Here is a 71,842-nt window from a genome sequence, read left to right as displayed (position 1 = left end):
TCTCTCTTGAATTTTGAAGTTTTTTTCCAGCACCAAAATCCTACGAAGATGATGACGATGGTCATTGATCTCAACAAGCTTGGGTGAGAGGGATCGTCCCAACGGGTAGGCTTGAGAATTCTGTCTAGCTCTTCCACGCGACAATATCATGATATCAATCACATCATCTCCTGCAAGTGCAAGATATGCCTGGAAGCTTGCAGTAACTTCCACAAGAGAAGCCATTTGAACACAAAGATGAAGGAGAATGAGGAGAGAGGATGTAATACGGCGGCGGGGCAGGGCTTAAGGCGCTATCAATGGCGGCTATAGTAGCTTGGAAGTGCGACTTAGGGAGCACGGCTTAGGATTTTCTTAAAATGAAGAAAATTCACTCTATGCTGTATATAACATTACAGAATTGAATGAAATTGTCCGAGTAAGATAAATCAAATTCACTAACTTGGATATGAGCATCCCCTTGCGACAAGCAAATTCTCCCTGACATTTTTGTTTGGCGATCCCAATTGACAACTTCAATAGTCAGTCTTCCTCGTGTTTACAAGACAGGATTCTCTCGATCCTTTGATTGTTGGATTTCATTGGCATGCATGATTATCCTTCTGTTGGTTGTGATTTTCGGCTACTAATAGTCCTCACTTGATCTAGGGGATCAGAGCAGCATTTTGATGACGTCAATCTTGGCATATCTAGCAGGTCTAAATCTGGAACTGAGATAAGTGTGCATTTGACATTCTAGTCTGGCATTTGGGTTGTAACTGGATCTAGATTTAGGTTATAGGCTCTAATTGGATTCAATTTTGAGTCCTCTATGAGTCTGGATGTGGGATCAAGGTCGACAAAATTTGGGGCTCAAATCTAATTAGACTCACTTTTTGTGTGTTTTTCAGCTTTGCATTTGAGATTTTTGTCACATCCAGGTTGTAACTTGATATAGATTTAGGTTACATGCTTTAACTGGATTCGGTTTGAGTCTTCTATGAGTCGGGATGTGGGATTAAGGTCGACAAATTTTGGGTTCAAATTTAACTAGACTCACCTTTTATGTGTTTTTCAGCTCTGAATTTGAGATTTTTGTTGTATCCCATATGAACTAAAATATTGATCTATGATTCTTGCTTTAAAAATAATAAAGAGAATAATTTTAGGTGGAGGATTACTTATTTTTTGGGGAGTGAAATCCACACTGCTTATTTTTACAATCCACACTCCATGTTTCCTTTTTTGGTAACTTAAATTTTATCGTTACAAATTTAAATTTTGTCTTTTTATGAGAATTTTGATCAAAAAAAGAATGAGGAATTGAATTTTCTCACCACCAATACTTGGGTGGTGTTATCACCATCCTCTCAGATACTAACACATGTGAAATAAGTTAACTATAGTTACCTTTTATCAAGTTTCAATTTTTTATCAAACTTGCACAATAATATAATAATAAAAATCTGTGTTTTTGTTCAAGTAAATCCATAATTTATGTCTGGCCCAAACTCGAGATTACTTGCTTTAATTGAAATAGGGTTAATTAGAATTAGAGAAAATCTCGGAAAATCTTAGAGATATCCAATCAATGTATGATTACTTTTTCTTGTAAAACTCTGATTCTATGCCTTGTAATCCTCTATATAAAGAGGCCCATATTATCAATGAAAGCACAACAATTTCTTTCTCAAATATCGATTCCCTAAAACACATTATCAGCACGAAGCCCTAACCCTGAAACCCTAATTTCATAGCCTTTAAACCCTAGCAACCACCGCCACACATATTGAGACCCTAGATCCCAAGAGCCCAGAACCGGCGACGGATTCTCAAGAAACGTGCTGGAATCGCCTTGAACTGGCAGTCAGAAGTCACTGAACCGGAAAAATTAGCCTCACCAGCCTCTGCCGAGACCTGCAGCACCCTGTGCCTGCCTTGCGCACATTTTCCTGCAGTCCTCTTGTGCATCTGCCGAGCCCTTGTCAACAGCCCTTGCACAAGCCCTCGCGCGCCCCTGCGCTCGGTAGCCCCCCGCGCACCTGTCGAAGCCCCGCACGCACCTACCGACAGTCCCTGTAGCCCCTGCAGAGTCCTGCGCGCAGCACCCCTCAACTAGCCTCACTAGCTGTCGACAGCCTTCGCACAAGCCCTGCAAGCGCCACGCAGCAGCTCCAGCCAGCAACCACTGCTGACTTCTGGCCACCTTAGGCAGACTTTTCAGGTGACCTTTTCCAACGACTTTTCGACACTTTTTCAAGGTATGTTTTACTAAAAGTTCCCTTTTTTGAAGTTTTTTTTTTCTCTCGTCTTTTCTTAGGGACTTGCAACTTCCATTCTTCTACCCTCCTTTCTTCTTCATATGAGAGACTAAAAGCCGAACTGTGGGGGTCCGTGCTCACTCCAAGCTTGGAGCTTGTAGAGTCCTCCAAACTTAGAGTTTGTTGAGTGTTATATTCGACCACAAACACATCATTGTTTCGATCTAATCCAATTCCTCTTGGAATCGGGTTTCTTGGAAGCGACTACGCTCAGAAATCCCTAATTTCTTGGAAGCGACTATGCTCATAAATTTTATTATTTTCAGGGTAGCCTTTTTCGCTCCGAAACTAACGCTAATTTTTTGTTGTTTTTCAGGATGAGTAACCTGAACAAGTTGAACTTTGTTCCACTTGAGACGACAGGTGCAGGATACCACAAGTGGGTCTGTGATGTGCGCCAGCATCTTAAGGCTGATGGGATCCTAGATATGATCCGAGAGCCAAGTCAGAACGTGATTACTCCTCAACAAGCTGCCGGTTATAAAGCGAATAGAGCTACGAGAGAGGCTAATGAAGCTAAAGCCATAATTCTCATGAAAAGGCACATGAATGATGCGCTCCAGAATGAGTACCTCAATGAGGAAGACCCTAGACAGCTATGGGTAGAACTCGAGCAGCGTTTTGGCAAAGTTCGTGACTCCCTTCTTCCAGATTTACAAGTGAGATGACATAGCCTCCACTTCTGTGATTTTAAGTCCGTACTTGACTACAATTCGAAAGCCCTTCGTATCAAGTCTTTGATGGAGTTCTATGGCAAGACCATCACAAATACGATGTTGATCGGGAAGACTCTCTCTACCTTCCCTGTCTCTGCACTGATGATTGCAAAGAATTATCGGATTGATGTAAATGCAAGACGCGTTATAAGGTTTCATGAGCTTATTGGGGCCATGAACGTAGTTGAGAAGCACGACAATATCCTTGTGAAGAACCAAGTCTATTCTAGAGTCTAATTATAGTCGCGCCCCCAAGAGAGGACGAAGGAGTGAAACCTTAAGAGTAGGGATGATTCTGGACGTTTTGGTCCTTATTCTCGCCCCAAAGAGGAAGGAAACCGCCAAGATTGGCATTCATGGAACAGTGGAGGTCAACGTGTGAAAAGAGAGAGAGAGGCAAAGCCTCCAGCTATGGTGGTGGCGCCACCAAGGAGAATAGTCGTCCCCAACGCGCTCCTAGAGCACCTCGATCAATAGAGCCTGACCATAATGATGCTTGTCTTCGATGTGGAGTCTGGACATTGGGCCAAAGCATGTAGAGTATCCCAGAATGTTGCAGACCCATACAAGGTGTATCATGAAGCAAGGGAAGCACATTACATGGAGCAAGAAGATCAAGATGACGATCTCGCTCTTAGGATGGAAGACTTCAAGGGCCAAGAGACTGGCAATTTTGATTAAGTCTTTTTATTTTCCAAGAGATGTAGGCAATTGCCATATTGTTTTTGTAGTGAATGCCAATGGTTTAGTCTTTCTTCAAAGTAGGCTCATTCAAAGTAAGTGTGATGTCTAGGAAGGTTTTGAGATTAGTGGTACTTTAGCAAGCCTTGCTCCACCGACATCTCTTTACTCCCCTAGTCATATATTTGCTTTGGAGTTACCGAAAGAAGTTAGACGAATGCCATTGTTTTGCATTAGCTAGTTTATTGGATTATATTTTCTTTGACTCAAGAGATAATGATGTAATTCCGTTTGGCTTATTAATAAAAGTTGAGTTCTTTTCATTGTGGCGACTTTTTAATTACGAGCCTTCTTCTTTTAGGAATAGATTCTGGAGAACTGCAATGTCTTGTGGATAGTGCGACTACACACACCTTTCTCTGCCATAGGCAATTATTCTTAGAGATGTTACCTACATATTCCTCTGTGACTACGATGGCTGGGCCATCATGTTAAGTTCAAGGACATGGAATGACCCAATTCCTATTGCCAAATTAATGGCACCTTTATTAATGTCGCAGAAGCTCTCTATGCTCGTAAGGCAAATCAAACCTTATTTTAAAGATATCAGAGCCAATGGATTTTATGCGGAAACGCATATTGAGAACGGAAAAGAGGTCCTTTGCATTACCTCTAATGATTGCGGACGAAAGCGCATCTTAGAGAAGCTTATGTGTCAATCTAGTAGACTTTATGTCACTACAATTTGACCTATTGAATCCAATAATGTAATAAGAGAAGATCTCTTGGATTCTAACACATACTAGCTTTGGAATGACCGACTAGGACATCCTAATCGTGATATGATGATCCGTATACTAAAGACTTCACACGGACATCAATTCTCGGACATAGTGTGACCGCCGTTGTAGCCGCCTCTGGCGCCGCCCTAGGGCCGCCTCTGTCCCCCCTTGACAATGCCATAAATGGCGTCACCCATGGCCATGGCACCATGGATGCCACTTACCATGGTTCCAACAACATGATGGATGATGTAGTCACAAATTTTGCTTCGAATAGCGCTTCGGACTCTCAGGTGCAACCAAAATCCTCATTGGTTACTTCTCAGGCCCCTCGCTCATTTTTTAAAGCATGTTCCTTAGGGAAATTAGGATCGAGACAGTCCTTCACAAAGGATCCAAAAATACTCATTCCGTTCTTACAGAGAATCTAAGGGGATATTTGTGGACCAATTCACCCATCTTGCGGACCTTTAAATATTTTATGGTATTGGTTTATGCGTCGACACGCTGGTCACATGTCATGTTGTTGTCCTCTTGAAATGTTGCATACGCTAAACTCCTAGCCCAAATTATCCGTATATGAGCTCACTACCCGGACCATCTGATTAAGTCAATTAGACTTGATAATGCTGGGGAGTTTAAATCGAAAATGTTCTATGATTATTGCATGTCATTGGAGATGATGTAGAGCATCCAGTTCTTCATGTTCATACCCAAAATGGTCTCGCGGAAGCCGCTATTAAGCTTCTATAAATGATAGCACGAACATTGGTTATGAGCACCAATCTCCCTGTTTCCGTTTGGGGATATGCAATATTGCACGCAGCGACGCTAATTCGTCTACGACCCACAGCCACCCAACCTGATTATGCGTTACAACTAGTGACTGGGTACAAGGCTGATATCTCGCACTTAGGCATTTTTGGGTGTGCCATTTATGTGCCTATTAAGCTGCCACAAAGTACTAAGATGGGTCTACAGAGACGAATGGGCATATACGTTGGATATGAATCTCTAATTATCGTACGCTACCTTGAACCCTTGACAGGGGATCTCTTTACCGCTAGATTTGCGGATTGTTACTTTGTTGAGATAGTCTTCCCGTCGTTAGGGGGAGATAAGAACACAGATTTTCAGCAGGAACAACAAGAATTGTCGTGGTCTGTCCCCACTATGTCTCATCTCGATCCCCGTACCGCATAGTCCGAACTTGAAGTGCGAAGAATAATCGAGTTCCAGAACGTAGCAGACACTCTGCCTGATGCGTTTTTTTTATGTTGCCAAAGTGAGGAGATCACATATACCTGCTGCAAATGTGCCTGCAAGGATTGACGTCCCAAATACTAGACGTAACCCCACTCCTGAGGTACCAGGAGATGGTGCCACTGTCAATATTGGCAGTGATGTGGTGTCTATGGCCGCAGGTTTTTCGAGGAAGCGCGGTAGACCAATTGGTTCGAAGGATTCTCGCCCTAGAAAGAGAGCGAATGAGGCACAAGCAAATCCTTTGATCATCGATACTCAAAACACATCCCATGAGAATGTTCCAGGATTATGGTTATGTCCAATAGACATCTTTGGGGGATACCTCAATTTCAGAACCTATCCCTGAGAACGTAGAGATCTTGGTAAATTACACTAGTGTACATGGGACGTGGGAACGAAACTCCATCATCATTGATGATGTGATCGTGTACTCTGTAGCGCGTGAGATTATTAAGACCGATGAAATCGAACCACGGTCCGTTGATGAATGCCAACGCAGAGCTGATTAGCTAAAATGGAAAGATGCGATCCAGGCAAAACTAGATTCTCTAGCGAAAAGAAAGGTATTTGGACAAGTTGTGCCAATACCGCCCAATACCAAACCAGTTGGTCATAAATGGGTATTCGTTAGAAAGCATAATGAGAGAAACGAGATTGTAAGGTACAAACCTCGCCTTGTGGTGCAAGGCTTCTCACAACGCCCTCAAATCAGCTACGAGGAGACATATTCTCCCGTAATGGACGTTATTACGTTCCGCTACCTTGTCAGTTTGGTAGTTTCTGAAAAACTGAACATGTAGCTCATGAATGTGATTACTGCGTATCTATATGGTGATCTAGATATAGAGATATACATGAAGGTCCCGAATGGACTTTAGTTACCCAAATCAAATGGCTCTAAACCACAAAGCGCGTTTGCAATAAGATTGAAACATTTACTATATGGATTAAAGCAATCCAGACGGATGTGGTATAACCGTCTAAGTGACTACTTGATTGGGAAGAGATATGTTAACAATGAACTATGCCCATATGTGTTCATAAAAAGAACAAGTTCTGGATTCGCAATAGTAGCGGTGTATGTCGATGACAGGAACATAATTGGCACCCTAAAGAGTTAAGGGAAACCGTTGAATACTTGAAATCCGTTTTTAAGCTGAAAGATCTTGAGAGAACACGGTTTTGCCTCAGTTTGGAACCTGAGCACCGTGAAGATGGTATTCTGATTCATCAATCAGCTTATACCCAAAAGATGCTTAGGCGTTTCAATACTGATAAAGTTAAGCCTTCAAGCACCCCAATGGTCGTCAGTAGTCTTGATCCAAAGAAGGACCCATTCCATCCAAAAGATGACGACGAAAGTGTGCTAGAGGCAGAAATGCCCTACCTAAGTGCAATAGGTACATTATTGTATTTAGCTCAATGCACAAGACTGGATATCTCTTTCGCTGTGAACTTGTTAGCTAGATATAACTCTGCGCCAACACGATGCCATTGGACTGGTGTTAAAGATATCTTTTGATACCTAAGTAGTATGATTGATATGGGCTTGTTCTATCCCTACAGAGAGATGATGGATTCAGACCCATCATATGTCAGGAACGCCACCAACAGTGGTCTGCGTTCTCTCTCCCTATCCCAAAACGACATAAGTGTTTTGGAATGTTTTGCTGATGCTGGGTACCTCTCTGACCCACACAAAGGTCGTTCCCAAACTGGTTATGTATTTACCATGGATAAGATCGTGATATCTTAGAGGTCTACTAAATAGACCATGGTCACTACTTCTTCAAACCATGCAGATATTATTGTTCTTCACGAAGCAATTCCTGAATGTATATGGGTTAGATCCATAGTTATGCATGTTCAAAGCAATTGTGGTTTGAAGTCTACCACAGATGAGCCTACCAGCATTTATGAGGATAATGATTCTTGCATTGAACAAATGAAGCAAGGCTACATCAAAGGCGACAATACTAAGCACATATCACCCAAGTTCTTCTACGATCAGCAAAAACTAAAGCTTCTCAAGATCAAAGTGAACCAGGTTCGATCTGAGGACAATGTGGCAGACTTGTTTACTAATTCATTGCCTAAATCCACGTTCCAGAAATATGCTGTGCTCCGATGATCACAGTCATTAGGGGGAGACGGAGACATCAGAGAGAGATGTCTACATGTTGATCTCGAAACATGAGGGGCGTGTTGTGCTCTTTTTCCCCTTCAACCGAGCTTATTTTTGTCCCACAGGGTTTTTGTTACTCGATTAGGTTTTTAATGAGGCAACAAGAGGAACACCATGTTTGGGCGACACAAGGGGGAGTGTTCAAGTAAATCTAGAATTTGTGTCTGGCCCAAACTCGAAGTTACTTACTCTAGTTGATATAGGGTTAGAATTAGAGATAATCTCGGAGAATCTTAGAGATATCCAATCAATGTATGATTACCTTTCCTTGTACAACTCTGATTCTATGCCTTATAATCCTTTATATAAATAGACATCTATTATCAATGAAAGCACATCAATTTATCTCTCAAATATCGATTCCCTAAAATATTTTTTAATTAATTGTAGATCCCTTTCTCTATTCCATCTTTGTTCTCTCTTTTCCCCAAACAGTCTCATTGGCAAATCTAATCCTTACTCTATTCATCTCTTCCCTACACATCTTCTTACTCTCTTCAACCATCTCAAGGCTGCTCACAGCCAAATCTAATCATTATTTTCCAAACACCACAACCCCCACCCAAATTGTCCACCGTCGCAAAACATATTGATCTTCACCGCCATCTTTGTCAGCGACTAGCTCTTGGAATCAGCCATTGACTACCTTGACGCTGCCAGCGATATCCAAACCTTCAATCTCCAACCTCCCCAAATCAATAATAAGCATAATATGATAGGATAAGGAAAACAGCCTTAACTTTATCAACTGCGCAATTGCCCACAAACCCATTTTTAAGCTTCAAACTCAAAGAACACAATGAACCTAATTGTGACTTTAACGAGATTGGATTTTATGATTTGGGGTATTTGGGGTTCGGAAACATTGAGTAGATGATTGATGCTTTGAGATCAGTTGCTACAGATTTTGCTCACTTGGGCCATTGTGCTCTCTCTCTCTCTCTCTCTCTCTCTCTCTCTCTCTCTCTCTCTCTCTCTCTCTCTCACTTGCATATCTCTTAAAAAGAAGAAGACAGAGCTAAGGAAGAAGAAGATGATGAGTGTTGATAAGAGGGAAGTAAAAATATAAAAAAATATTTGTTATATTATTTTCTTTTTACTGATAATTTTTTAATTATTAAATTAATTATAGTTAACCATAGTTATATCAAAGGGACAAGCAGAGCCTTAGGGTCTTGAGTGAAAAGCGGCGGTGGAAAATCTTCTGTTTGTCATCTGTTGTTAGGCACCGACGAGACTTCGTGGAAAGTCGTGCAATGTTAGGAGCCAAGGCTCAACGCGGCGTAGAGGAGACGAAGATCTGGACGAGGTGTCTTGGCCTGGTATTGATTTTTAGCGCACGAATAGAGGTCAAAGCAGGCAGTCGAAGTCAATTGCTGATCAAGCAGTGTGCTTCGGTCAAATTCCTTTGCCTATAAGGTGTGAGAAGTCGAGGGCAGATCGTGCAGGTCGAGGAATCGTCAGTTTTCTGCCGGATTCGACTTAATAATTGATCAAAGCTTGATGGGAGGGTGGAACGGCCGGCCGAGGGACCTGGCTGCGGGTGAGGCGGCCCTACATCAGAGGGTTAGGCTTCCCCCTTCTGATCGGGTTTGGGCTTGGGTCATTGAGCCTAAGCTCAAACTTGGACTGAGGAGTGCGTGGGCTTTGGGGCTTAGGCTTGAGTTCAGGCTTGGGCTGTGGGAGTCTACTGCAATGGAAAAGAAGAGCAAGAACAACCTGATGCCGAGGTTGTTGGCTCCTAAAGAAGCTAAGGACGGTGTTGGCTCCAACCCTAAGGGGATGGGGCTAGCATTTTTTTTTTTTTTGTAGGGGAAGACCCCATACACAATATTATTAATCATGAATAGAAACATCAGTAGGCCGCGGAGGGGACAAAAACCTATACTCCGGGCATCACTAGAAGCATGACAAAAATCCTCGTAGAGAAGATCCTGAATAATAGCAGCACTCTCAGCTAACCAAAACTCATTAATATAAGAGCACCTAGCAAGCCATGCTAATCTATTAGCATTTTCTTAAATCTCTTTGCTATTAGACATCTGGTTACAAGTCTTCTAAAGTTAGAGTAATTTCTAAGGTGTTTCTAGTTGTTATTTGTACCACAATTGCATGTTGGCAAATTAGACTAGATGAATGATTTTTCCTTAGGAAAGCGAGGTTGTTCTTGCTTGTTTTAGGTTTGCTTTCCCGCGAGCGCCCCTTTAGACTTTAATGAGTTTAGTTTGGCTTAAATAAGTTATCAGGTTTTTTTTTTTTTTTCTCCAGATTTTCTTATGTAAGTTCTGTTAGATTCTGGCCTGTTTTCATGGCTTGATTACTAATTAAATCAATTCCTATTCAAAAATAATAATAATAATAATAATAATAATAATAATACTTATAGTGCATTACGCATGCTAGAATCCTATCGAATGGTGGTACCACCACCTAGTGTTGTGGTGAGCTAATTTGATTCAAAGAAAGATGGAATGTGGATTACAAATTAGAGTGTGAATTTCACTCCTCTATTTTTTAGGCGGGACATGAATTGGTTTATTTAAGATTTTTTAGCCAGCTGAATTATCGAGATATTAGACTTTAACTTGTGTGCATCCATCTATACTTTGTTGCTTGTGATTCTCTATATTATTAGGGATAGTGTCTAATGAGGATCTTTAAAATGAAGACTTCATGAGAACTTTCTAATTAATGACTGTGAGACCTACTTTTCAATTATATTTGGGAAAATCATTAATCTTTAAATGTTTACGTATGCATTTACTTTTCTGAAAATTTTATTCTAAATTACTAATCATTAAGGTATCGACTAGATCAAATAAATAGACGAACCAAATTTGTCAAACATAAAACTTTCTTGTTCATAAAATGATAAATCACGATTATAAATGCCTTAATGATTTTTAATTTGGTTGAAATTTACATAAATGATTTACTCATGAATATCTAAATATCTAACGGTTGATTTGTGGAATGTGATCAAAAAATGGATCCCACAACTATTGATTAAAAAATTTTCATGAAGTCCTCATTTTAATAGTTTTCGTTAGAAGCTATGCACTATTATTAGTACAATTTTATCTGTCTTATATTTCTTTTGAGACAAGCTAATGTACTGGTGGGTATGAGATACCCTCATTTACAACTATTTGAACAAAAATTTACAAGTATTTGAACCAAAATTACAACATTGAGAACAAAAGTTACCATATTCATTTACACTATTTACATATAGTTAAACAAAAATTACAACATTGACAACGAATTTGTTTAAAAGCTTGTAAAAATGTCGTAAGAGATGTAATTACCATTATTAGAACTAAGATTACAACATTGACAACGAATTTGTTCAAAAACTTGTAAAATGTCGTAAGAGGTGTAATTACCATTATTAGAAATAAGGTTACACAAAGTAGGACTCAAATTACAACTTTAACAACAAAATTTGTTCTCACTTTTGTAAATGTGGGTATGAGATACCCACCACTACACTAGAATTTCCCATTTCTTTTTGCATCATATGAATTCTTGGAAATAACTACGAAGGCTGTTTTCAGGATTTAAGTATCAAAACCAACGGATCTCTCTCATTGCCCAAACGAGAGTTAGGCTATTTTTAGTTCACTCCATCAACAATATATATTAATAGAAAGAACAAAAAATTATGATAAAACTTGCCTATCACAGATAGACACACATGCATTAATTAGTATGAAGACGTACGTATCGATCCCGAATTTTCAAACAAAGCTGAGTAGTTAATTACAAAACAACTAGTAGTTAATTATCACATCTCATTCCTTCAATATCATAGTTATACATGAAAACAACGCAGAAATAAAATATAGCCATAACAACAGCAGCAATTAAGCAACAACGTACAGAGCTCAAACTCATCTTTCAGAGACCAATCGATAAATCATGTTAAACTTGACCAAATTCAAGTCCCCATCTCCTTCAGCTTTATTTATTATATGCTTAATTAAACTTCATTCCAAGACAGCAAGTAGTAGTTAATTACAAAAGATCTAGTAGTTAATTATCACATCTCATTCCTTCAATAGCATATTTATACATGAAAACAACACAGAAATAAAATATAGCAATAACAACAGCAGCAAGCAAGCAACAACGTATGAAGCTCAAACTCAATCTTTCAGAGACTGATCGATAAATCATGTCAAATTTGACCAAATTCAAGTCCCCATCTCCTTCAACTACTTGTCAAGTTAAATGACCAATAGATCTATTCTAGAATCGAAACATCTCAGTTCTGGCAGTTTTTGGCTGTTAACCAGATTACTTGGCTATTCCTGGTGCTTGTAATTAAGAGTGGTCCAGAAAGAACTGGGTGTCTTTTCCAAACCTGGGTCCAAATACGTGCATTTTTTCCTTCAATAATTTTCTTTAGGTCGGCCACGTGCTTGTAAGAGTTTGAAAAATTGGCACTGCATTGCCTCTTGGTCCTGCAAACGTGCATTGAAAATTCGTCTTCTTATTTGAACTCTGGAACACTTTTTGCAGAAGAGAAATCTGTAACTACTTACAACTCAGCATTATATTTGACGTCGACTTGCCGTAGTTTGAGTAATTCAGTTATTGATTTGGACTAACTTTTGAGTGAAAGAAAGAAATAGATTAGTCCTTAATCTTTTGTTGTATGTTGTCTGACATAATCGTACATATAACATTGAACACAACTAATAAATAAATAGGTCAAATTAGGGTCGGGCAACCTCAATAGACAAAATTAACTAATTTTTAGGTATATTTGGTACCTAAATGATCAAAGACAAAATGGACGTCCTTTTGAGTTTAAGTGATCATTTCTGTTTTGTTGCCCATCTTCTGATCATTAATGTTTAATTTTTAAGTATCTTACTCCAAAGCATCTATATTCTTCATGTTGTACACAAAGTGATGACTGATTGATGAAGAGAGTTATTGACGTATTTTCATTATTCATTTGTTGTTATCGACTCCCTGAATGGAATCAAAACAGATAAGTAGTTTTCCTAGTCTATTGTGAAAAAACCATTTGAGGGAACGGGACCTTCCTCAATCCAAATCAAAGGCCCCATCCATTCACCACCGCAAAAACCCCTCGCTATGCAGGAAAAAGTCTCCGCCACAAACTGTTTAGAACACACAATCACCTCCATCATCTCCTGAGTCACTAGAGCCACGGCATCACACCCATTGTGCCCCACAAATGCAGACGAGGAAAATAAGCGTGAAAGTGAATCTAGGTTTTTTAATCGTACGTAGTTATCGCATCTAGCAGAAAAATGTTGTTGAGATCAATCACTCTGGCAAAATCCTTCAAGCAGTGTTGGTCTTGAGATTTTTGATGCCCCGGATGAAAAAAAATTTGGTGCCTAACTATCCATAGATAGACATATAATTTTTTTTTTTTTTTTCATATGTGAAACAGTGAAACTTTAAACAATAAACATTCGAGCACAGAACAATAGAACCAGGATTGCGATGCAACAATTGTAAAAACGTATACGTCCACATATCAACTTGCAACTTCTGACTTCCAATTAATGCATCTATAGATGCGACGTTTGTAGAGAGAGAAAAAAAAAAAGAGGGAAAAAATTCCATTGTAGGTAAAAGAAAAGTCTTCTAGTGTTTGGTATATATAGATTGAACCTGTAATTAATTGATTAAGGATATTGAAAGCTGCAAAATATATATATATATATATATATATATATATATATATATATATGTATATAGGTTGGGGCTTCGGTAGATATATACTTTCAACATTCTTAATCAGTTAATTACAGGTTCAATCTATATACAGATTATAGATAGTTGCAAAATTAAAAATTATATATAGATTGAACCTGTAATTAACTTATTAAGGGGGTCTATGGTATTGGAGATTCATGCCACTCCTTTTCCTGCAAATCCCAGAACCACTACTCCAGGCTAGGTACGTATTCACTTCTCCACTACTTTTTTATTTTGATGAATTTTTTTCCATTATAAAGTTTGTATTTTTATGTCAATTTGGAGGTTCCAGATAGTATATCCAGCATTGCCACCTTTGTTATAAGTTGATTGGTATTTGAGATTTCAGTTTGTTGAATTATTTCAAGCCAGTGCAGAAGTTCTTCTTGTGCTAAAATTCCTTTGGAATAGAAATTGACCGATGTACGCTTATGGAAAGTTGTTACTTTCATTCCACTTTGTTTGAGTGTTTTTAAGAGAAATTTTAAATACACACCCCTGATCACTTAATACACATCCCTATTATTTTATATTTCAAATGAGAGTTTGTAGGTAGGTTAAATGACGAAAACAGACATCTATGCATTAGAAGAAGAAAAAAATAGTCATATTTTTCTATTATCACAAATGGTACCTGAACTTATCCTCTATTTTATCGATGGTACCTGAACTTCAATTTTGATCACAACTAGTACCTGAACTTTTCGATTTCATTTTAAATGGTACCTAAGGTCACATTCGATCACTATTCCTGCCAAAAAAGTCAAATCTAAAAAAAAAAAACAAGTTCAAGGCAAGTCTATTACCAAAAATCATCACTATATATGATCGCAACCCTCGAAATCATCACTATGATCGCCTCCCATGCCGTTTTTAGTCAGAATAGTGATCGGAGGTGGCTCTAGGTACCATTTAAAATGAAATCGAAAAGTTCGGGTACTGGTTGTGATCAAAATTGAAGTTCAGGTACCATCGATAAGATTGAGGTATAGTTCAGGTACCATTTGTGATAATAACCCAAAAATTTATGTACATGGCCTCTCAATTTAATACAAGAATAAAGTTAGAAACTATCTAATTTAATTTTTTTCTTAAATAAATTGTAATTAAATGAGGTTAGAAACCACAATATTTAGAATTTCAAAATCAATGGCATTAAATGTTTTTAAAACATATCGCTTTACTCCTATTTTTTAGTTAATTTTCTTGTTTGTTCTAAGAGTTATGATTAATCAATTTATTTTCTAATATAAAACATCACCGGTGAAAAAACTTTGTAATTGTTAATTTGTTTGGCCCCTCTAATGACAACTTTTTAGTTCTGCCACTACTGTTGAGAAACTACTGATATAGTTTTGGTTGAATGTTCAACTCATAATTTTATACTTGATTAAAATAGTGTTTGGTGGATGAGAGCTCAAATAACACAAAACCTATTTATATGCATCTATTTAAAGGGAACAATAATAAATCCTATGGATTTCTCAATAACTAACACAAGTAATCAATATGGTCATTTACAAAATGTCAATATACTAGAATATACTAATAATATTAAATAGTAACCTTAATATAGTAAAAAAGTAGGATATTTCATGATTTTTGAGATTAAGGATATTTTAGGTACTTTGGGTTGTGTATTTAGTAAATTATTAGAATGAGAAATTAAATGGGTGGTGTATTAAGTATGGAGTGTATATTAAGTAATTAGGGTTGTGTATTTAAAACTTCTCTGTTTTTAATTGATGAAATTATAGGAACCTGGAGCCAATGAGTTCTTGAAATGATGAATAATTACTTGATAGTTGATATTTATCGCGATTGTTGTAGATTTCTCTCACTATGCATGGAGGATTTGCTACATCACCATGGAGGATTTGCTACATCACCAAGTATAAGTAACACCCTCTTTAGGACACCCACAAGCCATGATGAGGCCCAACCGAGACATGCATCCCGTATCCCTATGTTCAATCTACGCTATGGTATCCGGAAGTGGCAAATACGTCGCCGGGAAGCCACATACCCGGCCTTGCCAAGCTGCCCTCACAACATAGCTTTTCTATACTAGAATAGTGGTATTTGAGTCCCACATTGGAAACCATGTAAAGGAGATGGCTTCCTTCACCTATAAATGGAATGCCTCTTCCCACTTAAACAACACTCCATTACACTCATGTAATCCACTTGGGCCGCAAGGCTCAACACACCAGTACAACATCCAAGTGGACGTAGTCTCCCGCTAAGGCGGGAGACGAACTACTATACTTCTTGTGTGTCTCTCTCTCTCTCTATTCATCATTAATTAGACCCCTCGGTCACAAACATTAACATTGACGCCGTCTGTGGGAAGCCAACACAAAGACTTTGTCACGTACCATGAACTTCGGTAAACATCAAATTAGGGCTTGGTCAATGCCGGTCAAGGCTGATTAGGAGTGGTCAATGCTTGAACAAGGGATGGTCAATGCCCATGGTCAGAAAGTCAACGCTGGCCTTACTAACCCAAAAGTGGTCAAAGCCGGACTACCTAAAAAAAAAAATTTTTTAAAAATTTGGGTGCCCAGTTACTCTTGACACCCACAAGACTCCTTTGGGCACCTTGCTTTCTTCTTTTGATCGATCATCAGCACCAACAGCGAAGCCTTGACCGCTGGGCACCACCGCCGGCTACAAACACCAACCAGCGGCTAAACCTAGGCTAGGCACTGCCAAAGGTTCACTGGCACCGCCAGCAAACTTCACGGCCACCACCAGCAAGCTTTGCTGCCATCATCCGCCAACCAGCATCTCCGCTCCGCTAATCGGCAATGGCCTCCGCTGAACTTCTTCACTGCTGACCAAAGCTCCAACGAGCTCTGCTAGCTGAGCTCCGCTCTGCCGAACTTCTCCTCCGCTGGACTATGCACCGCTGGCCATAGCTGCTGGACTTCATCGCTGAACAACAATCCCCGAGCCAAGCTTCACCGCTAGCAAGTCGACCTCCGCCAACCGCTAGGCACCACCGCCGGCGACGACGCTAACCAGCGTCAAGTGATCAATCACATCTCCAATCAATCATAGCTCGTTGCCACCGCCAAACTCAGTCAGCGGCACTTTTTCCTCTCATCTCCGTCAGCGCCGAGCTCCTTCGCTGAGTTTTCTCCTCCGCTAGCTATCTCGGCTTCCTCCACTGGCCTCCTCCGCTCACATGTCGAGATTTTCATTTTGGTTCCTTGGCGGTCAATCTCCTCAACCTTCAGCTCCTTACTTGGACGCAGCTCTCTGGCAAAACCAGAGAACAAGATGAGTTTTCAAAACCACATTTGAACTTGTTTTATATATGCTTCCTCTTATTATCATGGTTTGGCACATGCAACCACTATGCTTCCACACATGCTTCCACGTTTGTACTCTGATATGCTTTGGCTACTCAAAAGATAAGATTTTCTTGTTTTTATCTTTCTCTGGTACAAAGCATCATGTGTCCGCACCTAAGCATGACTATTGCCTACTGCCTACACGTCCTAGACCAAACATGTCATCCGGGAAATTGACCACATACTCTCTACCATGTTTACCTTCATGGGACACATACTCTCTACCATGTTTACCATGTTTATTCGTGCATATTGTTTCACTCAATGCCACCACTAATTAAACTCCACATTACTGTGGCTTTATGGTCATTGGTGATTGATCAGTCAGAAGAGTGCATCTTTGCATAACTTGTGACCAATTTGGTCCCTCTAGCTTAAGATATCTCATAATCACAGTAGCATCACACTTCATTTTTTTCACCCAATTCAAATGAGATTCAAATGTGCGTCTACACGTTATTCCACACATGTTTACAAGGTCTACACATGTATATGTCAACAAATTTCATGGCCAAATTGCAATTCATCTTAGAGTGCTTATACACTTTGCCTCACATCTTATCAAAATACATGCAAGCTATTAGTGTTGATTTTACATGCACATGTGCTAATCACCTATTTTCCTTGCAAGGAAACATAATCACCGATCGCCTTGCCAAATACCGAAATCATCATCCTTCGACTAAGGTGTTCCGCCGGAGCAGTAGCAAGTCATGCTCCGCTAGCCTCCAAATCAGCACAAGATAAGTAACTATATCTATCTTATACTTTACGCTCTCACCCAAGGTTCTAAAAAACGCTAGGCTCTAGTCGGGCGGTCGTCCAGAGCCTAGCGCCTAGAGGTCTAGGCGGGGACTACGTGTTTTTTTTGTTTTTAATTTTATTTTTATTTTTATAATATATAATTATATAAATAATATATAAAACCATATTGTAATTGCGTTTCAATGTATTTTTAAATTTAATTAATCAATTGAAATGTTATTATTACATTAATAAATGAAATATTAATGTAAGAGGAGCCACGTGCAAGAGGATTACTGGAGATTGGAGAGATACTCCAGAGCCACATGAAATATTAATGTAACATTAATAAATTGAAATGTTACTTCAATTTGGATGATTGGAGAGACAATCAATGGAGCAGCCACGTGCAACAGGATTAGTGGAGAGATACTCCAAAATTAGCTGGACACTTCAAGTCACCTGACTAAGATGGTCTTTCATGATAGCACACGACATCATTTAATTGTTATCAGAATTGAAAACTCACGAAATGGTGTGGTAAAAAAGGATAAGTTTATTAAACATAAAAGCAACCTCTTTACTCATCGAGTCATTGTCTTCTTCCTCCTGCAGTTTGCCTTCTTCCTCTGCAGTTCTGCTCCTTCCTTCACAATCGTTTTAATCAACGCAAAATTTCCAAGCTTTGAAGTCTCATAGCTTATGCAAAATATCGAGGTAGCTACCCACGCTTGCTCTCCCATGAATTTGCTCCTAGCTGTGGGTGCCAGAGACAGAGAGAGAGAGGAGATTGGGTGGCGGAGAAAACCGCCTAGGCACGCCCAGACCAGCCAAGGCCCGCCCAGGACCGCCCAAGACCGCCCAACCCCGCCTAATACTCGCCTAACATCCTAACGCCTAGTACCAACGATTTTCATGAAATCGAATCGGTCCCTTGCCGCCCGCTGCCTAGTCGGCCGCCTAGGCCGATTTTTAGAACATTGCTCTCGCCTTTAGAGCCTTTGTCATGACTATACATGTCTCCATGACCCTTACGCATGCCTACAAAATGTTATTAGCCACTTTACTATAAGCACATGCTATACACATATGCCATGCTTCTATTTTAATTGCAACTCAATTAAATAAACATGTGACATGCATCTAGAAGCTTGTGACACTTACGACTTAATTAAACATGCTCGGATAAACGACTTGCTCTGGTTACGACTCGCTTGGGTATCGAGTATGGCCACGACTTGTGCTTGGGCTATGCCCCTCATGCTCGCACATCGCCTACACACTCAAGTACACCCAACTTGCTCGATCATGTCTAACATGCTTTACTTAAGCCCTAAGTTCACAAACGCTTCATACTATGTCACGAGGACTACTCCCACAATTTTCTTTGGACACCCATTACACTTGCCACTATCTATTATGCGTGTTATATGGCCATAAGATCCACATATACAAATACCAATATTTTACATGTTCATACACATTAATGGAATATTGAATTCTTCTACCATTTGTCGCTTGCAACAAATCGAATTCTTTTCGCGTTGCATTAATATGAGTGGTAACCAATACAACAAAGCATTCTACATATGCACTTTTTTCGTCTCATTGTGCAGGTTAGACGAGTCCCTTCTTACTTAAGGAGTTCGGGGACTTGTAGGGGCTCCGTGCCGCCCGGTTGGTTACTTATGCTTGATGACTTCATGATTATAATTCCCCAACCAGGAAGCTCCTCTTACTTGGGGACTTGTAGATACCTCTCACTATGCATGGAGGATTTGCTACATCACCAAGCATAAGTAACACCCTCTTTGGGACACCCACACGCCATGGTGAGGCCCAACCTGCATCCCGTAGCCCTATGTTCAAGCTACGCTACGGTATCCGGAAGTGGCAAATACGTCGCTGGGAAGCCACCTACCCGGCCTTGCCAAGTTGCCCTCACAACATAGCTTTTCTATACTAGAATAGTGGTATTTGAGTCCCACATCGGAAACCATGTAAAGGAGATGGCTTCCTTCACCTATAAAAGGAATGCCTCTTCCCACTTAAACAACACTCCATTACACTCACGTAATCCACTTGGGCCGCAAGGCTCAACACACTAGTACAACATCCAAGTGGACGTAGTCTCCCTCTAAGGCGGGAGACGAACCACTATATTTCTTGTGTGTGTGTGTGTGTCTGTCTGTCTCTCTATTCATCGTTAATTAGACCCCTCGGTCACAAACATTAACAATTGTCTATCCAGGTGAGCTATGTTTTAGGAGGGGTGGCAAGGAATGTTGCCGAGTGCATGTCCAAGCTGGGAGCAAAGCCCTTCATGATTAGTGCCTTGGGGCTTGACATGGCAGGTGATTTTGTGACCTTTTTGCATTTATCATAATCAATAGTATTGCAACCTCTACAAGAGGTATCATAATGAAAATAGGAGCTTGTGAAATTCATAATAATTATTTGCATTGAAAGTGTAATGAGGAATTTCTGGTGGGAAGGGGTGGTGGAGGCAAAAAGGATCATTTGGTCAAGTGCTTATGTGGTCTTACTAGTTAATGAAAGAAGAAAGAAGCTTTGCTTAAATGGCTGCGGTATCTTCGTGAAGAGATAGATGTCCACTGCTAGGCTGTCAGCAAAAGTATAGACTACATGATTATTGATGGGAATGGGAGATGGGGATGAGTGAGTGTTTGGGAAGAGAGTTTGGTGGGTGAACACCGTTATGTGACTTTTTTCTTGTTGATACAGACTTTTTCAATTTCAGAATGCTGCCTCCGTTGCTAGGTTATGTCAACATCCTCCTTCTTACTTGTTCACTTAGAAAATATAAGACATTACATCCAGGCCTGGTTTGAAGAGTGCGGAAGTTGGAGCATACAAGTTTTGTCTTGTTCAAAACAAATTATGGATAACTCTTCTGAAAGGTATGAGCTCTAGCTGGGATCATTGCTCGTGGGAGGATGAATACTTCATGATATGGTTTAAAGGAGACGGCCTTCTTGGTGTTGCTATTGGTGAGTGATGTGTAAAAAGACTGCTGAAATTGCAGATCATGCATGTTCACCTTCATTGCCCCATTAAAATGACCTTTTGGCAGAAATTATGTATGGAAGCGAATGCAATATGGGATGTTCCAGCTTCTTGCAGGCTTTATTGTGTGAGAGGTATGAGTTCTTTGGAGGAAGAAGAGGGGGATTGGTGCTAGCAGGATTGATGTGGTGTGTTGGTAACTTTTTGGTGGTGTGAAGAAATAGGACTTTGACGGAGGAGCTAGGAGTCAGAGGTATCTTTTGTGAAATGGTGGATATCTGACGTCGCTATGGGCATGTGTTTATCTAGAATTCAGAGATAGCTTTTCCCCTGCTATATTATTGGATGGGAAAGTGGTTGTAGTTCAGCTTAATGTGTTCCTGGTTCTTTTCACTTGAACATTTTTTTTAAGTTGTTCTATTAAAACTTGCGTATCACTGATAGACACACTTGCATTTATTAGGGACGAAGACGTACGCATCGATCCCGAATTTTCAAACAAAGCTGAGGAGTTAATTACAAAAGAGCTAGTAGTTAATTACAAAAGATCTAGTAATTAATTATCGCATCTCATTCCTTCAACAGCATTTTTAATTTTTATACATGAAAACAACACAGAAATAAAATATAGCAATAGCAACAGCAGCAAGCAAGCAACAACGTATGAAGCTCAAACTCAATCTTTCAAAGACTGATCGATAAATCATGTCAAACTTGACCAAATTCAAGTCCCCATCTCCTTCAACTAGTTTGTCAAGTTAAATGACCAATAGAATCGAAACATCTCAGTTCTGGCAGGTTTTGGCTGTTAACCAGATTACATGGCTATTCCTGGTGCAGTGGTGCTTGTAATTAAGAGTGGTCAAGAAAGAACTGGGTGTCTTTTCCAAACCCTGGTCCAAATACGTGCATATTTTTCTTCAATAATTTTCTTTAGGTCGGCCACGTGCTTGTAAGAGTTTGAAAAATTGGCACAGAATGGGCATCTTGGTCCTGCAGACGTGCATTGAAACTTCGTCTTCGATCAACTCTGGAACACTTTTTGCAGAAGAAGAGAAATCAGTAACTACTGACTACTCACCACTATATATTTCGTTATCGGACGTCGACTTGCTGTAGTTTGAGCAATTCAGTTATTGATTTGGACAAGCTTTTGAGTGAAAGAATGAAATAGAATATAAGTCCTTAATCTTTCGATGAATTGTACGACAGTCACACATATAACATCGAACACAACTAATTAATAAATAAATAGGTCAAATTAGGGTTGTGCAACCTCAATAGACAAAATTAACTAGTTTTTAGGTATATTTGCAACCTAAATGATCAAAGACAAAATGGACGTCGTTTTGAGTTTGAGTGATTATTTCTGATTTTTTGCCCATCTTCTGATCATTAATGTTCACTGTTTAAGTATCCTACTCCAGAGCATCTATATTCTTCATGTTGTACACAGTGATGACTGACGAAGGGAGTTATTGACCTATTTTCATTATTCAATACTCTCAATGGAATCAAAACAGATAAGTAGTTTTCCTAGTCTATTGTGATAAAACCATTTGGGGGGAGGGGACCTTCCTCAATCCAAATCAAAGGCCCCATCCATTCACCACCGCAAAAACCCCTCACTATGCAGGAAATAGGGAAGTCCCGGCCACAAGCTGTTTACAACACACAATCACCGCCATCATCTCCTGAGTCGCTAGAGCCACGGCATCACACCCATTGTGCACCACAAATGAGGACGCGCGAGAAAAACAAGCGTGAACGTAAATCTAGGTTTCTTAATCGGACGTAGTTATCGCATCTAGCAGCAAAATGTTGTTGAGATCAATCACTGTGGCAAAATCGTTCTAGGTATGACCTCCATTGCTGTCGTAACGTCTACAACCAGAAATTGGTTCTTGAACTAACTAAAGATGATCACCACATGCAAGGACAAGAAAAATGACAAATGCCGTCTCCAAATGCAACACTACTGACATTCTGGCGATGTTGTGCCTTGAGCATCTGTAAATGAAAGCTTGAATTGCAACGTACCATTGGTAAAGATGAGAGGGCCAGGAAGCCTTAATAAAACTCTCGGATATCTAAGTTAGTGGTTTCACTAGTTGAATTAAGCAAATTAAAATCTGATTAAGTGTTTAATTACCTGAACAATTTGACCTCCTAATTTATACTTCAGTTAACTTGACTTGAAAATGCTGGTGGTCGGTTAGGGCACAATCCCACCTATTGTCACATTAAGAGCCGCATGATCACTTCTCCTACCATATTTATTTTTTAGTTTTGTTCTAACATTCATTTTTTTTTTTTGAAAGGAAAAAGAAATGTCATTTGACTTCCGTGAATTGCGCTAACTGGTTCAAATGTTCAATATTACTTCCTCTCTCCAATTGTGGTACGAGCAGTGAGAAGAAAAACCAAGTAAAATAGGAGATGGAGTGACATGACGGTGTTAAGTATTTTGGGTTATGAAAATATAAGAAAAATGAAGGCATATGATGTGGCACATTGTGAATCATTTGATTGTTTATGTGGCACAGATTTTATGAAATTTACATAAATTTACTCTTTCTAACTTTAGAGAATCCGGATTCCTAAGTTAAACAAGATTGCGCTAATTGGATTGTACTAATGCCTCTCATGTTTGTAGTAGTTTAGTGAGTTGCATTTCAAAATTAGGCTCTGACCGTGGGCTCAAGGTCCTTAGCCCATTTTAACTCCTTTTGGTTTTTATTAATTTATATTTCTAGATTGCTATATTTCTATTATCTTTAAAGTGATCGATTTACAAACCAACAACTTAAACCCAAAAAGTCTTATAGTTTTGAATTATCGAAACGCCCTATGTGATGTGCAGGTTTCTCATTGGTTCAGGATCGCAGCTATGTGGAATCCCCTATACAGGATGCCACAAAAAACTTGGTATCATGAACACTCATGTACCGTCAAACGAGTCTTTTTTTCTTTTTTTTCTCTCTCTCTTTTGGGTCATGAATAATTCTTTGAAAAGTGGGCAGGAAACAATACAAACAGGCCGGGTCAAAGCCCAAACCTGAAACTGCGACTACAAAGGAAGCGGGTTTTTCAAAGACGTCTTCACTAGTCTACTTGCTAAACAACGGTAATGGAGAGCAGTGCACAGAGGCGCTTGGATTCAATTACCCGCCACCTTCTTCTTCCACTTCAATCCAATCATGGTCTTCAAAAGGTAAACTACTCACAGTTGAATCGATTTTTGATTCATTCACAGTCTCTGTTTCTTGTACTCGTCAATCTAAAATTTTGAATTTGATAAATTGGTGACTGCAAGGTGGTGTTATCAAGTAATGGGGGATTGAAGCATGAAGAGGCAGAGCCAGTGGTGATAGGGGGTATGGTGTTGGACATTCATGCCACTCCTTCTTTCCCTGCAAATCCCAGAACCACTACTCCAGGCAAGGTGTTCACTTCTCCACTACTTTTTTTATTTTGATGAATTTTTTCCATTATATAAAGTTTTGATTTTTTTATGTCAAATTGGAGATTCCAAATAGTATATCCAGCATTGCCATCTTTGTTGTAAGTTGATTGGTATTTGAGATTCCAGTTTGTTGAATTATTTCAAGCAACTGCAGAAGTTCTTCTTGTGCTACAATTCCTTTAGAATATAAATTGACCGATACACTCTAAGCGTTACTTTCATTGCACTTTGTTCGGGTGTTTTTAAATGATGAAATTATAGGAACCCGGAGCCAGTGAGTTCTTGAAATGATGAATAATTACTTGATAGTTGATACTTCTCGTAATTGGCTATCCAGGTGAGCTACGTATTAGGAGGGGTGGCAAGGAATGTTGCCGAGTGCATGGTCAAGCTGGGAGCAAAGCCCTTCATGATTAGTGCCTTGGGGCTTGACATGGCAGGTGATTTTGTGACCTTTCTGCATTTAGCATTACAATCAATAGTATTCCGACCTCTTCAAGAGCCAAGCTGGTCTCATCATCAAAATGGGAGCTTGTGACTTCATAATAATTATGTGGATAGAAAGTGTAATGAGGAATTTCTGGTTGGAAGGGGTGTTAGTGGCAAAAAGGATCATTTAGTCAAGTGCTTATGTGGTCTCACTAGTTAATGAAAGAAGAAAGAAGCTTTGCTTTGGAAATGGCTGCGACGTCTCTGTGAAGAGATAGATGTCCACTGGTAGGCTGTCATCAAAATAAGTATAGATTACATGAATATTGATGGGGATGGGTAATGGGGATGAGTGAGGAATGGGAAGAGAGTTTGGTGGGGTAAACAGCCTTATGTGACTTTTTTTGTCGTTTATACAGACTTTTTCAATTTCAGAATGCCTCCCTTGCTAGGTTATGTCAACATCCTTCTTCTTACTTGTTCACTTAGAAAGTATAATGCATTGCATCCAGGCCCGGTTTGAAGAGTGCGGAAGTTGGAGCATACAAGTTTTGTCTTATTCAAAACAATTAATGGATAACTCTTCTGAAAAGGTTTGAGCTCTACTTGGGATCATTACTCATGGGAGGATGAATACTTATGATATGGTTCAGAGGAGACGGCCTTCTTGCTGTTGCTATTGGTGTGTGATGTGTTAAATGACTGCTGAAATTGCAGATCATGCCCACCTTCATTGCCCCATTACAATGACCGTTTGACAGAAATTATGTACGGAAGCTACTGTAAGATGGGCCAGCCTGTTGCAGGTTTTAGTGTGAGAGGTATAACTTCTTTGGAGGAGGAAGAGGGGAATGGTGCTAGGAGGATAGATGTGCTGTGTTGGTAACATTTTGGTGGTGTGAAGAAATAGGAATTTGAGGGAGGATCTAGGAGTCAGAGGTAGATCACTTGTGGGATGGTAGATATCTGGCATCGCTTTTGGGCATGTCTATACAATTCAGAGATAGCTCTTCCCCTGCTATATTATTGGATGGGAAGGCTGTTCTAGTCCAGCTTAATGTGTTCCTGGTTCTTTTCACTTGAAACGTTTTCTTTTCGCTGTTGTTGTTTTTTTTTTTTTTTTCTCATTTTTTTCATTTTTTTTTCAAGTTTTTTAGATTCTCAGTGGACACCCTATTGTGTATTTTCCTTATTTTTTGTTTCTCATAAATAAGTACAATAACTGTTTGGATGCTTAACTATAAAATATGAATGATTGCATTTAGGGCTGCATTAATTTTATGACATAACTTATTTGGTTAATCAAAATGCATGGATGTGAGGTTTCCATTAAATTGAAAAGTGATATGTATCTGAGTTGGAGCCCTAATTGTAATCATCCTTGTAAATTACAAAGAACTACATATTCTATGCATATAAATCCAACATGCCTTTATTAGTCCATTATATCTGTCTGACAAAAATCATGTAGCAATGCACATAGCTACTTGTACTATGGTGAAATTCGAGACCTGATTGTGAATTTTGTATAAATGTCTCCCATAACCGTATTTTGTGGATTAAATAACATCTCTAACCCAGACAGGCTTAACCAGTACGTTCCGACTCTTTATCAGATATGTTAATCTATATTATTTGTAGAAGTGAAACTGACGATACTCTTTATTTGTAACTAGGAAACTTATTATTGGAGCACTGGGAGTCTGCTGGGCTATCAACCGAAGGTCAGTTATTATGTTTGTTTATATTTCAACAAAGTTTGACAATATTTGTAAGGTAAGAACCAATTCAATAACTTTTTACATATCTCTAAATCTGTTGAAGTACCAAACTGATTGAGATTTACTTATTTATTGCTTCCTGAGTCCTATTGCAGCATTATAATTTACTTTTTTAAGAGAAATGCTGGCGGCTTGGATTTCTCATGGTTGGGTTAGCATCTTATAATTTCTGTTGGTTGCCCTAGCAGAGTTATTAATTTGGGAGTCAGGTGTAAATTGTCATCCAACTATGATTTTTAAAGCCGAAGAGTATAAAACTTTCTAGAACCAATCTATTCTGTTGAAAGTACCAACAAAAACTGATTGAAGTGATAAAATAATTGATGAGGAGTAGTAATCTTAGGGATAACCTTTTCGGATTCTGGATTACATGTGATGTTCTTGAGAACCCGCCAAATTAAAGTCCTAATCTTGACAATCATGTGGTTCTGGAGTACATCGCCCGATTTCAATAGGAGACTACTTAGGAGTCTTTGTAAGGCTAAGAAAACATTTATTTTTTGACATTGCATACAGGGGGCCTTATTTGTATTGAAGCTTCATTTTTTAAGTTATATCCCCCAAAACATTCTGATGTATGTTTTATATATATGTATTATGTAAATGTATACAAATGTGTGTCAGATATACTCTACCATTGGACTTTATTTCTTTCCTTCATCTTAAAATGGTTTAAATCATGTCTGCAGGAGTGTCTATTAGTGTGATTATGGTTTGGAGTAATTTGAAAATCGCTGATTTGCAGACATCGGCTCTTTGGCATGAAGATTGTTTTTAAATTGTATCTCCAAATATATTCCTTTCCCTCATCTTCTGATGGTTGAAAACATGGTTTATGGTTCATATTAGTTTATTAACATGAGATTCTGTATGGAGTAGGAATTTGGAAGTACCAAAATATCGAGACTGCTGTTGTTTGCAGCATAATTGATTCCAGTGGGGAGTTGGCAACTGCTGTTGCAAGTGTAGAATCTATTGTAAGTTTGTGATAGAAGTAAGGTGTTTCTTTTTTATGAGTGGGTTGAAATTAAAAACTTAAACAAAGCAGAATGAAATCTTCAGAACCATGATTTGCTTACATGATGGCTTGGCACAGGAAAAATTTCTAACACCTGAGTGGATTGAGCGGTTCAGATGCAATATACATTCTGCTACAGTGGTCATGGTTGACGCAAACTTGAACCCTTCTGCTCTAAAGTCTTCTTGCCAATGTAATTCTTGCATTTTAATATAGATCTCTCTCTCTCTCTCTCATTAAATATATGTCATTGAATTCCAGACTTAGTATTACATTTTTCTTTTTCTTATTTATTTATTTCTTTTTTTACAGTGGCAGCAGAATCTAAAGTTCCTGTGTGGTTTGAGCCGGTTTCGGTAGAAAAATCAAGAAGAATCAATTCAGTTGTCAAGTATGTGAGTGTTTTGCTCGTGCACCTTTTTTCACATGACTATTACAGAGGTTTCTGATGTCTTGTTGTATGTCGTTAATTAAAACCCCTTTTCTTTTTGTGTTTGGACTTTGGGGCTAGTATGGAGAAAAGGAGGGAAGGGGAGTTCTGGGTTATATGGGTTCAATTTCTCGGCATCTTTTATTACACATGCAAGACTACTTGTAATAAAACACTACTGTATCTATAACAATTAAGAGCAGTTATTATTCCTGATGCTTTTGCTCATAGTTTTCTTTTGTTTTAGCTGAATGCCTATATATCATGGTCTTTCTGTTTTTCTTTTCCTTCCATCTGCAACTAACATACTGAGTTTCTGTACAGATAAGTTTTGCTTCTCCCAATGAAGATGAACTTGTTGCTATGGCAAATACTTTATCTGGTGGTAATGTGTTTTGTCCAATTGAAAGGGAAAGTAGCACAAGTAAACGTTCAAAAGAGAAGTTGTTTCATATGCTAAAACCTGCAGTCTGGGTTTTGCTAGAGAATGGCATCAAAATAGTTATTGTGACACTTGGTTCGGATGGAGTGTTCTTATGCTCTAAAGGAGGGCCAAGCTTGATGAGAGTTGGTTGTGATGGAATCAAACCATGTAACTCAAATGAAATATTTTTTAATACTATGACTGCAAGTTGTCCTCCAAAACCATATTCGAGTCTTCAGGATTCTGAGAGAAGCTCTTTTCTGTTAGCTGTGCATTTTCCTGCGCTTCCCGCATCAGTGGTTAGGCTTACAGGGGCTGGTGATTGTCTGGTTGGGGGAACAATTTCTTCTCTTTGTGCAGGCTTAGATATCATGCAAAGTGTGGCAGTTGGTATTGCAGCTTCTAAAGCTGCAGTTGAGTCAAAGACCAATGTGCCTTCCACATTTAATTTGGCTGCAATTGCAGGTTTGCATTTGAATATCTATTTGCAAAAAGAAAGATAAATTGATACTTACTAGTAAATAATTGATAAAAAGGAAATAGAATGAGTATGAAAATAGGTTGGAGTCATTTTCGCCCTACTATCTGTACACTCTACTTAAAAGCTCAATCCCTGATTGAAGAATCTCAAGTTATCATCAAATCAATGAGATATCCTTTCTCCTAATCCTAATATGATGCTTGAGATGACTCGATATGGTAATGTAGACTAAATCTTGGTCACTAGGCACACAACTTTATGTCTCATTTACATAAGATGAACCAATTTTATGAACCCATATTGCAATGGTATTTAAATAGTTATTGTTTTACTCTTATGTCGTTAGCAGTGCGTAACACATTTTACTCACCTCTAAGAGAAGCCCTACAGGCCTAGTGCTGGATGTACTGATTGTTGTGTGATTCTTTTCTATGCAGATGATGCAAGGTCGGTATACTCAGCTGCTGAAGTTGTATTCCATCAATCAATGCTGTGAAACGGTGGAATTGAGATTTTTCTTTCATGCCAGTTATTGAACCTCTACTACATCCGTTGTAAATGTAAATTTCTGTCTGAATAATAAAATTGCATAGGGTAGTTGTTTACTATTGTTGAGTTGGAAGACGGAGCATGGCTAATGCTTGTAATGTAACTGGAGAACTCACTGAATCTTTCATGGATGTACTTTTAAATTTGAAGCTCCATGAACGGCTCCAAGTTTTAATTTTTAAGAGCTTTTTACAGAAACTTGTGGTGTTGATCTTTGCGTTTTTGTTTGGAAACTCTATAGAATCCTTTTTTGGGTCTCACTGGATTCCAGGTTGCCATTTCAATCTTTGAAAGTTGAAAATGTTCATGGTATATGCCCATCCTGCACTATGTCCAACAAAAAGAATGTGACTCTTACAAATTTAGGTACAAAATGCGAAATTGAATTATAGAGATTACATTCACAATAGTTCTTTACTTTCCTTCCGAATCTGCATTTAAGTTTGTCGTATGTTGCATAATTACTAAGGTCCGGTAATTCTTTTTGCAATGTTTACATTATCATCAATGAAATTTTGCTAAAAACCCAAGCAAAAAGAGATTTGTAATGCTTTCGCATGTAAACGACACCGTATTACATAAAAGGCACCCACGTCAGCGAGTATTGAATTTGAAATGTTTTATTTTACGATCTGGTAGGAAACACACACCAAGCACACAAACTGAAACAGAGAAAGAGAGAGAAAGAGAGCATGTCAGGTATGGAGAGGCTGCAGAGAATGTTCGCCGGTGCCGGAGGAGCTTTGGGCCACCCGCCGCCCGACTCCCCCACTCTCGATTCCTCCGAGCAGGTCTACATCTCCTCCTTGGCGCTCCTCAAAATGCTCAAGCACGGTAACTCTGCGCTTTATTGATTTTTCAACTTCGGATTCATGCACGGACTTAAAAAAAACCCTAAACTAGGCTCCTATGTTGATCGAAATATGCAAATACATGTTATTGTTGGCTCATTTAGGTTAGTTTTTCTCACTAGTTCGTTTGGATTCGGATGCTTAATAGGAAGAGCTGGGGTTCCAATGGAGGTCATGGGATTGATGCTGGGAGAGTTTGTGGATGAATACACTGTTCGTGTTGTTGACGTCTTTGCGATGCCGCAGAGTGGTACTGGTGTCAGTGTCGAAGCCGTCGATCATGTCTTTCAGACTAATATGCTTGATATGCTTAAGCAGACCGGACGGTATGTCTTCTGTCACTTTGAATTGTGGAAGATGAGTTTTTTACAAGTAGCTTTTTTTTCCAAATTTTAAGACATAGTTATGTGTGATTTGTGATTTGTGGGATTGTGCATAAGTGAAATTCAGATTGGTTGCGGCAAATTAGACAAGTCCTTTAAGGATCTTGTGCGTGAGGCGGCTACGTTTCCTTTTTTGGTTTTAGTGTTTGCCCCTTTGCCAGAGCTTTTAAGTGTTAACGCCAGCAGAATTGCTGCATTTGATAGATTTTGGGAAAAGACTGTATAAACTTTTATTGAGTTATGTAGTACTCTACGTAGAGTGAGAAGGGAGAATTATAGTTCTGTATGCATTTTAGAAGGTCATTTGCAATTTTCAGAAAGAATCAGAAATATCTGATTTGCTAAGTGCAATATAGTTTGCTAAAAGCAAGGTAGTTACATGAATTCATCTGCTACACAATCATTGATCTTTCTTTTGCTCTTATGCTGATAAACATAGTCTGCATAGGAACTCTGTTCTATATGATACAGCAATATTACTATGCTCAGAACCTGCAGTACTGATAGCAAATAAAATAGGCTGAAATCTCACGTATATTATGTGTACTGGAAGCAGCACAAGACTTGGGAAACAACCATTTTCTCCTGTTGTTACCTCTTGAGATATGGTAATTTCAAAAATCATTCATTGTAGTAGATACAAATCACTCAAGCCATCAATACAAAAATAAATTTATGAAGCATTTGTATATGCTCATACGAGGCTGCTTGTGGCTAAGTTTCTAGTCTGAATAACTTGAGGTAAACCCAAAAGTGCAGCCATGAGGTGACATACGATGATGCAAAACTCTGTCACTTTATAGTAGGAGGCACACATAAGAGTTTCTGTGGAAGATGGGGGTGAGGATGTGAATCAACTATGGTCTAGAGTTTGTTTATGGACATCTCTTTGGGCATTCTTCTTTTCAGAGTTTAGAGATTACTCTTTTATAATTGGAATTGCTGTTTGTTTGTCTTCCTTGTTCTTCTCCTTTTGTCAGTCCATTTGACTCCTTGTCTTCTGTGTTGTATTTTCTTTGGTTTGTGAATAAAGATTGTTTCTTATTGAAAAAAGATAAGAGCATAAGTCTCTGTGCATGCATACAGTGTTTGTTTCATTTATGCATGCAGAACTTATGTTATATCTGTCCCGTATGGAACTCCAATTAACGTGAATTTTACTGCATGCACAACATCGTGTTGTATCTCTTTCTCCTATAAAACTCTCATTAGTGGGAATTGATGCATTCTCCAAGACTCCACGGCTTGAGAAGAAAGTTGTGAAATCTAAATTTGATTGAACTTTGTAGTCATCACTCAATGAAATTTTGCAATTTCATGAAGAGCGCAAAGAACTTTTGTGGTTATCCCAGTAACCTACATGGTGTCAACATAGAGTTTTGCAAGTCGTCCATTCATGTTGTAGTCACCTTCACCACCTAGACACTCCTATTCTTCCTTTCCCTCTGCCCGTACTTCCTATGGCACTGTTGATGAGGATGTTCTGCAATCATCACCTGCTCAACTGGACAGGATAGGCCTTCAGGAGGAGATGCCACAAGCCCTGCACCTATTATAGGCCTTTCAAGTAGATGCAGCCTCAATAGCTCCTAGCTGAATAGGCTAGCATTCTATTATCATATTGACCTTCCCAAAATCCTAAATAGATAAAGTGTCCCCATAGAAGCATGATAGCATTTTCTTTTGTTTATTTGATACACAGCAATTGCACATGGCTGCATTGCAGACCTGGTTTAGAAACTGGGGCCTCCTGCCGAACCCTACAATCTCGAGCAGTTAGATAGGTAGTTTGTTTAGGCAGTTCGAACCCCTGATGACATGGGAGCAAAGCATGGGCCTTCCCATTCTTTTTAATGAATCAGGCTGGCATCCAATAGATTGCTCAATTGGTGGCTGTCATTTCATAATCTATCTCCCCTGATTATTCTTCAACCTCTTGTTTAATTTGGATGGAACCTAGCACAACACTTGCAACAGAAACCATTAACACAACATAGGGTAGCGCCTCGATGTGGTATTGTAGAAAGTAAATTATAAATATCTAGACCTCAGAATCATGAATTGAGATTGAGCAATATGAGAGGATCTAACTGGGAGAGAGTACTGCAATTATTGGTTTGGAACTCAGTTAGAGAGAAACAGGGTCTGCTGAATTGAGTGGAGCCGGTTTTGTTAATCTTCCCATCTCACAAATTAGCTGTCTCAGGTGGAGAGTAAAACATGTCTGATGACGCATTTAGAAATCTTGGGCTGTTGTTGTTATTGTTATTCTTTTTTTTTTTTTCTTGGATAGCATGTAACTTTTATAAGTTCTGTTAGTGTCATAATTGAATACCAGCAACTTGCATGCACGGCTTGAAAGTATCAATTTCATTTCGGTAATTACCGATAATTGTTTCCTTTCATTCTGTGTTTTGCAATTTTGTTGATATAATGACCTTATTGTGCACTTCTGCCTCATTTTAGTTAACATTTTTTTTGTTGGCACTGCAGACCAGAGATGGTAGTTGGGTGGTACCATTCGCATCCTGGATTTGGATGTTGGCTATCTGGTGTGGACATTAATACCCAGCAGGTTGTAATTTAACTCATCTTTTATTTCATTTAATACGACAGAAGTTTATTTTTCTTTTTGATATGAAAGAATCTGTAAGAATGGGTCACTTTTTTTGTTTTGTTTTTGTGAACTATTAATTTCTCCTGATGGTATATGTCATATGTAATCATGTTGGTTCCTGTGATGTCTTTGTTAACAAGAATATAATTGATGTTCATAGTTCTTTGGCTTCAGTCTATTATATAGTCTTCTCCTTTGGCCCCCAAATTAGAAAACCTTGAGACCCAAAACAATATAGGTTGAGTTGTAAATCTTTGCTTTTGAATGAAGGACAGTCACTGCTAACTATGCAGCCTTTGATGTATGTATCTAAATTTCCTATTTGTTTCTAGATGGTGTGTATATTTGTGTTCATTCTTTCGTTCATGTGTTTGTTACCGAAGATGAAGTCTATTTTGACTCTTCTTGATGGGTTTAATGCTTGACCTTCATTGACTATGATTGTTAATAGTTGGTTGGTTAACGTATCCCGAGAAGAGGGGGCCTTGAGTTGTCTCGGATGATTTTCATACTGCTACCTACATATTACATTATACTTTTCTTATACCCTTTAATCTTCTGTAGAGCTTTGAAGCTTTGAATCAACGGGCTGTAGCTGTAGTGGTGGATCCAATTCAGAGCGTGAAGGGGAAGGTAGTCATTGATGCATTCCGCCTTATCAACCCACAAACTATGATGCTTGGCCAAGAACCACGGCAGACCACATCCAATCTCGGGCATCTAAATAAGCCATCAATTCAAGTGAGTTGTTGACAAGCAACTTTTAGATCACATTTTTTAAAGCTACAGCATTTTGATGTCTTCTGTAATGTTCTCTCTTCAGGCCTTGATCCATGGGTTAAATCGTCACTATTACTCCATAGCAATTAATTACCGGAAGAATGAACTCGAGGAGAAAATGTTGCTTAACCTTCACAAGAAGAAATGGACAGATGGGCTGACACTACAGCAATTTGACACTCATTCAAAAACAAATGAGCAAACAGTTCAGGTAGTGGCTTTTTATAGCTAAGGTCATATTAGTTTGGAATCAATTTACTCTGTCGGCATTGGCTTTCTTTCTTGATTAGTTATTTGCCGATAATGTTTACTTGGAAAGGCGAGGAGTAGGTGTCAGCTTATAATCAAAGCACTTTTAGGTCCTTCCATGGGCTCGACAATCTTTCATAACCATTTTTGTGGGAGAATGCTCATTAGGAACTGCCTATGCAGCATATGCAACTATAAAAAGAGATTTTATTCGATGGGCAGGTTGAGATGTTTTCACTGTCCAAAAGCTACTTGATGATAGAATAAGAAGAAACCCCTAAAATGGTCTACTTAGTGTCGTTTGCACGGTTGCTTGTCCAAGTAATAAAACTGCCAGATTTTTCATTTTTGTTATAAATAAAATAAAATAATATAGATGAGGTTTTAATCATGTGTCATCTCCTGCTTCACTAGAATGACTGTTGGAGTGTTTCCAGCAAGCTTTAAATGCTAGCTGATTTTGATTAATGAATGGGTAAATGCTACATCCAAAGTTAGTGATTCTTTCGTTATTTGGGTTTTGCAGGAGATGTTAAATCTAGCTGTTAAATACAACAAGGCAGTGCAGGAGGAGGATGAGCTGCCACCAGAGAAGCTTGCAATTGCAAATGTGGGAAGACAAGATGCTAAGAAGCACCTCGAAGAGCATGTCTCCAACTTAATGTCCTCAAACATTGTCCAGACGTTGGGCACAATGCTTGATACTGTGGTGTTCTAGAGTTTAGTAAGCAAGTTTGCATAATCGAACCTTCACTACCAAGTTTCTATATCGTTGAAACAGTCTGGAGTTGTAAGGTTTTAGCCACATGCATGAAAGATACATTTTCGTGCCGGTTTATTGTACTTGAAGTTCGTATTTCATGTCTCAGTTTGTTTGCTATTGTTGCAATTGGATTAGGGAGGATCTGCAAGTCTTACTGAGAAATTAGAAAATTAAGCTCCGTTCGCATTCTCCATCTAATTTCATTAGATGACCTCATGCTCTTAATTTGTTGAACCTCCATAAAGGCTCAAAGGTGTCATCTGTAGTGGTTTTGTTCGAAATTGCCAGGGTTTGTTGCAAGGAGAATATAGGTCTTCGGTAGGCACATTATGTTTGATTTTCATAATTTAGAGATATAGAGCTAGTCTATCTCTATATGAAATTAATCTACTTGATATATTAATACACTAATGTCACGTGGATGAATCGTTTGGCGAAAATATGAAATTGGAAAGTATAAAAGTGCGTATTCTGTGCCAAAACGTTTTCAAAGTTTGCCATTCTCGAAGGCTCAAAAGCACAGGAAATTCTGGTCCTAACTCGTATGTAAAGGCATTCTTTGAAAGAGGGCATTATACATCAAGTTCGTGCTATAAGAACTAGTTTGATATTCGGCATTTAACCACCAAACACGGGCTTATTCAGGACCCTAGTTAGTAAAAAACGGGACGCTTATAAATCGGCAAAGAAACGTATGTGTATTATTCGGTTTACCTAGTCTAACGATACGGTCAAATATTCGGTAAAAAAAAAAAACGTGATTCGGCAAATTTATAAGTTTGAATTATACATGTATAATTCGGCAAGTAGTAGAAAAAACGGGTTCAAAAATACGGATATATAAAACACTATTTTTGTAAGAAAATAACTAATAATCTACTCTAAACTCTTGCTTTATTTTATATTATTTATGATATGTGATAAAACATGAAAAAAAGGATATGGCATTGGCACCCAAGTAAAGTATAATCAGGCGCTTGAATTACAATACACTATATAAAAGTTTTTCTTTAATTATACGCATACTGAATTTTTATACGCGTTTTAATTAACTAGCGCTTTAATTGTTTTTTTTCAAATTCCAAGTATTTTTACTCCGTATAAAACGGATACGTGTATAAAACGTGTTTTAAAAGGTCGAACTCAATAATACGCGAAAAAAACCGAGTCTACAATTTCAATACTCCGTACTGAAGTTTTTTCAATTATATGCGTATTGAAGTTTTATAGGCGTTTAATACGCCTATTAACTAACTATGTTGAGGACCACGAAAAGGGATAATAGGCAGCACTTGCTAACCAATCCCTCAACATGCGTCTCCCCCACAACACAACAACACAGACAAGTTTTTGGTTTTTAACACAACCATTCCTCTTCTTCCCCATCAGTTCTGCATTCCACTCCTTCACACAGTAGTTGCATCTTCTTCAAGGACCCAACTAGCTTTAACACATAAGCATTAAAGACCTTGCTGTTGTCATTATACTTGAAGCTTGTAGCTACCCTGAGCTGTGAGTAGAGAGTATATCTTGGCAGCAATAGCTCTTCTCCTCCATTCCCTCCTCGATCTTGTTCGATGACCACCGCGGTCGTTCCCAAGCACCCACCTCCAACCTCCTGTGAGCTTTCACTCTCTCGAGTCGGTATGATGAGGAATTAGAACTATGGGGAAGAAGAGAAGGGTTATAAGGTGTTACAGAGAGAAAAGGAATGGTTAGGAAGTGCTGCCCATACGTGGGCAACGAAGTGATTTAGATTGATGGCATGAGCACAGGCCGGCCTCCCTCCCCTCCCTTCCAATACCCACCAAGCATCATATATAGTTAGTTAATACGCGTATAATTGAAAAAAACTTCAGTACGGCGTATTGAAATTGTAGACTTGGTTTTTTTCGCGTATTATTGAGTTCGACCTTTTAAAACACGTTTTATACAAGTATCCGTTTTATACGGAGTAAAAATACATGGAATTTGAAAAAAAAAATTTAAGCGCTAGTTAATTAAAACGCGTATAAAACTTCAGTATGCATATAATTGAAGAAAAACTTCTATATAGTGTATTGTAATTCAAGCGCCTGATTATATTTTACTTGGGTGCCATATCCTTTTTTTTCATGTTTTATCACATATCATAAATAATATAAAATAAAGCAAGAGTTTAGAGTAGATTATTAGTTATTTTCTTACAAAAATAGTGTTTTATATATCCGTATTTTTGAACTCGTTTTTTCTACTACTTGCCGAATTATACACGTATAATTCAAACTTATAAATTTGCCGTATTGCGTTTTTTTTGACCGAATATTTGACCGTAACGTAAACCGAATAATACACGTACGTTTCTTTGCCGAATTATACTCGTCCCGTTTTTTACTAACTAGGCCTAGTTAGCATTCCAAGAACTCTTTCTCTTTTTCTTTTCAAACAAGGGTTCCTTTGTGTTGTTAAACAAGGACAAAATTAAGGAAATCGATCTTCTAATGTCAATATTAGGGCTTCTTTGTTCTAGTTAAACAAGGATTAATTAGATTTACTATTTCTATATTTTAATCAAGACTGTCCAATCCTTATATTAAGGATCACTGATTCACTTATATGTATTGTAACAATCCGTCCCATATCGCTTAAATCTATCATCATCAGTTCTTTCTCTTTCTATTTTATTGGGTTTAAACTTTTGTTGTAAAATCAATGGCATTGGCTGCAAAAGGTGAGGGTCCAGCTATCGGTATCGACCTTGGAACAACTTACTCATGCGTTGGTGTTTGGCAACATGATCGTGTTGAGATCATAGCCAATGATCAAGGAAACAGAACGACGCCGTCATGTGTTGCTTTTACCAACACCGGGCGTTTGATCGGTGATGCTGCCAAGAACCAGGCTTCTATGAACCCCATCAACACTATTTTTGGTACGTTTATCTTCATACTTACTAATAACTATTCTCCTAACATTATCAACGTCATCTCATTCAGTTGTTCAAAGCTAGAATTAATATGTTTTCAGGCGCCTGAAGAACATTCAGCAAATGCAATTCCGTAGAACTCATATTTTTAGGGAAGGGAATGCAGCAGCTGATAAGATGGCAAACTTAGGTGTTTCAAAACACTCATTTACCTGGTATCCTAGCCCTCCTGCAGAGCTTCACAGGTACTTGCAGGCTGATTTTTTGGGACTCCCAAATTATCGCTTCACAGGTTGCTGAGATGATTATGTTGGTCTGTCTTTCTTGCCCGCACCTTCTCAGAGGCTTTTATTCCCAGGAAGTCGTGCGCAAAGTTAGCTTCATAAGCATCTACATGCAGGCGCAAGCGAAATTCTGGCATATTTCGAGTGTCAAGTTTTCACTTTGTGGCTGATTTTTTCTTCTTTTAGATTTGTTCATGAGGGGGAAGTTTCCCTCTCTTCTCTTTCGCTGTTAATTATGTTTTCTCTCTTGAACGATGTATTTTTCTTCTTTATTATTAATAAATTGAGTTGGGGGACGGGCGGTGGGTTCCCAGAGTGGGGCAGACCCTTCACCTTAGGGTTTGAGGGTGGGACAAGTGCCCTGCATTGTCGGTCTCCGAGGAACTAATATCGCCTAATCCCTTTCTCCTTAAAAAAAAAAAAAAAAAAAAAAAATGTTTTCATTCCATCCATGCATATATTCTTCCTGATATACCTCTCTTAATATATTTTTCAACTTAATATTTTTAGATGCAAAGCGATTGATCGGTAGGAAATTCAGTGATGCTTCAGTTAAGAGTAACATGAAGCTATGGCCTTTCAAGGTACGTCGTGGTCCTGGGGATAAGCCAATAATTATGGTCAATTACAAGAATGAAGAAAAGCGATTTGTTCCTGAGGAGATATCTTCAATGGTTCTTCTTAAGATGCGTGAAATAGCAGAGGCCTACCTCGGAACAACTATAAAGAATGTTGTTGTTACTGTTCCAGCCTACTTTAGTGACTCTCAACGCCAAGCCACAAAGGATGCTGGTGTTATTGCCGGGATGAATGTTATGCGTATCATCAATGAGCCTACAGCCGCTGCAATTGCATATGGCTTGGACAAAAAGGACAGCACTCTTGGTGGGAAGAATGTTCTTGTTATCGATCTAGGTGGTGGTACTTTCGATGTGTCCCTCTTCAATTTGAAGAGGGAATTTTTGAGGTGAAATCTACTGCTGGAGATACCCACCTTGGGGGAGAAGATTTCGACAATAGAATGGTCAACTATCTTGTACAAGAGTTTGAGAGGAAGCATCAAACTGATATTTGCAAATTGCAATAACCCCAAAGCATTGAGAAGGTTGAGAACATCTTGTGAGAGAGCAAAGAGACTTCTTTCTTCAACTGCTCAAACCACCATTGAGATCGATTCTTTATGTGATGGTATTGATTTTGTTTCTAAAATAACCAGAGCAAAATTTGAGGAGCTCAACCTGGATCTTTTTACAAAGTGTTTGGAGTCTGTCGAAAAGTGTTTGACGGATGCTCAAATGGATAAGAGCATTGTTGATGATGTTGTTCTTGTTGGTGGATCTACTAGAATTCCAAAGGTACAAGAAGTAATACAGGACTTCTTTAACGGTAAGGAGCTTTGTAAGAGCATCAATCCTGATGAAGCAGTTGCATATGGCGCGGCCATACAAGCTACAATTTTGAACGGTTCCATTGAGATTTGAGAAGGTTCAAGACTTGCTCTTATTGGATGTCACTCCGCTTTCCCTTGGTTATGAGCGTGATGCAGGAGATATGGTTATTGTCATCCCAAGAAACACTACCATTCCGAGTAAAAAAGTAAAGATCGGCACAACCGTCTGTAATCATCAGAAAGAAGTATTGACTAAGGTATATGAGGGTGAAAGAACAATAGCTAAAGAAAACAAATTGTTGGGTCAATTTGTGCTCTCAGGCCTCCAACTAGCTGCAAGGGGTGTGCCTGAAATCCTTGTTTGCTTTGAGACTGATGCCAACGGAATTTTGATTGTCTCTGCCAGGGACAAAAAAACAAGGCAGCAGAAAATGATGACAATCACAAGAGACAATTACAGGTTATCCAAGTGGGAAATTGAGAAGATGGTCAAGGAGGCAGAGAAGTACAAGTTAGAGGATGAGGAATTCAAAAATAAAGTGGAGGCTAAAATGGCATTGGAAAACTATGCAAATGACATGAGGAACACAGTTTCTCATCTCCCAAAGCTCGAGCTCGTGGACAAGAAGAAAATTGGGAATGCGATTAAACAGGCAAAACGGTGGCTCAATGAAAACCAGCTTGCTAAATTTGACGAATATAGGGATCAGACGAAACGGCTAGAGAACATTTGCAATCCCATTATTGCCAAAGCCAGGGGTGATGGGAGTGGCTAAGAAAAGTTGTATAAGTTCATGTTGTGCATTTATGTTAATCTTGATGTATGCAGCTACTAAACAGTAAAATTTATCTGTTAACTTAGGTACATTTTTTAAAGCTACTGCTTTTTTACATCTTCTGTAATCTCCTCTCTTCAGGCCTTGATCCATGGGTTAAATCGTCATTATTACTCCATAGCAATTAATTACAGGAAGAATGAACTTAAGGACAAGATGTTGCTTAACCTTTACAAGAGGTTAGTGAAGGAACCTGAATGTAGTGGTCTGGTTTGGCTTTTACAGCTAATTAAGGTGATATTAGTTTGGAAGCAAGTTACTCTCTTGGGATTGGCTTTGTTTCTTGATCGCCAATAATTTCAGCTTGTAAAGGTTGTAATCAAAGCAGTTTTAACTTTTAACCGTACTTGTGGGAGAATATCGTTAATTAGGAACTGCCAGTGCAGCATATTGCAACTTTTAAAGTGATTTTATTTGATAAGCACGTTGAGACTTTTTTTCAGTTTCCAAAACCTAATTGATGATAGATTAAGAAATTCCTAAATGGTTGACTTAATGTCATTTTCCTGGTTGTTTGTCCAAGTTATAAATAAAATAAACTGCCAGATTTTTCGTAGTTGTTAGAAAAGATTAAGGTTTGAAGCCACCAATTGACAATGGAATAATGACTGTTGGAGTGTTTCCACTTTCCAGCAAGCTTTAAATGCTAGATGATTTTGATCAATGTATAGGCAGATCAAAACATTTTCATCTGTGAGCAACAGAAAGGCAGTGTCTCCTTTACTAGTACTCGTACACAGCAATTGTCCTCTTCCTCTCATTATGAAGATGAAGATCGATCAGGTGGTTCAGGTTCACTATGATGATCAGATGGTTCAGGTTCCTCACGATGATCAGGTGGTTCATGAGCACCTCCTCCCACAATGTGGTGATTATGACCAAGTGTTTCAGGTTCATCATGATAATGAGGTGGTTAATTCTGGAGAACCATTAGCGTGCAGCTCTTCTTTAGTGATGATGATTGTATGGATGAGAATCTGATGTTCTCTCCCACCATCTTGTTTGATGATAACAATCACATGTTGAATGCTGATCAGCTTAAGGATTTTGTTGCTCAATCGTTAGCTGGTGGGAGCAACAACAACTAGCGCCGCAACAGCAATTGCAACTTAACAAGAGGTGTCAAGATCGAGGAACAACTACAACAGCATGAGCAGCAGCAACAGCTTCTCATTGATAATGATCTGATGATTTATAGTCAAAATGACTTTGATATTCCAGTTGATACCCATACTTACAATCAGATGAATTTAATGGACTCTACACTGATGAAGATCAGGCTACCGCACTGCAGTGGTGGGACAGAGTGATGATCAAAATCAGTATTCTGACATCTTGTAGTTTCTTTTTTATTCCTAGCTGTAGATTTTATTTTTGGTTCTGAAGTTACACTTACTGTAAATCAATTTCTTTATCTATCAATGAAATCAAATGGGCACTGGTTTCTCTCTCCTAAGCTTGATCTTATAGTATAGTGCACGCATGTATAAAATTTACTGTAGCTCTCTTAAAGGTTTTCAAAGCACTAGCAAAAATTATCATACTCAAATTGATTATAAACTGAAAGAAGGATCTTCTGGCCAGTTCATCTTGCTTTTATTTCCAGACTTCCAGTAGATAAATTTTTACTGTATAGTACACATTATTTCCCTTCCATACCAAAGATACCCAGAGTACGTAATCCATTCAAGATCTTAAATCCTGTTTCTGCATTTATTCACAATACATAGACGCAGTGCAGCCTAATTAATTTCAGTAATGAGGATATCCCTACAAATGGAAAGCATTGTTTCTGTTATGTTTTTCAAAATATCGAGAGCATCACTACTTCCAGCTTCATTCTTCATCTTATAGGTAAGTTTCCTGATTTGGCTGTGGTTGTTCATTCCAGTGGCACTGAACATTCTTTATGAACGGAGACTGCTTTGCCAGACCAAACGCACAGATTGTGCTCCCTCCAGACAAACCACAGCAAAAGCAGTAACGTACATGGCAACATCTCCTTGGTATTACCTCAAAGATGTGGGCAAGCCAGTCACGTTTTAACTGGAGCTGGCTATTGTTATCAAGGTTCGACAATCCAATAATATCAGAACTAGGAGTCTACGACCCTTGACTACCTCACCATTTCTCAGGTTCATGCCCATGCATAATAGGATCATATATTCCTCTCATTAGTATATCCAACTGTTGTACATAGAAATGGAATCCACCTAAATAGCTCTCCTGGATTTTACTGTTTTCTCAATGCCATTAGAATTTGCATTGAAACTATTTTTTTTTTTTTTTGATCTGGTGCATTGAAACTATAGAATTTAGCTTTTACACTTGGTAGACTGGTAGCTACTTTGCTGCTTCTAACAATTTTCAAAAGTCTGTAGCAAAAGATTTAAAACTAGCAGTCCACCATTCACAATTTGTTGATTAATAACAGCTTTCCCATTAGATTCCAGGTACAAGTTGAGGAACAGATTTCAAAACTTACTATACCACTTCTAGAACGAATATTCTTGGACCTTATTACTACTAGTAATTGGTAGCTGCCTGCCAACAATTCCTTGATTGAACACCAGCTTCCACTTCCTCATTCTGTGAAATAGTATATTAAAAACCGGTATGAGAGGAGAGCTTAGCACCTTTAAGAGGTTTTGCATAGTTAAGATCCAGAATTACTGGTTTCCGAATACAAGTATCAGCAACATATGAGTCATCAGTAAACATCGAAGTGTTCTCAATGATAAGACTAGCGTCATGGTCAGAGATACCTTCTGTAGCTGAATACTTGAGTGATCACATTGGAGCATCAACAACCTGAGTGTGGCCTTTTCTTTATGAAGGGCAGTGATCAATACCATGACCATAGCCCTCACAACCAAAGTCAGACCAAATGGTAGGAATCACTGCCCTTCAAGTCCTGAGTATATGGGCTATTGATTGTTTAACTTTCACGTCTTTGAAATTTAAGATGGTTGGTCATCTCATAATCTTCCAACAAGGAAAAGAAGAGCCAACTATGAAATCAATCTTTGTCAAATAGAGACTTCCAATATATCATCTGAATAGTTTTTAGAGAAAATTATATCTTTCTCACTAGTTTCAAAAGAAATATTCACATATAACATTGGACATAGTGTTTGGCTCCAAAACCAATTGGCTTGCAAACTGTCTCTTTTTAGCATGTGCGCAGGTGTGCCAGCACCGTGGGGTGCAGTCGTCGGGAATCCCTTGACCTGACTTCTTGAATCAAGCGTTGTGGACGAGGAGAGGACCAACCTCGTCACGAGGCTCTTTTCTCTGCCTTCTGGAAAAGGACTTCTTGCCTTACGGGTAAGGGGTTTGGTTGTGATCTCTTCGCGTCACCGAATCGATACTCAACGTTGTAGGTTGAGCAGAGCAATCATTGGGAGGTTGAGAGAAAGCACAGGGTTTGCTAAAGCGTGACTTTAGCTTCACTGGGTTGCGAGGGCGTTACCCTTGCTTCATTGGTAGTATCAGTGGCAGTGATACTGGCAGTCGGCTCCTGGGGAGACTAGGACTGGAAGTATAGTCGCAGGGTTTCAACGAGGTTGAAGGTTTGCTCCGGGGAGGCTTGACAATCTGTGCGATTAGTTGAGTTGAGAGTTGTGTGTAATTCGTCCTTGAAACCTGATATTTATACCTAGGGTTTCGACTGTTCCTTGCCATAGAAGAATTATTGATTGAAGTTTCCTATTCAATCTCCGCTACTTGACTCTGATAAGGTCTCGTTTTCCTTATGGATTTCGGAATGGATGAAGCTGTAACCCAAACCCAAGTAGACTTATTTTTGGGCCGCAGGTATCGGCCTGCTACGCTAAATCCACTAAAAGATCTTGCCAAAAATACTTTTGGGCTCAAACACATAGTATTGATATCATATAAACATAAACAGTAAGTCTTGCTGTCAAACTATAATTCGTAATAATAGAACTCTTTGAAGCAGTGTAGAACTCATTACTGTTATAAAAGTAAGTAGGGTGCTGTGCGTTTGAGGTGCTTCTATTTTCTGAAACATCCTAAAATAGTTGGGTTGAAGTGCTGACATTGAAATTATGACTTCAAAATATAGAATCCCTGGACATCTGATACATTGACCTCCTTCCTTTCCTTCCTTACTCTCCCAACCACATCCGAATTTCCTCAGCGGCATAGGATACATCCAGCAGGTTCAAATTGCTTAATTTGAGACTTTAGGAAACAATAGTAAGGAAGGAGTCCAATTTGCTAGGGTACCACTTACAGAAGCTTGGTTGGATGCCTGCAATATTAATTGACATTCCCCAAATTAATGAAGGTTAAAATTGAATCAAAAAACTCTTTGCCCTTCCATTTCAAAATGAACAAAAGAGTTGCAGCAAAAGTCAAATATCTAGGTGTGCGATTTTCATCTTCAAGGTTAGAGAACAGCCAATGCTCAAACTGTAAAGAAGAGGGCAGGTGAAGGAGAAATCATACCAAGTCAAGACTATATCTTTAACAAGATAGTACAGTGCCTGAGGAAATGATCCTGATACTCCACATGATTCTTACATCTAGGACACACTGAATCAGCAGTTGACTTCCATAAGCATCTATGGATATTAGATAGAATTTTTCCATCATTAACAACCCATAAGAGGTGAAAATCTTAGGAGGGAGATTAATTTTTCAAATAACATAGTAGCTCAAATTCCATCATGAGCTCAAAGCTTTCTCTTCATCAACAAAGAATACTCTCTGAATTCAAGGGGCCTATGACGTCAATTTTCTCTTCTTGTTGTTCTTCGTCTCTTCTAAAACAGTCTTCTTTCTCACAACAATCGACTTAATTTTCATAAACATCCGGTAATTACTCTGATCCCTTAATAGTGTTGTGTTTTTGGCTCGTTGATACAATCTGAAAATTAGGATGCAGAATTCAAATCCAAGTCTAGAAAGGAAAGAGGTTTGCGCGCAGCTTTTCTAAAAGTTCTAGGAAAGTTAGTCTTTCAAGTTCTATTAGGATTTGTATTAAAGGCTTAGTCTATTAGGATTAGGAATCCTAATCCCATGTTGTATCAACAACTCTATTTGCTATAAATAGGAGCTGCAGTCAGTTTTCTGGAATAAGAAGATAGAAAGTGCAGAAAACTGAGAGTCAAGGTGATAGAGAGATAAGAACTAGTCAGGAAGGTTTGAGGGATCTGCATTAATAAGTACTTGTAGGCACCTAAATTCTTCATAGTGCTAGTGAATCTCTCAAGAGAGATCACGAAGTGGACGTAGGCTAAAGTTTTGGCTGAACCACTCTAAAATCTGCTGTGTTGTTTTTGTTTTCAGTTCATCTATTTTCTGACTTTGCTTTAGTAAAACACAACGATCCTAAAGGGGGCTTACACAATAAGTGGTATCAGAGCCAGGTTCAAGGTGTTTTGCGATGGTGAACAGCAAAGTCATTGTCAAAGCAGGAGATGTGAAACCGTCCATTAAGCCCTTTAATGGCAAGGACAACTCCACTCTTTGGCAGAGGAAGATGAAGAACGTTCTGGTTCAGCAAGAGGTTGATGAGGCAATTGGAGATAAGCCTGCAACAATGACTGAAGCAGATTATACGAAGAAGAATAAGAAAGCAAAGAGCTTCATTGAGCTGCATCTTGCTGATAATGTCTTGCTTCATATTGGTGAGAATATGACTACAAAGGAAGCATGGGAGAAGCTTGAAAGCGTCTACAGGCGTAAAACTATCAGCAGCAAGTTGCTCTTGAAGGAATAGCTCTTTGGCCTCAAGATGGAGGAAGGGGATGATCTTAATGATCACATATGCAATTTTCAGAATTGCATATCAAACTTGGAGAAGGTTGGACCAAAGATGGATGACGAAGACACGGCTGTCATGTTACTTCATTCACTTCCACCTTCATTCAAGCACTTCAAAACCACCATGATATTCAAAGATACTATCACACTTTCTAAAGTGTGTGAGAACTTGGAATCATATGTCAAAATGGACAAAGATGAAGAAAGTTCTCAAGCACGGGGACTTCATGTCAGAGGCAAGGAGAGAGGAAGGTCCAGGAATAGAGGTGGTGGATTTGAAGAAAGAGTCAGGTCAAAATCCAAGGGAAAAGGCAAAGAAAAGAAGAATGGTTGCTTCGAATGTGGTTCACTCGACCACTGGAAGAGGAATTGCAAACAATGGAAGGAGAAAAAGGCGCAGATGTTAGGAGAAAGGTCCAAGTCAGCCAATGTCGTTGCTGGAAATTAAAGTGACGATGGAGAACTTCTCGCAGTAACAACCAGTTCCAACGCTCTTAAATATTGGACCTTGGATACAGCCTGCACATTTCATATGTGTGCACACAGAGATTGGTACGACACATATGAAGAGAGGAACACCGGGGAAGTGTTGATGGGAGATGATTCACCTTGTAGGATCATGGGAATCAGAACAGTAAAAATCAAGATGCATGATGGAATTGTCCGAACGCTGGGAAATGTCCGACATGTCCCAAAATTGAGCAGAAATCTGATTTCATTGAGCACTTTGGATAGGGCTGGATTTTGGTGTAAATCTGAAAAAGGATAGCTCAAGGTAGGAAAGGGACAAATGGTCTACATGAGGAGTGTGATGCAACCAGATAACATGTATAAACTTACCGATTCTACGGTGGTTGGTGGAGCTGTAGTTTGTACAGAGGAAGACAAGACTGAGCTTTGGCATAAACTGCTAGGGCACATGAGTCAGAGAGGGTTGCAGGAATTACACAAAAGGGATCAGCTGGAAGGTGTAATGAGCTGCAAACTTGAATTTTGCAAGTATTGAACACTAGGAAAGTAGACCAAGGTGACGTTCAATGTGGGCAGCAGTGAGAACAAATCCAAAGGAGTATTGAACTATATTCACATAGATGTTTGGGGGCCTACACCAACAAAATCAAAGGGTGGAGCCAGATACTTTGTCTCTTTCATTGATGATTTTTCAAGGAAGGTTTGGGTATATTTTATGAAAACTAAAGACCAGGTTTTCACTAAGTTCAAGGAGTGGAAAGCTGAAGTTGAAAACCAAACAGGCAGAAAAATCAAGTGTTTGAGAAGCGACAATGGAGGTGAATATAGAGATAATCAATTCTTACAACTGTGCAAGGATGCTGGTATCACAAGACACTTTACTGTTAAGAAGACTCCTCAACAAAACGGTGTTGCAGAAAGGATGAACAGAACTCTCATGGAGAGAGAAAGAAGCATGAGACTTCATGCGGGGTTGCCTAAAACTTTTTGGGCAGAAGCGGTTAATCATGCATGTTATTTGATTAATCGATCACCTTCTAGGGCTATTAACTTCAAGTGTGCAGAGGAGGTATGGTCTGGAAAGCCAGTTGATTATTTGAGAGTGTTTGGTTGCAGTGCTTATGCACATATTCCCAGTGATGAAAGAACCAAACTGAAACCTAAGTCCTATGAGTGCTTGTTCATCGGCTTTGAGAAAGGGGTGAAAGGTTATAAGTTGTGGGATATAGTCAACGACAAAAGGGTGATCAGCATGGATGTAATCTTTGATGAGAAGACTATGCCATTGAATGAGGAGGTTAATAGCAAGAAGGAGAAGATGGCTGTTGTTGAAGAAGAAGCAATCAAGATTTTATTAGCCAAACCATCAGATGAAGATTCCCAAGTTCAGGTGGAGCAAATTGAGCAAGTAGGGAATGATCAAGGAGCTATTGAAGAAACAAAGCAGCAACAACAGTCACCAGTTAGGGCTCAGCTGGTGCAATCCCCATAGAGGAGTCGAAATTCCCCTATCCCATAAGCACCTGAGTCATTTAAAAGAAGCATAGCACTTGACAAACCTAAGAGGAATCCAAGAAAGATACAAAGGTTTGGGTTCGAACCGGAAGAAGATGTGAGTCATGCTCTGAGTATAAGTCAAGGAGATCCAACTACTTATCAAGATGCCATAGAAAGCGAAGAACATGCAGGTTGGATTGGTGCTATGATAGAAGAGATGGAATCTTTGCATAAGAATTCCGTGTGGGAGTTGGTTCCTAAACCCAAAGAAAGAAAACTTGTTGGCTGCAAGTGGCTGTTTAGGAAGAAAGAAGGAATACATGATGCTGATGCCATAAAGTATAAAGCATGTTTGGTGGCAAAAGGGTATTCGCAGAAAGAGGGAGTGGACTATGACGAAATTTTCTCTCCGGTTGTCAAACACACTTCAATACGGTTATTGTTGTCTATAACAGCTCAGTATGATATGGAGATTGAGCAGATGGATGTGAAAACTGCGTTTCTTCATGGGGACCTCGAAGAAGACATTTATATGTTGCAGCCGGAGGGTTTTGTCGAAACAGGAAAAGAGGATATGGTTTGTAGGTTAAAGAAGTCCCTATATGGACTTAAGCAATCACCGTGGCAATGGTATAAACGTTTCGACACATACATGCTGAAAATAGGCTACACAAGGTGTCTATATGACTGCTACGTTTACTACCATGTATTTCAAGATGGGGAGATTATTCTACTACTTTTGTATGTAGATGACATGCTAATTGCATGCAAGGATATGTTGAAAATTGAAGAGCTTAGGAAGAAATTGGGAGCTGAATTCGATATGAAGGATCTAGGAGCTGCACAAAAGATCCTTGGAATTGAAATAAGGCGGGATAGAAAAGCTGGTAAAATTTGGCTGTCACAAGAAAAGTACATTCTGAGGGTACTTGAACGCTTCAACATGGATGGAGCTAAGGTTGTTTCTATCCCATTAGCTGCACATTATCAGTTAAGTGCAAAGCAAAGGCCATCAAGTCAAAAAGAGATTGATGCGATGAAGGATGTTCCATATGCAAGTGCAGTAGGGTGGCTCATGTATGCGATGATTTGCACACGACCAGATTTAGCTCAAGCATTGAGCGTTGTCTCTAAGTACATGTCAAATCCAGGTAAGCCCCACTGGGAAGCAGTGAAGTGGATTTTGAGGTATTTAAAAGGGACTAGCTAGGCAGCTTGGAATCATGTTTAATAGGAAACAAGAAGTAGCATGCTTGGCTGGTTTTGTGGATGCAGATTATGCAGGAGACTTAGATAAAAGAAGGTCCACAACAGGTTATGTTTTTACTTGTGGAGGAGGACCTGTGAGCTGGAAAGCAACTCTTCAAGCAGTCACAGCTCTATCTACTACTGAAGCAGAATATATGGCATTAACAGAAGCTTCAAAGGAAGCTATTTGGTTGAATGGGCTGGCAAGTGAATTTGGAATTCACCAAGAAGGCGTGGTAGTGAAGTGTGACAGTCAAAGTGCCATTCATTTGGCAAAGAATCAAGTGTTTCATGCAAGGACGAAACACATTGATGTTTGCTATCACAGGATCAGAGATTGGGTAGAATCTGGAAATATCTTTGTGGAGAAGGTTCACACAAATGACAATGCTGCAGATTGTCTTACCAAGCCCGTTGCTGTAGAGAAGTTCAAGCATTGCTTGAACTTGCTCAGTGTCACAACATGCTGAGTTGTGGTGGAGCACCTCCTCACTTGAGGTGCGTTGAGGCAAGAAGAGTCTTGCCTAGGTGAAGGTTCTTGAAGGTTTGTTCGAGATTGCTTCAAGAAGTTCAAGACATCCTGAAGGTTGCAGCAATCGTTTTGGTATCAACTCACCAAGGTGGAGATTGTTGTGTTTTTGGCTCATTGATACAATCTGAAAATTAGGATGCATAATTCAAATCCAAGTCTAGAAAGGAAAGAGGTTTGCGCCCAGCTTTTCTATAAGTTCTAGGAAAGTTAGTCTTTCAAGTTCTATTAGGATTTGTAGTAAAGGCTTAGTCTATTAGGATTAGGAATCCTAATCCCATGTTGTATCAGCAGTTCTATTTGCTATAAATAGGAGCTGCAGTCAGTTTTTTGGAATAAGAAGACAGAAAGTGCAGAAAACTGAGAGTCAAGGTGATAGAGAGATAAGAACTAGTCAGGAAGGTTTGAGGGATCTGCAATAAGTACTTGTAAACACCTAAATTCTTCATAGTGCTAGTGAATCTCTCAAGAGAGATCACGAAGTGGACGTAGGCTAAAGTTTTGGCTGAACCACTCTAAAATTTACTGTGTTGTTTCTGTTTTCAATTCATCTATTTTCTAACTTTGCTTTAGTAAAACACAACGATCCTAAAAGGGGCTTACACAATAAATAGTGTTGCACTTTTTTCAACTACTTCCTAGTCATTTCTCCTTCGTCTCATATTCCTTTAAATTTTTTCAAAAGCAACCTTTGTGACACATTCAATTGAAGCATCCCACCAATTACTAACAGATGAAGGATGATGATCTATATGAGAAGGAAAGCGTACATACATTCAATTGAAGCATCCCACCAATCACTAACTTATATATTGTCCAATTTCTTGAGTATTACTTGAACATTAACAAGCCACATGGTGAATATGATGAACAGTATATCAAATGTACTGTTTCCTTTTCATTTTGGATAAAGATGAGACCCATGACATAAATGAAAATGCATTAAGTACTGGTGGCCGATTCTTTTAATAGGTTCCCTGATCTAATCCATTACCCTTAAGACATTGCATCTTAACAGTTCATAAGAAGACAGAAAAACTGTCTGGTTTGACAATTAAGAAGTTGCTATATCAAATGTATGTACAGACAAAATTAGCAACCCATAAATCGAAATTGGTCAATAATCTTGGACAAGCAAATACAACACATGAATCAGTGAGCTCAATCCCAAACAAGATATGTTACTCATATCCATCCACACATGTAAGAAAAATCATTAATATCAAAAGGACCGACTCCTCAGAATGTTAAGATATTATGTCCTGTTAGCCAGAATTTTTCTACTGCTTTATGTTACAAACAATAAATTTTGAAATCCACAGGGAGATGAATACATAACATTACTGTGCTCACTTACCTGAACGGTTAGCTAATTTTTTTTTTTTTTTTTGAATCACTCAAATGACTATCAACATTTTCTCCTCCAGCTTATTCATTGCTATAGGGTATTAATGCCAGTTTAACCCATGGATCAAGGCCTGAAGTAATTGCAAAGAATGGGGTCTAACAGTTGCTTGTTAAGAACGTACTTGTATGGACGGCGTATTAAGATGATCGACTGGAAATGGTCTGCCAGGGTTCTTGGCCAAGCTTCATAGTTAATGGATTGATAATGAAGAATACGTCAATAACCACCATCCCCTTCACGCTCTGAATTCCATCCACCACCATAGCCACCAGGACGTTGACTCAAAGCTTCCAGCAAGCTCTACAGAAGATTAAAGATAATAAGAAAATAAATGTATTCTGGTAAGTAGCAGTATGAAAATCATTTTTGACAACTCCTGGCCCCTGCTTTCAGGATACGGAAGCCAACTAACAGCGAAATAGACATTCAATGAAGGTAGAAGATTGACCAACTGAGAACGATTAAAATATACAAGATCTTAGGTAACAAACTAAAGAACTGAAAAATGTTGTACATAAACATACACACCATGTAGGTCAATTATTAGGAATTTATACACATCAAAGGCTGCACAGTTATTGGTTATTGTTATTCCTTCAAAAATAAAGATTTATAATTCAACCTAGAGAAGTGTGGGTCAAGAAGTCATTTTAATGTTTGGGGCCAAAGGACAAGTGTGATAATAGACTGAAGTGAAAAGATAACAAACAATTATTTTGTTGATAACAAAGACATGTATATATGACACATACCATCAAAAGAAACTAGTACTTCAAAACAAGGGAAAAAAAATATGATGTATTCCGATTGCACTATAGGAAAGAGAGAAATAAACTTACTGTCATGTCAAATGGAACAATGAATGACTAAGGCTACAACCTGCTGTGTATTACAATCCACACCAGATAGCGAACATCCAAATCCAGCTGCGAAGCCTACCAACCAACAACCCTCTGGCCATTATAACAATAAAACAGTGAAACAAAAAGAGTGAAAGTAGACAACTATTGGTGATTCTGATTGTGCTGTGTGCATTCAATATTAAATTGAAAAGAACTCAATGAAATTGAAACTATCAAACCGTCCATAAAAATCTGGTGGTAATGAATGATGATTTTTAGAGAGCTTGAAAAAGTTAGAGCTTAAAAAAGTTAGATGGAAATCACAAAAGGATATCGCAGGTCCATTCTAACACCCAAAGGTTCAAAGGAAGTCAGATGTGTTTATCTCTATTCAGCTGAGAGACTGAACAGTTTGACAAGCCACATGGTGCATATTATCAAAAGCATTTTAAACCAGTTGAACCCATGGGATAGCCCTCTCCTTTCGATGAGAACCATGACCCCAATTAAAATCCATTAAGTGGCGGCTATTGTTATGATAAATTCTTTTAGCACATGAGTCTCAGCATATTGCATCTTGAAAATTCAAAAAAAAAAAATTAAACACTTATGACGGGACGGACGGGTATAGATTTAATCTGACAGTAAAGAAGTTGCACATATCAAATGCAAATGTACGTAGTACGTTCCATAAATCACAAAACTCAGGTCCACATACAGAATAATATCTAACCGATATATCAATATTAATTGTCTAATAATAAATATAATACCTAGCGGTGAACTCAATCCAAAACGAAATATATTACTCATTCTTAGCAATCCAAACATCTATTACAAACTGATTAATATTCAAAGAACCAAGTTTACTCAGAGTGTCACGCTATTGTATAGTGAGCTAGGATTTTGCAGGTGCTAGATGTGCCTAACAACCGATTCTGAAATAATCAAACATGAAAAATGTGAATGGGGAAACATAGAACTATTGTACTCCCTTTCTTTCCTCTTTTTTGAATACCCAGAAATCCCCCAAACCTGCTTTTTGCTTATTTGGGCCATACTGGGGCCTCCTGCCGAACTCTACAATCTTAACCGGACCCTAATCTTAAGAGACAGGAAACTCTAGCAAATAGCTAGATAGGTACTGTTAGGGGGCTCAAACCATTAATGTTCTCGTAAGTAGTTGCACATGACCATGACTAGAATAAGTAATCAACAAGAAGAGGCATTACCTGCTCTTTCCATATCAGCCGTACAGAAAGAAGATAGATTGTCTTCTTATAGTGTTCAAATGGGATGCTTGTTGTGTAAGATCATACCTATTGCTGTATGAACTAGCTATTATATTCTGTATGCATCAGTTAATGTAAATAAGCTATTTTGAATTCAAATATCAATACATTAATCAATATATATAAATTTATTAAGTAATCGAATTTAGTTTATATATTAGAATATCTGTTAAAGAATTTGAAATTCAAATGTGTGGTTATCCAGACAAATCTATTATGATAGGAAGTTATTTTGACAGTTCCTTGATGGAAGGAACTGCCATGTAACTGCTGTGTTCAACAGCTTTATATATAGAATGATATTTGTATTTGATCCCTGCTAGAACATAAAAACGCTCTCATTGAGTTTGTCCCATCAAGCAATAAAGAGAGATATGGTGTGTATCTAGGAGAAGATCAGATAGATAACGGCAGCAGATCACCAGATGGATAACGGCAGCAATCCACCAAGTTAGTTTTATGATTTTATCTCATAACATTGATCTAACATTTGAGATAGTATACTTGAGTTATATGTTTATGTTTCATATTGAATCTAACAATTGGTATCAGAGCAACTATGCTCAGATTTAGATCAATGTTTATCATAATGCAAATTTATATATATCTTGGGACTTGATGATAACATGATGTTGTTAGTATAAATATATCTGCATATCAATTAAATACAAAGCGATAGTGACTTTTACTGCTGTTATCTGTATAAACTGAGCATTGTTTTTATCGAATTATATAATGATTATTTGTTATATATATAACATGTGAAAATTGTATCTAACTTAAGAAACTACGTACTGCATATTTCATGTAGATTCATATTGCTGCCAAAGTAGCCATGATTATACTGATATATGCAATAGGCTAAATATAATTTTTCTTTCTGAATGTGTTCTGCATATGTATTCAATGCTATCAAAATAGTTGTAATGTATATGTATGAACATACATTCACAGAAGAAAACATGAAGAAAACTTGAAAGTTTAAATTACAATCTAACTTCCAAAGCGGTTGAATATCAAGATTAGGCTTTCTGGTATAACATATGTATGATAATGAACATTCATAAATATATCGTTAGAGATAAGTGTATCACAAATGATACCAGCATCTTGAACATGATATATGTTTATTTATCTATCTGTATGTGATTCATTTAAAATGTTTATTCTATATGAATTAACATTTGGGATATGCATATGATTCTAGTATATAGTCAAACTAGAATATATGTTGAATGACTGATTTAAATTAATATCATTCCAGCCATGCATTTTCCAATGAGCATTAATCAAATTGAATTGCTCAATGGATTAAATTTCAAGAAGTGGAAGGGAGACATAGAACTCAACCTAGGTATACTAGACTTTGACCATGTGTTGAGAGAGGATCCACCAGCAGGACTGACTGCTAATGCATCTAAGGAGGCCAAAGACAGGTATTCACAGTGGCATAGGTACAACAAGATGGCACTGATCTGTATGAAAAAGAGCATGACTGATGCTGTGAAGGGAGGCATTCCAGATTCTGAATTTGCAAAAGTTTATTTCAATTCCATTGCTAAGAAGTACAAAGTTTCTGACAAAGCTGAAATTAGCACCCTGATGAATGCACTAACGGGAATGAAGTTCACTGGACATGGAAGTATAAGGGAGTATATAATGAAAGGGATAGTTATTGCTGGAAAATTGAAAGGCCTGAACATGAATATTGATGATCCTTTTCTGGTGCACATGTTGCTGAACTCTTTCCCAGATCAATACAGTCACTTGAAAAGCCTTTACAACACACATAAAGAAAAATGGAGCCTACATGAATTGATTTCCATTTGTGTGCAGGAGGAAGATGAAATGATCAAGAGGGGAAAAACAGTCAACGTCAATTATGTTGCAAAGCCAAAAGTTAAGAAAAATTTTGGCAACAAGAACTTTAAGGCCAGTTCATCTAAATCTGCTGCTGTGAAAAATGACCTAAATAAGAATAAGTCTCTCAAAACCAATGGTCCAATGAAATGTTTCTTTTGCAAGAAAACAGGTCATTTCAAGAAGGATTGTGAGGGATTCAAAAACTGGTTGAACAAGAAAGGTACATTTTTATTAAAATCAGTTTTTAACTTAGAGTCACATGCATTTGTTGATGATAATTCTTGGTGGTTTGATACTGGCTCACCCATTCATATTGTTAATTCATTACAGGGATTATCAAGCATAACAATCCCAAACAAGAATGAAACAAGGGTATGCACTGCAAGTGGCCAAAGGGTGGCAGTTCAAGCTGTAAGAATTGTTAAATTAGTTTTCAAAAATCAGTTCGTATTACTACTAGAAAATGTGTATTGTATTCCTTCAATAAAGAGAAACCTAATATCTGGTTCTCAATTTGTAATGAATGATGGTTTTAGTTTCTCCAGTAATAATAAGGCTATGTTTTTCTTTAAAAATATGTCTTGTTTTGGTGATGCAACATTAATCGATGGCTACTGGTGTGTTAATTGTTCTAATATTGTTGCTGTTACTCAAGTACAAAATCATGATATTTTCATCGTGTCCAAATCTTCTGGTGTTAAAAGGAAAAACCAGCAGCATGTATCTTCTTTTCTTTGGCACAAAAGGCTACGACATATTTCTAAACAAAGATTGCATGAGTTAGTCAAACAAAATATTCTTCCTGCATTGGATTTTAGTGATTTTGAAACCTGTGTGGATTGCTTGAAAGGAAAAATGACAAATTTGAGAAATTTCAGTTCCAAAAGAAGTGAATCATTGCTTGAGCTAATCCATACAGATGTTTGTGGTCCATTCCCAGTAAACACTATTTGTGGAAATTCTTACTTTATGACTTTTATTGACGATTTTTCAAGGTATTATTTTGTGTATCTGATTTCTGACAAGTCACAAGTTTTAGATGTTTTCAAAATTTTCAAAACTGAGGTAGAGAGACAAACTGAACATCTTATTAAAGTAATCAGGTCTGACAGAGGAGGGGAGTATTATGGAAAATATTCAGAGAAAGGGCAACATAAAGAACCGTTTGCTACATATTTGGAACAATGTGGCATTGTTGCTCAATATACTACTCCATACACACCTCAGCAAAATGGTGTTTCTGAAAGAAGAAACAGAACTTTGATGAACATGGTTAGAAGCATGTTTTCCAGATCTTGTTTACCAAGATTTCTATGGGGAGAGGCTTTGAAAACTGCAAATTACATTTGCAATAGAACACCAAGCATAGCAATTAAGAATACCCCATTTGAAAATTGGTGTGGCTATAAACCAAGCCTAAATCATCTACATGTTTGGGGTTGCAAGGCAGAGGCAAGAGTATACAATGGAGAAAATGACAAGCTTGACTCAAAATCAATAACTTCATATTTTATTGGTTATTCAGAGAAGTCAAAAGGATTCAAATTTTACTGCCGTTCAAGAACCAACAGAATTTTTGAGACACATAGAGCAACCTTCTATGATGAAAGATTTGATCAGAATGAAGATGTAAGTGAAGGGACCAGTGTTGATCAAATGTATAACAACATGGATGATTGGTTCATTTTTCCAGAATTTGTGCCACCTGAAACACGGATGATTAGTGAAGCACTCATACCAGTAGCACAAGGTGAAGCACTCATACCAGCAGCACAAGGTGAAGCACTCCTACCAGCACCACAAGGTGAAGCATTCATACCAGCAGCACAAGTTGAAAATCAATCTCAAGCAGTCAATTTTGGAAATCAAATTGATCCAAACGATGATGTTCAGAATAGTGAAAATGCAGAAATCCCAGCAGTGGAAGCACATGAAGTCTTGAGAAGTTCAGAAAGATCAAGAAAATCTGCAATATCCAGTGATTATCATCTATATTTGACTGCAATTGAGTTTGATTTGGGGGAAGAAAATGATCCTGTTTCATTGAAAGAAGCTATGCAATCTAATAACAGCCACAAATGGAAGTTAGCAATGGAAGATGAACTTCAAAGCATGTCAAAGAATGGAGTTTGGACATTAGTAGATAGAACTGTAGATTTGAAACCAATTGGCTGCAAATGGGTTTATAAAACAAAAAGGGATGCAAATGGCAAGATTGAAAGATACAAAGCTAGGCTTGTGGCAAAAGGATACAATCAGAAGGAGGGTATAGATTACAATGAGACTTTTTCACCAATCTTAACTAAAGATGCCTTCAGAGTTATAATGGCTTTGGTTGCACATTACAATCTAGAATTGCATCAGATGGATGTTAAGACAACATTTTTAAATGGAGACTTGTAAGAAAACATCTACATGCTTCAACCAGAAGAGTTCATTGAGGATGAAAAGAAAATCTGCAAACTCAACAAGTCCATCTATGGACTCAAGCAGGCATCCAGACAATGGTACTTAAAATTTGCTGCTGTGATTTCAGATTTTGGCTTTGAAGAAAATAAATTAGATGAGTGTGTGTACTGCAAGGTTAGTGGGAGTCATTTCATATTTCTAATTTTATATGTGGATGATATCTTATTAGCCAGCAACAATATTGGTTTGCTGAAAGACACAAAAGAATTTTTGATGAAGAACTTTGACATGAAAGATATGGGGGAAGCTCCCTTGGAATAGAAATCAGCAGAAACAGAAATCAATACATGTTGGGATTATCACAAAAGAATTACATAGATAAGATGCTGCTGAGATTTGGTCTAGAAAAATGCAGATCAGGAAGTGCTCCTGTTTCTAAAGGTGATAAGCTGCATAAAGGGCAATGTCCTCAAAATGTTCTAGAGAGAAAAACCATGGATAATGTACCTTATGCTAGATTGGTTGGAAGTCTCATGTATGCACAGGTTTGTACCAGGCCAGATATAAGTTTTGCTGTCAATATGTTGTCCAGATATCAATCAAATGCTGGACATGAACATTGGGTTGCTGGAAAGAAAGTTTTGAGATATTTGAAATCTACCAGAGATCACATGCTGGTATACAAAAAGATTGAAGATCAAGAATTGAAAGTGGAATGTTTTTCAGATGCTTCATACAAACAGGACTTGGATGACTTGAAATCAACATCTGGATATATTTTCATGTTTGCTGGCAGAGCTATCTCATGGAAGACTAATAAGCAATCATTAACTGCTACTTCAACCTTTCACGCAGAATACATTGCAATATTTGAAGATACTGCACATGCTTTGTGGTTGAGAAATTTTATTTCAAGAATGAAAGTGGTGGATTCAATTGAAAGGCCATTGACCATTTACTATGACAATGCAGCTGCTGTGTTCTTTTCAAAGAACAACAAAAGGACTTCTGGATCTAGAAACATTGATGTTAAATATTTCTCTGTGAGAGAAAGTGTGAGAGACAATGAAGTAGAGGTGACCAAAATAGGTACAAAAGACCAACTTGCAGATCCATTGACCAATGCATTGCCGGTTTCTGTGTTCATCAGACATGTGGAAAATATGGTAGTTTTAGGCAGTATTGATGGTTAGTTATGTATTTCACTAAGTTACTAGTATGTATTGCAACTATTTAGTAATGCATTGTTATTAATCATCTCAGTCATTATCAAGTTCATTCATATAATTTTGAATGAAATTGTTTTATTCAAATATAGTACTGCATAATTTAGCGTGTATATACATTCAGACGTTGCTGATTTCACATCAGCAAATATGCAATTTGAATAACTCCATCAGGATCACCAATGCTTGTGAAAGTCGATTACTACATAACAAGCATCACACTTGAGGTAATCCATGTAATTTTGATTACTATGATGTGATTATAAAAGACTGGCAACTTGCTAATTTGTCATTCTCTTCTATGATTCAGCTTAGTAAATCTTAATTGATAGGGTTTTGTAAAACAGATAGTATTTTTGAATTCAAGTGCACAATTAAGAAATAGGATATTTACATGGTACGTATACATCATACAATATCTAGTTCAGTGGGAGACTGTAAGATCATACCTATTGCACAGCAATAGATATGAACTAGCTATTATATTATGTATGCATCAGTTAATGTAAATAAGCTATTTTGAATTCAAATATCAATACATTAACCAATATATATAAACTTATTAAGTAATCGAATTTAGTTTATATATTAGAATATCTTTTAAAGAATTTGAAATTCAAATGTGTGGTTATCCAGACAAATCTATTATGATAGGAAGTTATTTTGACAGTTCCTTGATGGAAGGAACTGCCATGTCACTGCTGTGTTCAACAGCTTTATATATAGAATGGTATTTGTATTTGATCCCTGCTAGATCATAAAAATGCTCTCATTGAGTTTGTCCCATCAAGCAATAAAGAGAGATACGGTGTGTATATAGGAGAAGATCAGATAGATGACGGCAGCAGATCACCAGATGGATAACGGCAGCAATCCACCAAGTTAGTTTTATGATTTTATCTCATAACATTGATCTAACATTTGAGATAGTATACTTGAGTTATATGTTTATGTTTCATATTGAATCTAACATGTTGCCACCGCTTCCATCCAACTATGCTCTGATGAAGAAGGGTCATTCAATAGATTAGATCTAACCAAACGTTTTCTCTTTCGTCACCCTCTGGACACTTCCACCCTTGAAGGAACAGTAAGAACATTGGCAATGTGGCTGATCGAGGGATAAGAACCTTTGGATCCTTTTTGTTACTATAGCTGTACCAAGATTCATAGGACAATAAGTTAATCAAATCTGTACCAAACTATAAACAGTACAGCTCTAAAAACACTAGCCAAAGTGTGCTCATTCCATCGAAATCCATCTTCCGCCATGTGAACAAAAAAATTCAGTGCCTCTTATACAAAACCACTTTACACATACCATCTCCGGTTCTCTCTAGAAAAGATCAACCGCCATATCCAATTTTCCTTCTCTACAACAAGCTGCCACCATTGCATTCTTCGAAACCAACCCTCTATATCCACTAAACATGCGCCACGCATCAGGAAGACACCCGCGTTTAGAATAAATATCAATTAACGAGCTCACCGCAAACCCACTCAAATCATTGGCAGTTTTCACCATACAAATGCAACTGCCTCCCACAAGAAACCACCTCCATTTTGGCACTCAAGTTAAGCATGATAGTTAGAGTAACCTCATCAACTCTAATCCGATCATCCTGCGATTGGATTTCCTTAGACAACCCCAGCGCACAAGCCTCGCAACCTTCTGTGCTTGTGTAGCCAGAAAGCATAGAGTTGTAAGTGACCAAATCTTTGAAAGAAGCAGTGTCGAATAGCTGCCAGGCTCGTTCCAAGTTGTGTGATCTGATGTGGGTAGAGATTATGGCGTTCCAAGAGTAGATGTTCCGGTGGGGCATTTCGTCGAACAGCTTCTGGGTGTCTGGAGTATAGGTGGATGAGTTGTTGGAAGTGAAAATGCCCAGTGTTAAACCAGATTTTATGGATTGAACGTGAGAGATGAGAGCTCTTTCAGAAACTGCATTTACATACAATCGAATTCGGACCAGCCTAATGTTAAACTTTATGTTTTTGAATAAGATAGTTGGGTATCCTAATTCCTAGGAAGTCAGTTTGTTTACCAAGTCTTTAGGAGTGAAGTTGAGTAGGAGTCTTATTTTGGTTTACTTCCTTAATTTGTGTAAAAGCTGTTTCAAGTGCAGTCTATATATGTAATTGAAACAGAGGAAATAAATTATGCTTTGGAGTCGAATTGCTCAGTAAGCTTTCAGTTACAATTCTCTCTTGCTTTTAACATTGTGGTATCAGAGCCCCCACTGGGCCCGAGGTAGAAAGAAGCAGCAGCTTTCTTGCAGTAGCAAGTGAATATGGCATCCGACAACAACAACTATGTGCAACCAACAATTCCACGCTTTGATGGTCACTATGACCATTGGAGCATGCTTATGGAGAATTTTTTGAGGTCCAAGGAGTATTGGAGCATCATTGAAACCAGGATTGCTGAATCAGCCGCTGCTGGAGAAGTGTTGACGGCTGCACATAAAAGGGTGCAGGATGAGCAGCAGTTGAAGGATCTCAAGGCAAAAAATTACTTGTTTCAAGCAATTGACCGCACAATTTTGGAGACTATTCTTCAAAAGGACACATCCAAGAAATTTTTTGGATTCAATGAGAAAGAAGTATCAAGGATCAGCCAAAGTGAAGCGTGCACAGCCTCAAGCCCTCCGCAGAGATTTTGAGACTCTTCAAATGAAGACGGGAGAGTCAGTCAATGATTACTTCTCAAGAGTCATGGCTATTGCAAACAAGATGCGAATCCATGGTGACAAGCTGGGAGATGTCATAATTATTGAAAAAATTCTTCGATTGATGCATACAAAATTTGACTATGTTGTATGTTCGATTGAGGAATCACATGACATTGATGAAGTTTCGATCGATGAGCTGCAAAGTTCATTGTTGGTTCATGAGCAGAGAATTAATCAAGGGGCTACAACAGAAGAGCAAGCTTTGAAGGTCTCTTCCAACACTCCAGTTGCTTTTGAGGGTGTAGGACGTGGTCAAGGAAGAGGCAGATTCAATTCCTATTCCAGAGGCAGAGGGCGTGGTCAAGGATCAAGGTTTGACAAATTCAATATTGAATGCTTAATTCAATTGCCACAGGTATGGCCATTATAGGTCAGAATGTCCTAATTTCTTTAGAGGTCAGGGAGAAAGATCAAATTATGCTGAGATAGAAGAAGAAGAAACAACCTTATTGATGGCATGTCATAACAAGGAACAAAAGTCTAATAATCTATGGTATTTAGATTCAGGATGCAGTAATCATATGTGTGGCAATAAGTTGTTATTTTCTGACTTGGATGAATCCTTTAGAGATATTGTGAAGTTCGGAAACAATTCGACTGTCTCTGTTATGGGGAAAGGAAGTATCAATGTTCGTATGAAAAATGATGTTGTTGAAAGAGTTCCCAGTGTGTTCTATGTTCCAGATTTGAAAAGCAACTTGCTTATCCTGGGTCAACTACAAGAGAAAGGCTATCAGATCAGCATTAAAAATGGAGTTTGCCTCATTGAAGATTCAACAAGAGGTGTAATTGCTCGGGTTAAAATGACATCAAACCGATTGTTTCCCATAATTATTCAAGATGATGGTCCAAGTCTCCAAGCTTGTTTCTCTGCAAAAGTAAAAGACTTGGCATGGCTGTGGCATTTTCGGTATGGGCATCTCAATTTCAATGGGCTGCAGACTCTAAGACAGAAAATCATGGTGACAGGTCTTCCACATATTGTCTCTCCATCACAAGTGTGTGAAGATTGTATTGTTGGCAAACAACATCGTGATCACTTCCCCAGAGGAAATGCATGGAGAGCTCTAAACCCATTAGAGCTGGTTCATTCGGACATTTGCGGACCAATAAATCCAACCTCTAATGGTGGTAAGAGGTATTTTATAACGTTCATTGATGATTATAGCAGGAAGACATGATTATATTTTTTGCAAGAAAAGTCTGAAACTTTTACGGCTTTTAAGAGTTTCAAAGCTCTTGTGGAGAATGAAGTTGGAAGAACAATTAAGGTCTTGCGAACAGATCGTGGTGGAGAGTTCAACTCTAAAGAGTTTGCAAGTTTCTGTGAGATGAATAGCATTAGAAGGCAACTCACTGCAGCTTACACACCACAACAGAATGGCGTTAGTGAGAGGAAGAACTGTACAATCTTGAATATGGTTCGAAGCATGCTGTCAAACAAATGCATTTCCAAAAGCTTTTGGTCTGAAGCTGTGAATTGGAGCATCCACATATTGAACAGAAGCCCAACATTTGCTGTCAAGAACATGACTCCTGAAGAAGCCTGGAGGGACACAAACCAACGGTGGATCATTTCTGAATTTTCAGATGCATCGCTTTTGCTCATGTTCCAGATGAGAAGAGGAAGAAAATTGATGACAAGGGAGAGAAGTACATTTTTCTTGGCATCAGTGAGCTCTCAAAGGCTTACAAATTGTACAATCCCATCTCAAAGAGGATAATTGTTAGCCGTGATGTTGTATTTGATGAGGGTAGGAAATGGCAATGGACTGTTGGTAGCAATGGGAATCATATTTTAGCAGATCTTGATAAAATGGATGAAGAAGAAAGAAGTCTACAGCCACCAAGTTCTATTACCACTCCTGTAGCAGATTTGCAGTCATCAGTCACACCTACAGAAGTTGAAAATGATCAATCACCTGGCTCAAGACCTCAACGAACAAGAAGAAGGCCAAATTGGATGCAAGATTATCAGGTTAGTGGAATTAATCGAGATGATGATCCACTTGTCCATTTTACTCTTTTTACGGGATGTGATCCTGTTTCTTTCCAAGAAGCAGTTAAGCAATTAAAGTGGCAGAGAGCTATGGATGAAGAGATTAAGGCCATTGAGAAGAACAACACTTGGGAATTGACAGATCTTCCCAAGGGGCAGAAGTCTATTGGAGTTAAATGGGTTTATAAGACGAAGCTCAATGCAGATAGTGAGGTGGACAAATACAAGGCACGGCTGGTGGTTAAAGGCTACAAACAAGAATATGGGATTGATTATAGAGAGCTGTTTGCTCCTGTTTGGCTCCAGTTTTCCTTGAGCTGGTCAACAGTCTCTTTTCTTACGCGGGCGTGCCAGCACCTTTCAGGTGCGGTCGTCGGGGGTGTCCCTTGACCTGACTTCTTTCAAGCGATTGTGGACGAGGAGAGCACCAACCTCGTCGTAGGATTCTTTGTGCCTCGTGGCGAGGACTTTTGCTGAGCTTCTTCAAAATCACAATCGATACTCAATGTTGTAGATCGAGCAGAGCGAGAACTACTAGGAAGTGAGGAGAACTTGCTAAAGCGTGACTTTAGCTTGGCTGGAAGGTTTGGTGGCACTAACAGTCGGCTCTTGAGGAGACTAGGACTAGAGTGTGACTACCGGTAAGAGAAGGAGAAGGTTGCTCTAGAGAGGCTTGGATAATCTTAGAGATTGTTGTTGTGAATTGTGCATTGAAGTGTTTCATTGTAACCTCTATTTATAGGCTACCATGCCAAAGTGTTTATTCTTAAACAAATGATAGTAGAGATAAGGAATGATGAGTTTGGGAGATAAGGAAGCATAATTGGAGATAAGGAATGATGAATTTTGGAGATAAGGAAGCACTTTCGACTCCTTTATTCCTTCAATTATATCTCCATCAAGAATTCAGATTTTGACCATGACTTCTTTATAACAAATGTTCCACTATGAGTGTAGATCATCCTAGTAAAATTTCAGAGCTTTTGGTATAGTGGTTGGGCCGGAAACATTGCTGGACCTCTTACAGGTCCAGCTTTCCAGTTTTGCTTCTGCAGAAAATTAGACTGATTGTTTGAAGGCCTTCCACTCAAAAATAGCTCTGGCACTCTTCATAAGAAATGATCCTTGGGCTTTCTAGATTTAATGTAGAAAGTGTGAGCTCATTTGGATTTCTTTTGGTTAGTCTTCTGCCCCTCCTTCCTTGTTTAGCTCAGTTTCTCCTAGCCGAAGTAGGAAAATGTGCTAAAGTTGACTTTTCATGCTTCCATGCTTCCATAGTTCCATAGTAAGCTTTATTTAGCCTCTAAATATATATTTCGAACTTGTCGACAATATATAGCTTGAGCCACTGACATTGGCTCAATTTCTCCAAAACGTGCCTTGTTAGGCAAAAATGCTCATTTTGGGTCCAAACATTGCCCCCCAGACCTCGAAGTCAAAGGTCTTCGTCTTGACTGAAGAGGTCTTGAATCAGCACTGCTCTTATAATGTCGTTGCTCCAAAGCCACTTGTATTGGCTTGACTAATATTACTTGACTGTTTCCATATAGGCCTCTAAATAGGCCATAAAGCTTGAATGCTATTACTGAATTGCCTTTGTCATGAACTGACGCTTCCTTTGCCAACTTTATTGCCCCCATGGATCTGGAGAAACTTGGGCAGGTTGTAGGAGATCAGAACTTTAGCGTGCCCCCCATGCGAAGGAGATTGCTTTTGATCGCGAATGAGGATCCTTCTCTTCCTTGGTGGTAGCTTCGCCATGTGTATAACAACAAGTATCTGCCTTGTTCGCTGGCTCTCTGTTGATTTTCTCAAATGTAGGTGTTGGAGCCGCTTTCCTGGCTAGATCAAGGCCTATAGTACTTGGCGAAATAAGATGCAAAATAGCGAACTGTTTGCTGTCATTTAATCCTTCGCGAGTCTTATGCCGAAGAGGATGATTGGATCATGGCTATCGACATCATGACGTGTGACCAAGAGAAACCACCATATTTGCTGCAACTTTAGCATCTAAAACTGCATCGGTTTTAATCATGTTTTATTTAAAAAAACATCAGGCCACTATGCTGGCCCTGCGGTGGTAGCAAAAGGTGGAATATCTTCACTGTCACCTTAGATGCGATTCTCAAGATGGAATAATGATTCATTAATTATCAACTAGGGCCGCTCACTGGCCCAGCTAATAAATTAATCTCCAAAAATATCTGAGCTATAAATCAAGGTGTAATGGAGAAGTATCTTCACTGTCGCCTTAGATGCGATTCTCAAGATGGAATAATGACTCATTAATTATCAACTAGGGCCACTCACTGGCCCAGCTAATAAATTAATCTCCAAAAATATCTGAGCTATAAATCAAGGTGCAATGGAGAAGTGTTCCTTGTGACCTAGAAATGGTATCCAAGAAACCATTCATTATTGATCAGGTAGATGAAATCACTGAGAAAGCCGCATTCACCTGGAGGACTAACATGAGTGTTCGATGTAGAAGTCAGACCGGAGAGGAGAGAAGTTGACTGATGGGCTTCGGTGGCGGTGATAGTCAAGCGAGTTTGGGTCCCACACCTCGCGATCGTTTGCCAGATGATGCTATGGCCTATTATGGGCTTCCCATCCACAGTCCCATAGCGGCTCTTTGGCACCTAGCCTGGTGATTTTAGCAGTTGGGGACCAAGGAGGAAAGTGGGCTTCTGGCCTACCATTGCTCCCGAGGAAAAGGTTTGGTATCAGGAGGTCCGAGCGAGAGATTTGGCCCGATGGGATGCGGTGGGTATCACCCAAACCATCGATCTATGCTTCTGTCTTCCCCATAATACTAGCCCTGCACCGCTAGCCGCCGTTCTTTGCTTCTGGAATACCTCCAGCAATACATTCGATTTCCAGTTTGGGCAGATGGGCATAACTCTGCTGGATGTTCTTACCATCATGGGGTTGCCCATTGACTTTGACCCCTATGTGCATGGTCAGTTTGATGGCATTCAATTTTCTTTGAGAATGGATATGGCTAGTCAGGGGCATCACAGCAGATCCTACCCAATCTGGCGCGACTATTACTGCACCCAGCGTGACCATACATGAGGTATCGCATTCCTGGAATTCTGGCTTTGCAAATTTATCTTTTGCATTTCTTCCAACAAACCTACTAGGCTTTGGAATTCTCTGGCCATTGCTCTCTACAATGGTACTTTCGTTGGCCTTGGGCAACCTATATTGGGTGCGTTATATCGCTCCCTTTATAGGGCCGTAATGCGCCCATTTGATATCGACATTAGTGGCCCTTTCTGGATCCTTGCCTTTTGGCTGCAGATTTATTTCCCTCGCTTCCGTCGCGGTGATATTCCAAAGGAACCTCCAGTCGATTGACTTTTGGGGAACTGGCTTTGCCGCAACGTAAGGTATCGAGCTCCTCCCTACTTCGAATGTTTTATTTACTTGTACTTGCTGAGAGAGATGCCAGACCCAAAAATAGTCCTTTCTAGGCGATTCCCTCCTCGCCTTAATGATGGCTTTCTTCCCAGTGGACGGGATCATAGCGAAAGAGCCCTCCTGGCCTTTCGTCGTGCCATCTCCTGCTCAGATATTCGTCTTGCCACCGACCGCGTAAGTTACGAGCTCTATGCCCCTAACCACTTTGCTCGCCAATTTGGGTTGGCCCAGTTGGTACCCTGGCCTCTGGTTGATTTTGCCAATTACTACACCTCTTGGCGGAGATTAGCCCCGCCTGGGTCTGCCCCCTTTCAGAGTCAGTTTACTTTGATAGTGATTCCTCCTTGGGTCAGAGCGTTGTACCCCCTCAACGATGTCGATGATGACTATGCTGATTGGTGGAAAGAAGTGTCAGTGAACTGTTGGGACCTGCCACATGATGTACTCTTCGTCCTGATCTTTCGTGGCATGAGTAGCCCTGGTCCGGAGGACCGCAAGATTCTTGAGCGCTTCTCCAAACCTGCAGCACAACCGCCGCTACCTATTCTACCTTCTCGCTCATCGCGTCTAGGGATACAAATCCACGAGCCTAGGGCAACAGTAAGTTTTTGTCTTTCTTCACCATTCCTTTTCCTCATGAAATGATTTTCCCGCTCTTATTCCTGAGCGTGTTTTGCAGCAAACTACTCGGAGCAAGACAGCCTCTGTTCAGGCCGGGAAACAAAAGGCAATAGCAGAGGAGACTCCTAAGGGAGTCTTCCCATGATGAAGATCCCGCTGAGGTAATTTGTTTAAGAACGATCCCAAACTTGCATATTTGGTGCTTTCCCGCTTTTTGAATTGTGATTCTTTTCTCGTACAGGCCACTGCTATCTTTGCTTGCAAATGCGATCGAGCTCAATCTTCGAAGAGAGTTTTGAAGATGACGAACCTCTGGGAATGCGATTGGTAAGCTCCGACCCTGTCTTATTCTATTTAAATTTTAGAATCTGGGCATGATCTTCATTATGTATCTTTTGACAGGTTCTTCAGAGGACCACTGATCCCTCTCGCCTGAGCGAGGCTAGATCCTCAGCCGCTGCAGAAGAGCCAACTCTCTCGCTAGTTCAAGCATCAACTAACCCCGTGGCGCCTCTTCCGTCTCCCACATCTACAGAGCATCTGCAAGGTCCTACCATTCTAATAATGATCTCCGATGATGACTCCTCGGAGCATGAAAGCGTGGAAAGCCACTCTGAGGCTTCTGCAGCTTATGAGGAACTAATGATGACAGAGATTCTCACGGCACTAGAGGTCCAAGAGGTGAATGAGGTGAGGCCTCTTCCTCTTGGTGACCATGTACCAGATATTGACCCGACAGCTCGAGAGGTAAGCCATTGTTGGCCAATGCTTTCCATTTCCCTTTTTGACCCAACCCCGCTCTCTGACTTTTTGAATCTGACCAGGATTCTGTTTGTACCGAGGAGGTGGCTACAAATGCTGAGGGTCCTATCGGCGGGACAGTCGCCCCAGAGATGGAAAATGATACTGACGGTGGTGGTGCCCCCCAAGTCTCGCGAATAAATGAGACAACCGTCGAAGCCGAGGGCTCTGTGCTTGAATCTGCTCCACTTGCCCATGGTGAGCCGCGAGTTGAGTTTCCAGATTCTCCTGTGGCTGAAGGAACAGACCAACCTGTTGAAGATGAAGAAACTGAGGAAGCTGTCCACCCTTTTGCATTGGTGGTTCGTGATCCTGTGGCGCCTCCGCCGCCTCCTCCTCCTACCAGATTCGAGAGATTGATGAGGGTGTTGGAGGTAACTCCTCCTTCTGTTGTGGATGAGGCTAAGATGGTGCTTGACGAACATCTGGGTCCTCGGGTATTGGAGACTGACATCCTCCCGCGAGTGTTGGAAGCTCTAAGGTATCTTCGCCAGGAGAAGGCTTTGACTCCGTGGCAATTTAGTGATATCGATTCTCTGCTGAATGAACTTGGTAGGACCCACCGACATCAATCGGCCGCGAACGCCCAGGCTTACGATGCTCAAGAGGCTTTGAATAGTGTCTCTCCAGAAATGGACATCTCCCGCGTAATTTAAATGAGCGAGCCATCTGCCTGCAGGAACTACAAATCCAAAGGGCCGACTTCAAACTTCAGATGGAGGACCTCCATGCCGGTTTAGCCTTTGTTGAGAATGCGATTGCTGCAGAAGAAGCCCAACTTGATGAACCTTTGGCTGCTTTTGAAGAAATGGGCTGCAACCTGGCCCGTGTCAGAGAACGGGCCACTCAGGCGGAAGCTGGTGCAATTGCGGCGAAACTCGCGTGGAGGAACTTTGTTTGAAATTGAGCTTTGCGGGCCAATCTCTGTAGGCCCCCTCAAAAACCGTTCGGTCTCCTCACATGCCAATAATCCCTTCTTTTCTGAGATTTAAGGCATTAATCACTCGCTGAAAAACAACGGTCGTGAAAAAATAATCTCGTGAATAGAACAGTTACCTCCTCGAAAACCGTTCGGTCTCCTCACATGCTATTAATCCTCTAATAATAGCTAACTCCTCAAAAACCGCTCCTCACATGCTACTAGCCCCTTTTTTTCCCTAGATTTGGGATCACTAATCTCGATTTACTGACATCAGTTTGACTCTTTGACCATCCATCCAAGGGTGGGGATTTGCCTGAAGTCCCTATAAATAGTTGTATTTTTAGGCAGGGAATGCTCACAACAAATCTTCTGAAATATTCAAGAAATGGCCTTTCAGTCTTTGCTTCTCTTTCTCCTTCTTCACAAATCTTCCCCTCATGAAATGACCTTTAGCCTCTAAATTTTAGGCTTTATGGCGTAATCTTAAGCCTGGGTTAGGCCTTATGGTGTAATCTTAGGCAACCCCGTGTTTTTTACCTTTGAAAGCCTAGATGGAATGTATAGGCTTTCAGGGGAAAAGAAGTACGGGGAGCTCCATTAGTGTGGGATCTCCGGTCATGTGAGATCATTTTTGTTAATATCCCCACTTGGAGCAAATCGGGGAAGGGAGGAAAGCCAAATTGAGGCCAAAGATCCTTCCTCAAACCCCTTCCTTCTGGAGTCGGACTAAACCGAGTCCTCCAGATGAGAAGGGCTTTGGTGGTCGCCCTCTACTCATGCTCTCTCTTCTGAACATTGACAGAACCTTGGAGGGAGAGCATGGATTCACGAAAGTGATGGGTATGAGCCACCTCATGGCCGTTTCCACACTTCATGCTAAGAGAATGGTGGCTGCCAAGGGTGAAGAGGGCGTAGAGTCTCAAGCCAATATTCAATTCCTCTGCACTTTGCCCCTCTCGGAGATAATGGCGCGGCTCAACCAGACGTTGGATTCTGTAGCTGCTTCCAATTTAGGGGGCTTGGAGGCTCCATTTTCTTTTACTAGAGTCTCCCCTTCTCATGGATAATGGCGTGGCTCAACCCGACGTTGGATTCCTCTACCGCTTCATTTGAAGGAGGCGCGGGGGCTCCGTTCCTCTTCTTTTTCCTTCCCTGAAGTCTGCCCCTCCTTGGGATAATGGCGTGGCTCAACCCGACGTTGGATTCCATAGCTGCTTCCACTTGAAGAAAGATTCAGAAGATATCCGAAGATTCATGTTTTGTATTGTAGCCACTTTTGGCTTTGTAATGAATGTACTGCTTTTGGCCACAAAGCCACTTTATGAATACAATAATATTTTCTTATCCTGATATTCAAATATCCGTGAGAAGCTAATAATTGTGTCTTGCAAGGCCCCAAATATAGGCCTCCATAGTTGCATATTGAAAATAATATGAACTTTTAAAATATGCTCCGCGTCAAAAAGAGCCTCACGGCGAGGGTTTTGAGAAAATATTTATATTTTGGATCCACTTGCTGGCCCCAACTCAAAACTCTTGGCTTTATCTTCTTAATGAGTCTTTAAATTCGCATTAATTAGCTATTGAAAACTCCACCGTGAGAAGATAATATTGAAAATGGAACAGTTACCTCCTCGAAAACCGTTCGGTTTCCCCACGCGCCAATAATCCCTTCTTTTCCAAGATTTAGGGCAACTTTAATCAAGATTTACTGACACTTAGTTTGAATCTTCGACTGTCCATCCAAGGGTGGAGAATCGCAGAGAAAACACAAAGCTGTAAAAAATTTCCGGAGCCGCTGACTCGGCTTAGTATAGTGTAGTGTTGCTCCCCTAGTGTTGCTAGGCGTAGTGAAGAAACGATTATGGGCCTTAAAAATAGGCCTTCATGAATGGGCTTCGCGAGTGTAGGAACACTAGAATTGCCCCCCATGTCTTATGCGAAGAATTGTCTATGACTCCTCTGAGTCCCAAACACTGGGAAAGTATTTCTTCAAGTATCGGCCATTGATAGGGTTGTGATGGACATCCCCATCTAAGTCTTTGAGATGAAAAGCTCATTTCTCTAAGATTTTATAAATGAAAAGCTCCAGATATTTCTTCGCTAACCACTTCTCATGTTGCGACTCGATCATAGGCCTCTTTCTCCACTAAGTACAAAGATAACCTGTCGTACAAGGAGTGGAAGGCCTCTAACCCTTCCTCTGGAAGGTCGTAATCCATTAATTATCCATTGCGTGGGGCACAGCATGGCCGGGCCTCGCTAGGTCTTCTTTTGCGAGCGTGAGCCCCCACTGTGCCAACTCAGAAGCCGTCACCCCTG

At 39.2% G+C, this 71,842-nt stretch overlaps 5 protein-coding genes and 1 pseudogene across 6 annotated transcripts; all 6 read left to right on the top strand.

Annotated features, from left to right (window-relative positions):
* The first annotated feature begins 23,896 nt into the window (after positions 1 to 23,896).
* Positions 23,897 to 29,576, top strand: LOC112174536 (pseudouridine kinase). Of its 2 annotated transcripts, none has more exons than XM_024312326.2 (9): positions 23,897 to 24,019; positions 24,122 to 24,245; positions 24,609 to 24,711; positions 26,377 to 26,424; positions 27,361 to 27,458; positions 27,578 to 27,692; positions 27,812 to 27,894; positions 28,254 to 28,818; positions 29,272 to 29,576. In XM_024312326.2, exons 2-9 carry the CDS (start codon positions 24,201 to 24,203, stop codon positions 29,328 to 29,330), a joined length of 1,116 nt encoding a protein of 371 aa, XP_024168094.1. In that variant the 5' UTR covers positions 23,897 to 24,019; positions 24,122 to 24,200; the 3' UTR covers positions 29,331 to 29,576. The 2 variants fall into 2 exon arrangements, with proteins under 2 accessions (XP_024168094.1, XP_024168092.1); XM_024312324.2 differs by having other exon boundaries at positions 24,122 to 24,250.
* A 454-nt stretch (positions 29,577 to 30,030) lies between these two features.
* Positions 30,031 to 35,251, top strand: LOC112174537 (26S proteasome non-ATPase regulatory subunit 14 homolog). Its single transcript, XM_024312327.2, has 6 exons — positions 30,031 to 30,217; positions 30,383 to 30,560; positions 33,111 to 33,192; positions 33,799 to 33,975; positions 34,058 to 34,225; positions 34,790 to 35,251. The coding sequence occupies exons 1-6, from the start codon at positions 30,076 to 30,078 to the stop codon at positions 34,979 to 34,981; spliced, it is 939 nt and encodes a 312-aa protein (XP_024168095.1). The 5' UTR covers positions 30,031 to 30,075; the 3' UTR covers positions 34,982 to 35,251.
* Positions 35,252 to 37,897: 2,646 nt separating this feature from the next.
* Positions 37,898 to 40,515, top strand: LOC112170971 (annotated as a pseudogene).
* A 13,333-nt stretch (positions 40,516 to 53,848) lies between these two features.
* LOC112170970 lies at positions 53,849 to 55,503 on the top strand. Its single transcript, XM_040508474.1, has 3 exons — positions 53,849 to 53,971; positions 54,786 to 55,457; positions 55,499 to 55,503. Exons 1-3 carry the CDS (start codon positions 53,947 to 53,949, stop codon positions 55,501 to 55,503), a joined length of 702 nt encoding a protein of 233 aa, XP_040364408.1. The 5' UTR covers positions 53,849 to 53,946.
* Positions 55,504 to 58,287: 2,784 nt separating this feature from the next.
* Positions 58,288 to 58,986, top strand: LOC121049972 (secreted RxLR effector protein 161-like). Its single transcript, XM_040508473.1, has one exon. It carries the CDS (start codon positions 58,288 to 58,290, stop codon positions 58,984 to 58,986), a length of 699 nt encoding a protein of 232 aa, XP_040364407.1.
* Positions 58,987 to 61,310: 2,324 nt separating this feature from the next.
* On the top strand, positions 61,311 to 61,682 carry LOC112170969. Its single transcript, XM_024308230.1, has one exon. The coding sequence runs from the start codon at positions 61,311 to 61,313 to the stop codon at positions 61,680 to 61,682; it is 372 nt and encodes a 123-aa protein (XP_024163998.1).
* The last annotated feature ends 10,160 nt before the right edge of the window (positions 61,683 to 71,842 follow it).

Source organism: Rosa chinensis, chromosome 6, assembly GCF_002994745.2.
Source record: "Rosa chinensis cultivar Old Blush chromosome 6, RchiOBHm-V2, whole genome shotgun sequence".
In the NCBI taxonomy this organism is placed as follows: domain Eukaryota; kingdom Viridiplantae; phylum Streptophyta; class Magnoliopsida; order Rosales; family Rosaceae; genus Rosa; species Rosa chinensis.
This window is presented reverse-complemented; position numbering and strand designations above follow the sequence as displayed.

What these genes read in the sequence shown, in the direction of transcription:
- LOC121049972 (XM_040508473.1), top strand. Translation starts at nt 58,288, where the DNA reads ATGGATAATGTACCTTATGCTAGATTGGTTGGAAGTCTCATGTATGCA.
- LOC112174536 (XM_024312324.2), top strand. Translation starts at nt 23,936, where the DNA reads ATGGAGAGCAGTGCACAGAGGCGCTTGGATTCAATTACCCGCCACCTT. An exon ending in GAACCACTACTCCAGGCAAG is followed by an intron (nt 24,251 to 24,608) that starts GTGTTCACTTCT and finishes TTGGCTATCCAG; the next exon opens with GTGAGCTACGTATTAGGAGG. An exon ending in TCTAAAGTCTTCTTGCCAAT is followed by an intron (nt 27,693 to 27,811) that starts GTAATTCTTGCA and finishes CTTTTTTTACAG; the next exon opens with TGGCAGCAGAATCTAAAGTT.
- LOC112170969 (XM_024308230.1), top strand. Translation starts at nt 61,311, where the DNA reads ATGGCATCCGACAACAACAACTATGTGCAACCAACAATTCCACGCTTT.
- LOC112174537 (XM_024312327.2), top strand. Translation starts at nt 30,076, where the DNA reads ATGTCAGGTATGGAGAGGCTGCAGAGAATGTTCGCCGGTGCCGGAGGA. An exon ending in TAAATAAGCCATCAATTCAA is followed by an intron (nt 33,976 to 34,057) that starts GTGAGTTGTTGA and finishes TTCTCTCTTCAG; the next exon opens with GCCTTGATCCATGGGTTAAA. An exon ending in CAAATGAGCAAACAGTTCAG is followed by an intron (nt 34,226 to 34,789) that starts GTAGTGGCTTTT and finishes TGGGTTTTGCAG; the next exon opens with GAGATGTTAAATCTAGCTGT.
- LOC112170970 (XM_040508474.1), top strand. Translation starts at nt 53,947, where the DNA reads ATGGATAACGGCAGCAATCCACCAA. An exon ending in TAACGGCAGCAATCCACCAA is followed by an intron (nt 53,972 to 54,785) that starts GTTAGTTTTATG and finishes ATATCATTCCAG; the next exon opens with CCATGCATTTTCCAATGAGC.